A 71,853-nucleotide genomic window follows, 5' to 3' on the forward strand; every position below is an offset into this window, starting at 1 on the left:
TAAAAGAATTGTAACGTATTGGAATTGCTTGTTCTATAAAGGCCTTCTCCACACTGTTATGATGTTGCTTGCGAGGGCCGGGCCCCCACTGCTGCCCTGTTTGTTTGGAAGCCCACTTAGTCCTTGGGAGGACTGACTGCACTGGTTGGGGTCAGGGAAGTGGGGAAGGAAATAGGTAACACAAAGTCTGATCCCAGACCAGGGGTGTCCTGCAGGAACGGGGATCTAGACAAGGAGCTGAATCCAATAGGCCGCACCAGTCAGCGAGCTCCAAGGCAACCGTTAGGGATAAACAACGGCCCGTTTCCCCTGTAGGGTCAGCAGGTTAAACCAAAGGAGGCCAGAAAACTGAGGGCACAGGTTAATACCCCCAAATCAGTCTGACCAAGGAGTCTCAGGGTGAGGCCATTCCAGGGCCCCGGAGAACCTGTGGATAATCTGAAGCAGATGACTCTCTCCTTGAGAGCAAGGGCTGAAGTGATACATGGCAGCCCCGGTGCCCAGCAGAGTGGAAATTCCGTATCTGTTAAATAAGGGAATGATGGTTCTGCTTCTTCCTAATCGTGCTTCGGGTCTTAGCTTAGATATTACCTCCTCTGGAGAACAGGTAAAATGGGAATATCCATCCAGGCCGAGGGAGTGGCCTGAGGATCATGCCAGGTACGAGACATGGGTGAGGAGAGCAGAGGGTCTAGGAATGTGGGCAGTTTTAGGCATAAGGGCTAGAGCGCAGTGGCCTTGAAAGCCAAGCTCGTGATTTCCAATTGTATCTGGTGGCCAGTGAGGAGTCACCAAAAGTTTTTAAACAAGGGAGGGGTGTGACAGAGGAGACGTGTGTGAACATCCCAACTGGCGGCAGCAGCGGGATGAATTAGCACCAAGAAAGGCCAGAGGCAGAACAACCAGTTGGGAAGTGACTGTGACGGTCCAGCTCTGAAGTAATAAGGACGAGAACTAGGGTGGTGACCATGGGAATGGAGAGGAGGAGACACTTCATTCATTGACTCATTCATTCATTCGACAATAGTTGTTCATCACCCAGAGCCAGAAACTGTGCTAGATCTAGGCACCAACCTCATAAAGGAAGATGGGGCGAGACTCGCCGTCTGCTGGGGCACACGTGCCTGTCTGCTAGGCAGAAAGCAACCAAAGATGATCCCCTAGAGGACGAGGATCACCGTCTGGCCATGGAGAGAAATGGAGAAATCAGAAGAAAGACCTAGCTTGGGCATTGGAGAAATAAATTCTGAATTTAGTTTGATGATACAGTGGCTACCTCTGTGACGACAGGGGCTGCAAACCCAGCGGGAGTACCGTGACTTAGGAAGGGACAGGCTCCGAGCAGAGAAAGCCCAAGATAGCCCGCGTTACCAACCTGCTGCCTCCCTCCTGTCATTCCTGACACGACGGCCCCACCGCACACGTGGAGATGAGTTTTCAGAAGTTGCTCATGTAAAGCCTCCAGTCGGACTCCTGTGTCACCTCTGGCTTGAATAGTGCTCTCCCCCTGCCGGCTAGGAAAGGGTGTGCCACGGCCAGATGGTAAACTGTGAACAGAAATAAACTCCTCACATGTAGCAAGTATATTTATATCCAATCCTATAATATCACTGCAGGCATAATTATAGCCAATCCTCTAATTGCATTGCAGATATCAGGCACCAAAAACCCACCAAATGTGCTGCGGAGACCAGAAGGACAGGGCTATTGGGATGGGGGCCGCTGGGCCAGTGAGATGAATGGATGAAAACAGGGCAGAGATGTTTACAGATGACCAGGGGCTCGGCCGGCAGAGGGGCGGAGGGGCGTGATGATTCCATGGGACACACAGCTCACATTCCTGTTTCAGGAATGCAGCATGTCCTTAGCCTTATTTCGTAAAAAATTATAAAATCAACGCTTATTCACTGTAGAAGGTTTAGGAAAGTGAAAAATTATCCAGAATCGCACAATATATTTGCCATTGCAGCATTTTATTTTGCATGCGTGTGTTTTGTGTTAGACTACAAATAATGTTTTATATCTTGTTTTTCTCACATATCATGAGTACTTTCCTATAGCATTAAGATGTATTTCCAAGCATTATTTTAAAACTTCTTGTTGTGATATGTTCATATGAAGGAATGGTATATAGCAGTTAAAATGGGTAACCCAGAGCTTCATATATAAACAAATAATTCTTAATATAAGATGAATAAAAAGGTAATCTTCAAAAATAATATTATATATATTATATGTAGTTATGTAATATATAATTGTATGTATTATATAATTTTCAAAAATAATGTTATATAGTGTTAATGTTGACAAACATGTAAAAGGTATAGAAAAATAAATGGAAGGAATTTTCTCTAGGGAGGGAGGTTAGAGGTTGAAATTAGGGACAGATGTAAAGAGGCTTTGATTGTTTCTATAATTTGTTATTTCTTTGAAAAATGGTCTAAAACAAATATGTCAAAATCTTAAGACATTAAATCTATGTGGTAAATAAATGTGTGCTCATTACAGTCTCTGTATTTTTTTGCATGCATAGAATAGTTATTATTTTTGGAAATAACAGACTATTTGTTAGAGCAGTTTTGGGTTTACAGAAAAGTCGAGCAGAAAGTATAGGGAGTTCTTCTAAACATTCTCACCCCTCTCCCAACACACACACAGGCCCCCCTATGAGGAACATCTTGTCTGAGTGACAGGGACCCTCAACAGAGCACCGACTGGGTCCACTCCAGTTCCCTCCCTATTTCCTGTCTCAGGCCCTTGTTCATTTCCTTCATAACACACATCATGCTTTATAAGTAGTTTATATAATTATTTGTCTCTCTCTACTTGCTTATTGTCTGTATTCCCCACTAAAATGAAATCTCTAGGAGTGTAGTGAGTACGTTTGTCTTGTTGCCTTTTATACCCCAATCCCTAGCATAGAGATGACATGTTGTGGATCCTCCACAAAAATTTTTATAAAGGAATGAATGAATGATGGGAACTTGGTTTGGACAATTTCAGGAATGGGGATCTTCTACAGCATAAAGCAGCTCATCCCACTGCCAAAAAACCTTAATGGAAAGCCTGTCCCAAGACTGAACTCTAATCTGCTTCCTTGTCACACCAACTGGTCTCCTCTCTGGAACAACTTGGGAAATCATTACCTCTGCCATGCCAGTCCCTCAAATGTCCACTGTCCCACCTTTCTCACCTCCAGACTAATCAACCCAGATCCTCCAAAAGTTCCTCGGATGACATGGATTTTAGAGCGTTAGCATCCATAATTTCACTAGTCTGAGAAAATTCTTTTCACCTAGCTAGACGATGCATAGCCATCTGTCCCATACCATGCTGAATACACCCAATCTTGGAAGGCAAACTGGGTCAAGCCAGATAAGAATTTGAGCGAAACTAAAGATTACCTAGTCAGGGCTACAGAGTTTGAATCCCAGATCCACTTATTGTTAAAAGACTGATCTTGAGCAAAATTCTTAGTTTCTCTAAACCCCAGTTTCTTCATCTGTACAATAACAGGGTGGGTGTGAGGGTTAAGTTAGACAACAGATGTAAACCACTTAGCAGAACACCTGGCCCATCTTTCAGGCCTGGGAGCTTTCCCAGATTTTACCTCTGATCCAATAGCTCTCCTTTTTCCCAGTCAAATCCTCCTCTGAACCCAGCTCCATCTCAGATACCTCTCCACCCCTTCAGTCATGATGAGGCTTCCAGGTGCTGCATCCGAATGTTTTTCTGGTTGTTTCTCCTATTTTCTCCTCCTCACTCTCTGCCTCTGGATTCTACTCCTACTCCTTGCTGCTCATGCATATCCATCCACCACATATCCATCCTCCCTTTCCTCCTTACTTGTCCTTCTGGCTCACTTCTTTCTTCTTGTTTCTGGTTTCCCCCCTATCTTTCTTTATGTCATGGAAACTCTAACCAGAAATTTCTCTCTCTCGTTTTTCCCATTTTCTATTCTGCCTCCTACCTGGGTGCCAGAGAATCAAGAGGAAATGATCAACCCGATGACAATAAGATCAGCACATGCTACCTCTCTCACCACAGTCATCTGAAGTTACAGGCAGTTTCCATTTGCTCCTTGCCACAGACTGAGCGGTAAAAACCAAGGTCGAACCAGGAGCCAGCAGCAGGGAGGGCAGAGGAGAAATAGGAAGCTCTTTTTCTCCCTCCTCTGTGCATATGTTTCTTGTTCCTTAGCTTGCCCACTGCATTAGTACACTATGGTGATAGTTGTCTTGTTCTTGATTTTAATGGAAATGCCTCTAATATTTTGCCATTACTTATGATCCCCCCCAGGCTTTGTGCTAAATAGCTTTAATCCAATGGGGGGAGCTCTCTTCTACATCTAGTTTGCTAAGCTTACGTGATATGTCATTGTGGTTACTCAGCTTGCGTTTCCAGGTTGGAAGTGCAGCACTGAAAATCAGGGATGCAGGGTGGTAAGTAGGTTGGCTTGGGAGGTAGCCCAGGAATATCAGAAGAAAGAATTCAGGCCAAGCGGGTAAGCTGGGGGATGATGCAGCATCCTGTCCTGAGGGACTGTCATGGCACTGATAGTATTCTTCATACTCTGCTCTCAGATGAAGTGTGAGACTGCGATTCAAAGACTCTACTGGACCCTTGAGGGTAGCAATGACAAAACTTGGCTCTCATTATGGTTCTCGTTTTTTCTTTTATTAATTTAAATAAGCAATTCTGGATTTTCAAGAAGCCTTTGGACCTTCTTGAATTGGAGCAAATAACTGAAACTTCATCCCTTTTCACGTGAAAGCTTTTTGGAGGTGGATCTGATCCTGGTTTTCCATTCCAATCAGCTGCTGTGAAAGCCACTTCTTGTTCTTGCTGTGGGCAGATCAAGCAATTCTCCCTGATGGAAATTCAGGAAGGAAACCAAATAATTCCCAGCAGAGACAAGAGTTGACCACAGGACCATCCAAAAGGGCTTTTAAAGATTTCAGTCTTGCATGTGAGAACATTGGCAACCGAGGTCGGTTGCTCACTCTACATTGTCAGCTTGACAGAGATGTGGTTCTGCCATTTTGACAGGAAAATCTTTTTTTTTTTTTTTTTAAGATTTTTATTTATTTGACAGAGAGAGACACAGCGAGAGAGGGAACACAAGCAGGGGGAGTGGGAGAGGGAGAAGCAGGCTTCCCGCGGAGCAGGGAGCCCGATGCGGGGCTCGATCCCAGGACCCTGGGATCATGACCTGAGCCAAAGGCAGACCCTTAATGACTGAGCCACCCAGGTGCTCCAGGAAAATCTTTTTTGATGGAGAAGAGGTTGCAACTGAAACATTGCTGAGGTACACTTTAACACTGGGAAAATGCGGTAAAAGCGTTTGTGACAAACATCCAGAATAAAGTACTAAACACTCATAGATCGGTATTTCTCAATAAACCAACCTGCACATACTGTGGAACTGGTGAAAGGAAGGGACATTCTAAGCAAAATAACACCATGTGGCATCTATTGATAGTTATTCTACTCCTATTATATATGGGGGCTTTGCAGTTTTTTGTGTTGTTTCTGCCATGATTGACGGAAAATTTGCCAATCTGCTCCGGGATCACCAAGAGATGATTGTGCTTGACTTCTTTAATTAGTTCCACTCTTAACTGACAAGGGGTGGGGAAAGTAAGTGCTAAGCAACCTGTCACAGAGGGAAAATTTAAACCAACTGGTAATGTGTCAGACAGTTTTGGAACAGTCTCAGAAGGTGGCAAGTAAATAAAATCTGAGGAAAAGTTGAAGGAACTGACATACCTCAGCCTTAAAAAGAGAAGGTGACAGGCTAATATAGTGACTGTCTCTAGTACAGTAAACTAGATCATCGACACACTGCAAAAAGACCTGTGCTCAGCGGACAGTGGTGCCCTGGAAAAAGCAATGGCCTTAGCTTAGAAGAAGGAGGCTCCAGAGCACCTCTGCCAAAGGGGGACTTTGGCAGTTTCCCTGTCTACCTCAGTTTCCACCTCTGTCAAATTGAACACTTGGACCACTTTGGGGTTCCCAGCCAAGCCTTCCTTTAAGGCTCTCTAAAAGAAAAATGTCTGAATATTTCAAACCACTCCAAGAATACAGGACTTTTACATTATTACATAATAAATACATTTATTTAGTGATCAGAATCATTCAAATGTGAAGTTCACTATGAAAAAGAGTAATAAGAGAGGTGCTCGGTGGTAAGAGTTTGGGAACCAGGCTGTAAGACACTATAGAGGAGAGACCTTGGCGGCTTCGGCTTAGAGACCTTAGCTGCCAGCACAGCACCTCCTTAAGTGCTCATTAAGTTTCCATCATACGGGCGCCTGGGTGGCTCAGTTGTTAAGCGTCTGCCTTCGGCTCAGGTCATGATCCCAGGTCCTGGGATCGAGCCCCGCATCGGGCTCCCTGCTCCGCGGGAAGCCTGCTTCTCCCTCTCCCACTCCTCTGCTTGTGTTCCTGCTCTCGCTATCTCTCTCTCTGTTAAATAAATAAATAAAATCTTAAAAAAAAAAAAAAGTTTCCATCATACATAAATGCAGAGAGACACCCAATAAACTCCCATGTACCCATCACTCAGCTCCAAGAATTATGTCAGGGCCAATCTAGCTTTTCTGTGCTCCTACCCAAGTGACTTCTAAACCTCCTCACAGATAATTCTGATGCAAGTTCCAGATAGCATATCATTTCACCCGCAAACATTTCAATGTGTCACTCTGAAAAGTAAGTATTTTGTAAATACAGTATCCTCACGCCTAAAATAAATATCATCTAATGTTAATTCAGTGTTCAAATTTCCCTGATTGTGTCCTAAATATTTTTTTTAAGGTTTGTTTAAGCTCTAAAGATTGCAATTGGGTTAAATGTATATGCAGTTTTAATCTAGAGTCACCCCACATGCACCCCCTCCACACACACACTCCTTGTGATTTACTTGTTGAAGGGACCAGGTCTCTTGTCCCAGACTTTCCCAAAGTCTGGATATTGCTGGTTGCCTCTCCAAGTGTCATTTAACATTTACCTTGTATTTCCTATACACTGGTAGTTGGATCCAAAGACTTAATCTAGGGGTGCCAGGGTGGCTCAATTGGCTAAGTGTCTGCCTTTGGCTCGGGTCATGATCCCAGGGTCCTGGGGTCAAACCCTGCATCGGGCTCCCTGCTCAGTGGAGGAGTCTGCTTCTCCCTCTACCTGCCGTTCCCCCTGCTTGTGTTCTTTCTCTCTTTCTCTTGCTCACTCTCTCTCAAATAAAATAAATAAAATGTTTTTTTAAAAAAAAGACTTAATCTAGTTCAGGTTCTTCTTCCTCTCCTCCTCCTCCCTTCTACTTCTTCTCTGTCAAGAATGCTTCATAGGCAGCTTTTTGTATTTCCACCATGCCCTGTTATCTTTCTTTTTCTGACATTAGCATGCATGATCATTGCATAGATAGATCCATTATTTCATTAAGAGTTGCAAAATGTTGATATGCTAACTTCGTGTCTTAGCTTCACTTCTTCATTTACTTCTATAAAGAAAAACTTTATATTAATATCTGGCATATTTCTATACAGAAAAACTTCTCCTAATCAACTATTTTGTTATTCTGGCACATGGCTGGAAAAATAACAGCAGAATAAATACTACATCTTTCCCCTTATTTACTAGTTTCAAAATAATAGGCTGATTCCCTAGCATCCCTCAAAAGATGACAAATGAGAGGTTTTTTTTAAGCACTACTGTGAACTCATGGGTTTAAATATATTTGAGGAGTTTGAGTTCGATGCAGTTATAATTCTTACTGATTATCCCATCATTGGCCAGTGGCATTGTGGGGGCCTCCAATCTGTTCTAGAGTCTTGTGGACCAGCTCTGATAGTGTTTGGTAGGTTCTTAGTTTCTGTAGACTCAACTTTGGAGATAACTTCTAAGGTCCTCCTTAGCATTGCCTGGGAGCGGGGAACTAGAAGCCCCTGCCCTTGGCCACACCTAGACACAAAGTATTTTTTCCTCTTTTCAGGTTTCATAGGAAAGTCTTTTGAAAGGTAGGTGACCAATTGAATCGGGGAGGTGAGGGGTCATGTGTGGGCCCAACTGATCCCCTCAGGCCAGAGGAGGAGGGCCGAGGCAGACAATGGGTTGGGGGGTGGGCAAGGGGGGAGATGAGAGACAAAATCACAGCTTCTGCCCTGGGAAATCACGGAAATACTGCCTACCTCAGTTTAAAGTTGGCCTTTCAAATTAACCCAGATGGGTGTCTAGCCAGAACTTATTCCTCTGTAACTACCCTCCTGTGCATTCCCCCTTCCCCACTCCCTGCTCCTTGGCTGGGTTGCCATAGATTTGGGAGGCAATTAGAACTGCCTGGCACTCCTGAATTGGAAAAGTACGATGTGGGGGAGGGTAATCTGCCTGCCTTAACTTTAGGGCAGTAAGTCAGTGTCCTGGGATTGGATGCATCCAGCCATCACCCAGGGTCCTGGGGCCAGCTTCTGCCCTGCCCTGCCCTAGCATGTCCATGCTAACAACGACTCAGGTGTCCAGATGGTAGGAACAACCCAGGAAGGACCTTGTTCCTTTAGCTTCCACATCTCAAAGAAATGGAGTGGGCTATGGGGGGAGAGAAAACCTTGGTTGGAGCACAGGACGGAAGTGGGCATAGCTTGATTTATAGCTTTTAAACATTTAGACAATGGTACATGGGGCAATATCTGCCCTTTTGTAAATGATAGGGCAGTATTGGTCGTTGGCATGATGTCGATGGGTGCTGGCTGCTGAGCTGCCTGGAGTTGTCCTAATTCCTTTCTTGCCTAGATTTTCTTTGTTAATCTCTTCCTTCAAATAGGTGACACACTCAACAGCCTTCGAAAAGATTATTTTTTTTATTAGTATGAGCTAACCTAAGTCAGTTTCTAGTGCCCGCATGCACACACACACGCACAAAACCCTTAATTAAAACCATTGTTAGAAGGAGCATTGGGTGAGGAGCCAAAGCACCCGGATTCATTCCGTTACTTCTGACGCCCCTATCCCTATCATCACATCTTTAAATGCCAGACTTATTACCCTCTCTTATATAACCAGAGCTGAAGCAATAAGGTGAAATAGAAATAATAATGATAAAAACATGATAGCAATAATAATATCTTTTTTTTAGCACTTTTTATATCAGGAACTGTGTTAAGTGCTTTACATAAATTATTTTATGAATCTAGTCCTCAAAAACAATATCGGGTTCATTAAGATGCTTTTGACGCTGCATAAGAGAAACCCCAAGCTCAAAATAGCTTAAATATAAGGAAATAAGTTATTTTATTTGTGACAAGAAAGCCTTAGCAAGGGCAGCTTCAGGCTTGGTTAACTTAGAGGCCCATTGATGTTATCAGGGACCCAGGTTCTTTCCACCTCTTTGCTCATTTGACTCTGGTTTCCAGGCTAGCGCCCCTCCAGACTGCAAAATAGCTGCTAAATTTCCAGGAGTCACGTGGAACATGACAAGGTTTAGCAGAGGGATGTTCTCTTCCTTGTAGCTCTTTTTTATGTACAAGAAAAGCTTTCCAAGAAGCTTCCCCTGGATCACTGCCCCACCTGAATGGCCAGAAGTGGGCCATAGACACATGCCTAATCCAACCATTGACCAGGAGTAAGATTACTGCAATGGGCCTAGACCAAATGTGATTCACCCCAAGTTGAGAGGGGAAGGAGTGAAACACTCTGTAAAAAGAGAATGAGACCTTTCTCAGCAAAGAAGGGAGCAAATCTCTAGTTAACCAACAGTGTCTGCTACAAACTTTGTGGGATGTACAGGAAAGGTGAAAGTGGCTTGCCCAAGGTCAAACAACCAGTTAACAGCAGATGTGGGATCTGAACCTTGAACTGTCTCTAAAACCTGTTCTCTTAACCTATGCTCTGGAAGGCAGTTGGTCCTCACTAGGCTCTGGGCTTTTCGGGTTTTTTGTGTGTTTTTAGTCCTCATTAGATTCTTTTGCCTTTGAGGAACTCAAGTCAGTAAGACTATCCTGGCTGATACATGAGAAGAACTGGTGTGGGAACTACCAGTCAGTCAGCTTCAAGGGTCCAAGAAACAGAGCAAACTTCTCCAGCTAGTTCAACACCTCATTCAGTCCCTTCTGCCATGGCTTGCTCAACTCTCTTCTGCCCTGGTGGAGAGGAAAAACAGAAGCACAGCAGGCTTCAGTCCCAGATTTTTGGCTTTCTGAGTGAGTATCATAAGTGAACAAACATCCCTTTTCATGTCCTTCCATTTTTCCTCTTATTCTGGTATTGCCTCCTTTTGGGGAATTCCTTCTCCCAAACTTTAATCATTGGTTCTGGTGGGGACCTTCAATGACAGAGCCGAGAAATGATGTCAAAATAGTTGACAATGGGAAAGTACGACCCCAACCAGTTGGAAGGGACATTTGCAACAGCAGTAAAGCAGGTCCTGGAGACCCCCCGCTGGGTCAGCACTGAACTCTTAGGAGTTGCTGGATCACGAGGAAGTCCCAATAGTCCCAGTGAGGGCCACATGGCCATGCATGGGGAGGATAGGAACCTCAAGAGACTGGGGCCAGTAGGTATTAATTAACAGGTATGGAAATATTTCATTTAATGAGTTCTTAATTTCAGATACTACATTTATCAGTTCTAGAAGGTCTACTTGATTTTTTTATAGATTCTAATTCTCTGTTGAAATTCTTTATCTTTACATATATTGTGTCCTTTTCCTTGTTTATAATACTTATTATAAAGTCCTTGTCTGCTAACTCAATATCGAAATTGTTTAGGGGCACCTGAGTGGCTCAGTCGTTAAGTGTCTGCCTTCGGCTCAGGTCACGATCCCAGTCGAGCCTGCATTGGGCTCCCTGCTCAGCGGGAAGCTTCTCCCTCTCACACTCCCTGATCTTGTGTTCCCTCTCTAGCTGTCAATAAATAAATCTTAAAAAAAAAAAAAAGAATTGTTTGTAGGTCTGCTTTCATAGTCTGATTTTTCTCTTCATTATTAGTCATATTTCCTTGTTCTTCACGTCTCATGATTATATAAAAGAACCATAAATGCTGTAGATGATATTTTTCTCCAGTGGTGATTCTCGTTTTCTTGTTAGCAGATGGGATGAGTGACAGATCATCCCCACCTAGTCAGGGATTCAGCTGTCTGAGGCTTGACTACAGCTTTATTAGTCCATTCCAACTCTGGATTACCTTGTTCCTTGGAAGGAGCCCACACAAGCTTTTGACTGACAGCCTGGCAAGTCTCTGTCTTTCTAACCCTCAAAGCCTGTGGAAGATTCAGTTCTGTTCTTAGGAGCTCAGGCTCTTTGGTCTCTTGCCCCACACAGTTTCAAAATTCAGCAAATATCTTGAGGGAGATGTTGGATGTATTGTATGTTGGATGCAGCCCTCCTCCTTCTAATAGGACTTTCTTTCCTAAATACTGCAAGTCTGGGAAATCTCCCTCTGCTAGTCGATACGTCTAGCCCAGCATCTCCTGCTCATCTCAGAATTCAGCCAGTGTCCCCATGGGGAAAACTGGCCATGTGCTTAGAGCTACTCTAGATTCCAATGCTAGGCTGCTCCAGATCACATCGACCAACAAAAGCTCTGCCAGTTTCATTTTGCCCCAGTAAAGACCTTACTCCTGGGCTAATCTCTATCCTTGGCCTGCACCCAGTTTTGGCAAATACCCCCAGGGAAGAAAATGGTTACTGATTATCGGCTCATTCAGAAAATGCTCTTTTCTCTCCAGAATTTTATTTTTTTTAAATTTAAATTCAATTAGCCAACATATAGTACATCATTAGTTTCAGATGCAGTGTTTAACAATTCATCAGTTTCCTCTCCAGAATTTTAATTTATCAGTCCTTCTTGCTGCTACAACTCTCCAGTGTCTTTTAAAATATGATTTCCATAACTTACCCAGTTTTTTCTAGTTGTTTCAGCAGGAACATTGGATTGTTGCTACCTATGCTACATCCTATCCAGAGAGGAAGTCCTATGAAATTATTTCAAGATTTAGCCATGTGTGATCACACAGGTTATGTGGCTGAATCAACCCAGATCATGCCATGGCCTCTCCTCTGCATCTCCACTACAGTGAGGACAGGTGGCCCAAGTAGACCAACCAAAGTTCTTCTGCACTGGAATGGGGAGCCAGAGCCTTTTTATTTTTACAGTGGGTGGGAGGTGGGACAAAGCTGTGAGAATAAGTTTTACTTATTCACTGGAAGTTTCCATTGGCACAGTCCCATGCTCATGGAAGAAGCCAATCTCCAGCAGGAGGAAATGAAGCCCTTACAGAAAGGAGAAGCATAGGAGCATCCAGATAATGTTGGAGTCCCTGATTCTAGTCACTCACGCTCGCTGTGGTTTGCTTACCTGAGCCACAAATTTCTTTCTTGTCAGAGCTAGTTCCAGTCTCTTAAGAGGCTGGGTCAGCTCTATGTTTTTTGCACTTGACTTTATGAGACATCCTAGGTTCATATAATACGTTATCTTTTTCTTCTTAAGCAAGTAAAGGTGGTTTATGTTACCTGTAACTCAAAGAGTCTTAACTAAGACTGCTGCTTTAATGATGGCAGGCATAGAAGGCCTACTGAAAGCTATCTCCTTCACTGCACAGAGAAAGAGATGGGGGATGGATGGTGACTAGTGCTGATACCTCAGCTTTGGATCATGAATCTTCACCCTGAGGAGAGATGGATGCTTCTGGATTCTGGACACCCAGCCCACCGTGGGAGAAACTTCAGACTTGCCTAAGAAGTTATCCAAATCTGCCTGCCAAAACCATGCTGTTTTATGTTAACCAAACTGGGAAACTGCTTCCTACCCTCAACAATATTCAAAGATGGGAGGGAATGGAAACAGGAAGATTCCCATGTTTGCACATTTTACCTACTCCTGGGGCTCCTGACTTGTAGAGGAGCCTGAAGTTTACACCAGAGGGTAAACAAGATAGCTATTTGGACATCACACACCACTTTGCCAGTTTCCGTTCTCTTGAATTATTTACCATCTAATTGTCTGCACTGAAACAGAATCTGGAAACACGGAGTCAGAGATGTAGCCTTATTTGTGAATTAGAGAAGGAAAGCTAGAGTCCAGAAGTCCCTGGAGCAGGAAAGCTTCCTGGCTTTCTGACGTTCTCTTGCTTTGGGAGGGCTGTGACCACAGGGCAAGGGGAACCGGAGCATCAGCAGACAGAGCCACAGGCTGGAGATGCCCCAGAACTACCTAGTTCCATCTCTCCTCTGAGGCCACAGCCCTTGGGTGCCGGTCTGGACCTCAACGCTCTGAGCCTCGATTTCTTGTCTGCAAATGACAGACCGCTAAGGGGGGTGGGACAGAAAAACAAGCCTCTCTAGATTTAAAAGATTGTTATGACAAACTTTATGTTCACCATCATACCATTAATTTCCCATAGGAATAAACATTAGTAGCTGTGAACAAAAGAAAGATATTCTAAAAATAATTCAGGCAGTAACAGAAACTTTGGAAAGTTTAGAAAAGTATAATGACAAAAAGTCACCAGTAGTCTCACTGTTCGGTAAGAATCACTCATTATATTTTGATATATTTTCTGCCAGTCTTTTTAACCAAATATCTATAATAAAATTGGGAAACATTTATTATACTATAAAAAATTATACTATTTTATAGCCAATTTTTTCTTTTTAAAGATTTTATTTATTTATTTGACAGAGAGTGAAAGCACAAGCAGGGGGAGCAGCAGTGGGAGGGGGAAAAGCAGGCTCCCTCCTTAGCAGGGAGCCTGATGTAGGGCTTTATCCTAGGACCCTGGGATCATGACCAGAGCCAAAGGCAGACGCTTACTGACTGAGCCCCAGGAGTCCCTAGCCTAGTTTTTCTATTCAACATTTTGTAGGGAGCCTCTCCCCCACGCCAATAAATATTCTTTAAAAACAAGATTTTTAGGGGCGCCTGGGTGGCTTAGCCGGTTAAATGGCTGTCTTCAGCTCAGGTCATGATCCCAGGGTCCTGGGATTGAGCCCTAAATCAGGCTCCCTGATTGGTGGGGAGCCTGCTTCTCCTTCTCCCCCACTTGTGCTAACTCTCTCTCTCAAATAAATAAGATCTTTAAAACAAAACAAAACAAGATTCTTAGGGACACCTGGGTGACTCAGTCGGTTAAGCATCTGACCCTTGATCGCAGCTCAGGTCTTGATCTCAGGGTTGTGAGTTCAAGCCCCACATTGGGCTCAGTGCTGGGTGTGTAGCCTACTTTAAAACAACAACAACAAGATTTTTTAATGGCTAATTGCTTTCAAATAGTTTGCTGTAAAGAGATCCATGATTAAAATATTATTAACTAGGATTCAATGGATTCAGTTTGATTTCACACTGAATACTGCAGAGGATGCTGATAATAATATGGAGTCACAGACTGGACAGAGAGGATCAGGAGCGGATGTGGAAATGATTCTTCCCCAGCAGGACAACTGAGGCTGCACAGCGGCCCATGAACAGGAAGTGAGAGAGAGGACATGGTGGATGTGAGCACCCAGGTGAGGGTGTGTGAGTGGGGAGCAGATCCTAGAAAACCCATTACCCTAATCATTGGAGTTATTAATAATTTGCTATTATGCTATTCCCTATGCTGTTATGGCCTAAAATCTATAGTCTAAGTGCCACCTTTATATTCATATTTCCTTCCAGTCTATTTTCTAAGCATGATTTGCTTTGTTTTGTTTTTTTACATTGGTGAAATCTATAGTATGAATATTTTTTGTTACCTGCTGGTTTTTTTCACTTCTACAAACAGTCCCCAAGACTGATTCGTATAAATTTAGGATAGAGGAAAAGGAACTGTGTATCAATAGGAAAAGACAATTTATCCATTTACTAGTTAGGGTCTTAGTTACACCAATTTCCACTCAAATCAACATGATTTGGAAATCTGCAAGGAAAATGGTCCACTTACAAATAATTTTCGGGAGGAGACAGACATCTACACATTATGGAGATGGCTGATGCCTCCTTTTCCTCACAGGCAACTAGGGGGAGGGAAAAGGGGTAAGTAAAGGCATGTCAGGGAAAGTCAGAGAAGCATCCACACCTGCTCGTTATATCAAGTGTCTAGAGACTCTCTAAATAATTCAGGTGAAGCTGGCTCCCTCCAGGGGCAAGTGCTGAGGAGAGTTTCCAGACAAGCATCTCCTCTTGCAAAACTGGAGCAGACCTAGGATCTGATTACTTGAAAAGGGGTCCAGTTAGTAGCTATGGCAAGCTCCTTCTTCAGTCTTACAACTTACCTTGGGTTAAGGTACAAGAAGCTTCTAGGGAAATACTACTGCTACAGCCCACTGTGGTGGGGAAGAGCTCCGAAGCCCAGGTGTCTAGGTTCTAATCTAGGTTCTACTACTTCCTGTGTGACCTTGGGCAATTTACTCAACCTTTCTTAACCTCAGTCTCTGTACCTGTAAACTGGGGATAACAAGTGCCTCTTTAGATTGCTGTGACATCACATGCAAGGCTCCTACTATAGTGCCCGATACATAGGAACTATCTCCTCAGAGTGTCCCCAACCACATTTCCTAGGAAGAGATGTTTGTACTTGAAATAAAAGAGCGATGTCCAGAAATAAGAGAAAGATATTCCTTAGAACAAAATAAATATAACAGCTAACAGTTGTTGAAGGTTTCCACAGGCTGGACATTGTGCTTTACATATAATCTCATAAAACCCATTATCAAAGTTCTGAGAAGTTAAGACACTTACCCCAGGGCAAACAGCTAGAAGATGGCGGAATCAAGGTCCAAACCCTGTCCTGTCTCTCGTCTAAAAAAAGACTACGTTCTTACCCTCTAGGTAAGTTGGTTTCTGAAAGTCATTTTACTGTGCCAGCCCTTGTCTCCAGGTCAAAAGCCTGAGGGTGGCCGGGAGGTATAGAGCAGACCTCCTTAGGTCCGTGGGGCCAGACTGCCCTCTAGTGTTATAGGAATCTTAGGGCCAGATGGAATAAAGAGAGAGTTGCTTTTCTTTGGAGGTGGGAGTGAACCCTCCTCCCTTCCATCCTGGAGTGCGGCTGTCTAGTTTAGTGCCTTCCTATTGGTCAAAGGGTTCTCCTAGGAATGGGGGTCAAAAAGGTGGTAAAGATTGGGAGTTAAGGAGAACTATCTTGGGACAGAGCAGCAATTCTCCAGGTTAAGCTTCAAACCACTGGGTAGAGGGAATGTCTCTTATTCTCAGCATATGGCACATAATAGGTTCTCAGTGAGCACTGAACCAAGTTTTAAATCTCACTCTCACTAAAGAGGGAGTTCAGTCAGTAAGAGCGGTTATAAAGTTATTCATTGATTTTTGCCAGAAGCACCAGCAGAAAAGAGACTGTAACATGTAACCCACCATCCATTCCAATAGACTCCAAGAGCATGTTCATGTTCAAGACTACGTGAGAATGATGACACTCCTCAGTTGTTTAGAAATATGTTGAGGTCAGCAAAGATGTGTGATTGTTTTAGGCTGCCACCCTCACACCAAGTCCCTAATGGCCCAAGGGTCTCAGAGAAGGCACTCCTCTCCCCTGCCCCCTGCCACATCCGTAACTCTGCCAAAGTGGTCTGTTTCACCAGGTGGTCAGCGAGTACCTGTAGGCATTGCTCCTAGCTGGGCCACTGGGGAATATAAAGATGGACATACCAGGAGGGGCCCTATTGCTAATTGTGGCTAATGCTGATGGAGCTCCTTCCCTGAGCTGGGTGTTCACTCCCTTACCTGAATCTCTCCCGACAGGTAGGTGTTAGTCGTCTACTTTTTCCAAATACGGACATTGAGGCCCATTTTGGTAAAAGTAAGTCTGTTAAGTTCACACAATTTATAGACAGCGATGCAGGCCAGTATGACTCTCAGATGCAAGCTCATTCCAATACGGCACTGGCTAATCCTTTGGAATAACTGTTACTGTGACAGTTGCCTTTTTCTAAAATTCAAGAACCTCCAAGAGAATTAGCCCCATGGAGCCATCAGTTTACAAACAGATGGCTTTTTTTTAAACTTTGGTGGACTAGCTTTCTCCAGCCTAATTTCCTGCAGATCCTCAGTCTGTCCCCTCTGCCTAGGGCAACTCTAACTTCCCACCTCCTCTCCAGAGGTGCCCAGGAGGTTTGCCTTTTCTCCATCTCCTACAGAGCAATTCGGCTTTCCCACAGCCTACCCCCAAACCCGACTTACAAAACCCATCAATGAGCTCAAGAGAACAAGGGGGTTTCTAGAAAAAGCTAGTCTTTAGAGGGGGTTTAGGGTAATCGTGGCAAACAGTGCTAGCAGCTTACCCAATGTTTATCATTTTTCCTTCCTTGTGAAAAGGATCCTGATTTTTGTTCAGGGAGGAGTGTGCCCAACTGTGAAGCTGTATTTCTCAACCTCCCTTATAGCTGGAGTTGTCCATGTGGCTGCACGAAACGGCTCCTCCACAGAAGCCATGTTGTGCAGGTGAATGGATCCCCCTCCCATCTCCGTGAATCAGAATAATTTTCTTCCCCTACCCAATTTCTCTTCTCCCTTACCAATAGACTCCTTCTTAGAGCTACAATATGCCCAGATAAAAAAGTCACATGCCCCAGATTCCTTGTAGAAGTGAGGAGGGGCGTCATGAGCCAGTTCTGGACGAGCAGTTGGATGGGCCTTCCCAAAAGTCGCATGGACAAGGCAGCTGGCACGTACTCCTTTGCCTGTGGTTCTGGAACATGGTCCTGACGGTAGGGAGATCACTATCACAGGGATGAGGGCCTTACCCTAGGATGGGAGAGCAGAAACCAAAAGGAGCCCAACTGCCTGATGACATCATGGAGCCTTGGCCTCAGCCCTGGGAAGCCTACCTCCAGACCTCTTCTTACCAGACACAAAAATGAACTTCTATCATGTTCAAGCCCTAGCTGTTTGCATTTCCTGGAACAATGCAACTCAATTTCTACATTTACTACAGTGATTGATTCAGGCCAGTTTAATAAGAGTGGAGCACAGAACTTCTGTCTGATGGTAGTTTTATCTGACACCCTCCCATCATCCAACCCACAACGTGGACAGCTTTGCTGCCAGTGGACCTCTAGAACCGTCATGCTCAAAGTGTGGTTTTTGGATTGGCGGCGGCAGCTGGAAATTTATTAGAAATGCAAATTCTTAGCCCCTATCCCCGACCTACTGAATCAGCAATCTATTCTAATAACCCTGCCGGTGATTCTGAGATTCTCAAGTTTGGAAACCACTGATTTATAGAGATCTGCAGAGAAAGGGAGCCAAGCCCGCATCAAATCATGTCTGAACTACGCATCTGGATTTCCTCAGTTATGTAACCCGATAAATACCCTTTCTTTTGTTAAACTACTTTGAGCTGAGGGTTCTGTGACTTGTACCTGATAACACTCCCCAGTTGCGGCCTCATGGTCACTATCCTTACAGGGCACAAAATGCTACCCAGAAATACTCTGTTCCGCGTACATTTGAGAGGCAGAAGTGAGGAGTAATCACGTCAACTGCTTCGAGTCAAAAAAGAGACTTGATTAGATGTAAAGCCTTAGCCAGATGAGATTGCCAGAGGATTCATCTAAATATGCCAACTCTTTGCATTCGCTGGGAGGTTGAGAAATGAATTTCTAGTTCAGAAGTGCACAGACACCGCACGTATTCTGTGTTCTGCAGAGCTCATGTTAGTTAAGTATCTGGAGACCCAAAGTCGTGCTTTGCTCCCACCCTCTACGTAGAGCAGGCCTGCTCCCCTCAGCCAAACCAGGACCACCTCTTCTTTCAGGCAGAGCGTGATGCTCACCTGGGTCCACCTTCTCTTTCCCAGACCCCAAATAAGGTCTCTACTGCTCACTCCCTTTTCAGTAGCAGCTGCCCACACGCTCTAAGTGCTGAAATGTTTGATCTCAGGCTCAGTGCTCTGCAGAGGGCAAAGCTGGGCTTCTGGTGACCAGATGAAGCTGGGATGGGAAAATCTGGCTTCTGAAAACTGCCTCATGAATAACAGGAGAAAACTGTTTTCTTGTGGAGTACGGAACTAGGCACACACCTGGGCACCTGAAAAATCACAGCAAATGACCATCCCGCCCCTACAGAGTCCTTGCCATGTGCCCATGCCGTGCCAAGCATTCATGTTACCACTTAGGATGGAGATATTAATGTTCCCAGGAGGAAACTGAAGCTCCCAGAACCTAAGTAACTTGCCCAAAGTCACTTGTTTAGTAAGTGGCAGAGCAGACAAACACAGGTATGTTATCCAGAGTCTTCTATGATGGAGGGGATAGAACTCAAAACTCAACCAAATTCAAACTAGCTTAAGCAAAAAAGGAAAACAATGGAGTCCAGCCTACCAGTCCAGTTCAGGCACTGATGGAGCCAGGCGGGCAAAGTCTCTATATATCCCCTGGCTCCCTTTCCTCTGTGCTGGATACTTCTATGTGGAAAGAGGAGGACAGTTTGTTTCTCCTAATAACTGCAGTAAAAATTCAGTTCTATTAGTGTGCCATTTGGCCAAGTTTAAATCATCGTATGCCCAGCCTTGAAGCAGTCACAGTAAGCAGGCAAACAGGGCACTCTGACTTATCAGAGCCGAGTCATGTGACTACCACTAAAAATAGTGCGGTAGGGGGGTGATCAGCATAACCTCCCCTGAATCACAGAGACTGGGATTACTTGCAAAACACAGGAGAGATGGTTCCACAACATTAGGGATATAGAGCAAATAACACCTATTATAATCTAGTCCTTGGCTGCCCACCTTTCTTTCCATACAAATACTTTTTTTTAGGAATTTATTGAGAACAAGAGAGAGAGAGCAAGAGAGCGCAGTGCATAAGCAGAGAGAGAGGCAGAGGGAGACGGAGAAGCAGGCTCCCCACTGAGCAGGAAGCCAGGATGTGGGGCTCGAGATCCCACGACCTGAGCTCAAGGCAGACACTTAACCAACTGAGCCACCCAGGGGCCCCCATATGAATACTTTTCTAAATGGCCCCATAACGTATGTATATACTGTATCACTGACATACTTTTGGCTGTAACAGAAAACCTAAACTCAAGTAAACTTGGCTTGAAGAACGTTTGTTGTCTTACATATCCCAGAGAGCTTTTTTCCCCCCTTGGTGGAGGAGGTGGGAGCTTCTGGATTGGCTGGTTCAACACTCTGTTGTCCAGAGTTGGTAGCTAGGAAAAGGGCAGGACCACAGGAGGGATTTCAGAATAAAAAGCCCCCTTCCTACGGGACAAACCAGTAAGTACTGAAGACTGCCTGGGTGGGGATACTTACAAGGCAATGGCTGCCTTCTGACCCTCCTTTGGGAATCTCTTCACTTGTGGTGGAAAAATAAAGAATGCCAACGGCCCTACAGTCCTCTGTAGAAAAGGACTAAACCTGAGGTTGCTACAGGGGAATGGCCTTGTGGGATGAGTGAGCTTTAGCTGTGTTTTCCAGCCCAAACCCCATTCCCGTCCCCTGCCCCAAGAAGGGTGGCTCCCATGGGATTCTACCACAATCAGCTGTCTGGGATGTAACACCTTCCTGTTTACCCACACGAACTTCTGCCCTGCACTGGTGTGTTCACTGCTCCACAGACTTGTTTCATCCCCACCTCTGGACTTCTGCCTGGGCCAGTCCCCTGCCCGAATGCTCGGCCCACTCCTTACTCCTGTGACTCATCGTGCTCAGGGCCCGGATCCAGGCCTGCCTCCTCAGCCGAGTCTTCCCCAAGGGCCCCGGCCTTCTTGGGTCACTTTCTATTTTCGACTCCAAGGGGTATTTGTTGTCTGCTTGGGAGCTGATTGTGGTATTTGCCATACAGCTTCCGGCAGGACTTTGTTTATTGCCTTTTCAGGCAAGCTATGCCAAAATTCCCCATTCTGAGGGCAGGGCGGGCAGGGTGGCTTGCCGGACCATGTAAGGCTCTGGATGAGAGGGAGAGTTGGGAGCCGGCCTGAGAACATGTTCCACACGACACCATGATTCTTGTGCTCATAAAACATCCTCAGAGGATAAGCAGCAGCATGTCAGTGAGCGCTTCTCTCTCTGCAAGGGCCCCCACGAGACGAGAAAGCTTTCAACTGCAGACTGTTGGGCACCAGGGCCCCTAAAACAGGAGTTGGATGGAGGGAGGGAGGGAGGGTCTTCCGAAGTGAACTAAGGATATCGGGACTGGGGCCACGGCCGTCCGAGTGGCGGCTCGCTCATGCTGTCCATACCTGCCGACCTCACTCCATCAACACGCTCTCGGTCCTTACGTTCCTGGGGCCCAATCTCCTGTTTTCCTCTCCTCTCGGTCTGGGTCCGTCCCGTGGGATCTGCCTGTGCTGCCTCCACGGACACACACGGCAGACAGATGCGCTCCCCAACCAGCATTCCGGGAAGAGCCAGTGTGTCAAAGCAGGTGTGCGGGCCACAGGGAGGGCGGAGGAAGAAGAGGGCCAGGGCGAGCGAGGGTGCAGACTTTAACCACGCACACAGGCTTTTCATAAGAACTTTATTTCTCAAAAAGGGGGAAGAATCCAAAGTATTAAAATAACCCTCTAATTTTTGTTTTGGAAGAAAAGGGTAGGATGACAAAATAATTTATATAAAAATTTCAAGCATAATTGCTGTAGATACTTCATCCTGGGACTCGCAGCTCCAGGTTCCAACTGCATCCCGGGTCATGCCGAATCTTCCGGGTCTGGAGAGGCACGAGCATCTGAAATGCTGCTTTATCTTTACCCACAATAAATATAAAAGGTCAACCTTCCCAGTGGGAATGATTCAGTCCATTTTTGTGACTGTTTCTGATGAGAATGCTAAAAAGAAGAGCTGCCCCTCTTCTAAATTCCAAACCTTTCCTTTTTGAAGATGAGTGTGAGCAAAAAGAGATGAAATGCGGAAAGACAGATTAGGTGTGATGGGCCCTAGTGCCAACCAAACGTCAGGGGAGACGTTACCTCACTGAGGTGATAAAAAGGTAAAAGCGTCCATGATTTTCCCGTTGGAAAAAGCTGCACCTTTCTGTTTCTATCATGAGGGGAACTGGACTGTGTGAAGCGAAGTCCCTAACTGCAGCAATTAAGCAAAGTCCCCATTCATAGCGATTATTTTCTAACAATGAAAGAGAAGCATGAATTGGAATATGCACATTAGCCAAGATTGGTGTAGCCAAATGGAGCCCAGAAGCATCTCGGTGCACTTTCCAACAGGCAGACCCTTCCAGAAGTGGGAGATGAGACCTGGCTCATCCCCTGAGATTCTTAAGACAAGTTTAACTGTGAAGACCTCTTGAATCTTTCCCTGCTCTTCTTGGAATGCTTTCAGTTGGTATTTCTCTGAGGCACAGGGAGGTTCTCGTGAAGGTATTTTAAACTTCCATGCTCTGAGAAATCTGAGACCACGTGGTCCTGCCCTCGCAGCAGCCACTTAGTGGTGAGCAGTCCCTCAAGTCCTACCGGTCCCCGTGCATGGATCCTCGATGTGCTGATGCCCACTTCGGCTCCTGAGAAAAAGCATGGATGAGGATGCGGGTTTTCCCAGCCCTGCTTCCTGTCCACCCACCAGACCCACAGCTCTTCCTTCTCCCCACGTGGCACCCTCTCATCCTGCCCACTCCTGCTCCATCCTCCCCAGATCAGCTTGGGTTCCACAGTCCCCGTCAATGTGTCCTCCGGTCGCTATGAATCATGACAAGCCCCCTTCTTCTAATGAAACACAATGTGTGGGCTCTCCTCTGCACTCTTATCCCAAATGCATTTTGATAATGCTAGGAGTGCTGGCTGATATCTGCTTAGTGTCTAGACTGTGTATCATAATTTGACATTCAGGCATTTTTTTGAGGTATACAACAATGTCTAGTATTGAGGTTCATCTCCTCAAATATTCTCTAAGTCCCAGAATGGAAGGGCTGGGACATGTTCTCAGTATCCTCCAGAATTCTTAGCACAGAGGCACTCACTAGACAGTTACTGAATACATGAAAAGGGGTCAGTTCATTTTCCTTCCCTCTTGCTCTAAGCTTAGACTTGGGGCATTAGGGGTTTTCCTGGGTCTGTCTGGATGTTCTGCATGGTATATAGTGGAGGCAGGGTTCCCTTGTCTGTCACAACTTTACTGAGCATATACTATGTAAGAGGCACCACACTGGGCCCTGGGGAGGCAGTGGTGAATAACCTATGCAAGGTCGTGTTTTCTTGGACCTCATACTTCTGTGGGCAAGGCAGTCAAGGAACAGTTCAGCAAATAATTTCATGTGGTAATGGGAGTGCAGGGAAGGGCGCTGGGACAGACTGCGTGGGTCGGGGGGACACCCCACTGGTAGAGTGGTTAGGGAGAGCCTCCCTGAGGAAGGGCCTTTCCTCTGAACCCTGAACAATGACAAGGATCCGGCCAGCGGAGGGGCAGGTGGAGAGACGCTGCAGGCAGAGACCAGCAGGGCAGAGGCCCAAGTGGGGCCATGCTGGGTAGTAGTGGTTGGCAAGGGGAGTGTGACCACCAGATTCTAATTCTGGTTTGATAGCATAGGGACCACATGACTTTGGGCACATGGCCAAACCATCTCCCGTGCTTCAGTTCATGTGGAAAATGAGGAAAAGAACAGAACCCATCACGTAGAACTAAGTGAGACAATGCATGTGATACACTTAGCACAGTGCTGGGAATATGTAAGTGCTCAATAAACACCATCTGTCACTGTTATTAATGCACTTCATAGGAATTTAACTCAGCCAGAGTTTGAGCATTTGCTCTGAGCACGTGATGCAAAGACAATGGAGTGGTCTTTTGCTCTTCCCCCATCCTGGACTTTTGGCTTGAAAGCTAGGTAACTCAGCCCTTAAAAGTACGCTGCTATTTCTTCTTCAACAACATGAAAGACAAAAATCAATGCAAGGGATGTGACAATTAAATCAAAACCCCAACATAACAAACAGGTAACCAACAGTAAAGAGTCTAATGACTAAGAATAACTGAGTAAAATTCTCTTTAACAACCTTTACTAATTCAGTGAGAACTATTCTCTGGGCAGATCTATTCAAAAGTTCAGAGTTTTAAAATGTCTTAAGTGGTTGAAAGAATTCTCAGATGTGTCGTAAATACCTATTGGTGCTCTTTATAATGGTACCCCTGAAAACGAGGGACTGTCTGAAAAATCTCCACACTGGGGAATAGAGATTTTCTTTCTTTCTTTCTTTTTTTTAAGATTTTACTTTTAAGTAAGCTCTACACCCAACATGGGGCTCAAACTGACAACCCTGAGATCAAGAGTTGTATGCTCCACCTGAGCTAGCCAGGTGCCCCTGGAGATTGTATTTCTAATGATGGAAGGGGAGAAGGGAGGTCTTTCTTTTTTTTAAGGGTGCTTTTCTGAAGCTTTTTATTTCAAAGGTGTGCTTTAGAAATAAACCTTGCACCTCTGGGCTTACCTGTTTGTTTTTGATGCTGCCTATTTAAGCCCAGCATACGTATTAAAACCTTCTTTTGTCCTGTCCTCATGGGGAATCCCTCCTCTCAGGCAACCTGGCTTTCTCTTTGAAGAAGTGAGTCTGCAACAGCTCCCGAGGGACCTCAGCACGCCCGCCTGTCACGACCTGTGCAGTAGACATGCTGTGCTCTGCCCATCCTGTAGTGGGAGCAACCCAGGCTCTGGCCCTGTGTAAGTGTGGGTCTGAGAGACAGCTGGGGGGCTTTGGGCAAATTACTTCACTTCTCTGAATCTCAAAGATCTATGGAAAAAAAACAACAAGCACCTACCTCCTTAATACACGAAATGCTTAGAGCAGAGGACTTCTCCCGGCCCAAGGTTGCTCTGAGGATTCTCTCTCATCAACTACCCTCCCACAACTCTTCTCTTTTATCTTAATCAAGCATGTAACTTCATGTGTCTCCTCCACCCTCACCATGCTCCTTGGACCACACAGTGATTCACAAAGGAACCTCTTTTTCTCCTGACCAGAATCTTTCTTACCCAGTCCGAAGCGGTAGCCATCAGAGAAGCGGGTGCTGGCGTTCCAGAACACACAGGCACTATCTACGTGCTGGAGAAAGAACTCTGCTGTTTTCTCTGCAGCATAAAGAGAAGACACTGAGTTAGGGCGACCCAGGGAAAATATCCGTCCTTCCAGTCACACACTGGTGGCTGACCAGGGCTGAGCCCAGGCCCCTGAAGAGCTTCCCTACATATTAAACATGCAGACTTGTGAAAAATCTGAAGAGGAAGAAGGCTAACCAGCTTCCTCAGTCCCTGTTATGGAAAGAGTAGTTGCCTGGGAAAGACTGGGTTGGAATCCAAATCTCCCCCTGTAGACATACCCTTGATGCTGCAATGGCCTGACTATACTATCTCTTTATAAGGCTCCAGAACCAGAATGCCTAAGTCTGAACTCCAATTCCATACCCACTAGCTAGGTGACCTTGGGCAGGTTTATGAACCTCTCTGTGCCTGAGCAAAATGGGGACTGACAATATTACCTAGCTCACAGGGTTGTGTGGAGGATAAAAGGACTTGACATCCATGAGCACTCACCCCAGAGCCTAGCACACGTAAGTGCTCAGTAAACGTTAGCTATTATTATTGGTGGTGTTGTGATTCCCCGATAAACCGTCTGCAGACCCCTTGAGGGGCCATGCTGGCTGCCTGTCCTGCTGGGCCTCCAGTGCCTGACAGCTCGGTGGTTTCTCAGTACATATCTGTGCGGTGAATAAATGTGTGTGGAGAGCTGCTTCTGCCCTCAACCTCCTGAGCCTGGGTTTCCTCAGCTGTAAATGGGTTTATTCCAATAGCCTGGAGGGACTGTTGTCCGGATTAAATGGTAATCCCTGTGGCACAGAGTGCGTCATCTCCAGAGTGTAGCTAACCATCTCTTCCCTGCCTCCTCCCCCGTGGCCGCAGTGACAGTACAATGAGGCAGCAGATGGGAGAGCACTCAGTGAACCCACAAACACAACCGATGCCAGGCATTACCATTAGCCCATTCGGACTATGTTTTCCTGCAGCCAGAGGGGCTGAGAGGAGCAGGACCCCATGGAGACCAGGGTGGAAAAGGGCAGGTGCCGTAGGCCTGAGGCACGTGCGCACTGACCATTTTCCGTGACGATGACATCTGTGTGCGAGCTGCCATACTTGTGGATGTGGTCGATGGCCTCCTGGACGCTGTCCACCACTTCAATGCACAATTCCAGGTCCCCATACTCCGTTCGGAGGGACTTCACTTCAGAGGGGCTGAAGGTCAGGTAGGAGGCGAACTTGGGGCCTGCGTGAATTTTCACCTGGAACAGAGGAAGTCGAGCGGTGACAATATAAACCCGGCAGCAGGAAGCCAGCTCGCACTTCTTCCTCTAGGACCAAACAGCCGGATGAGCCTGAAGGTGAGGAGCCTGTGGCTGCTGCAGCACGGACGATTAAACCAGCCCTGCCTTCCTTTCAGAAGCAGCCCACGACCCTCCAGGATGCTCCGCTTTTGAAAACGCCGACTGGCCACTTGCCGGCCAGGGGCCCTCAGTAAAACTTGAGCAGGGATTTAAGCAGGAAGCCTCTGAATGTTAAGAATGTGCAAGGCATTTAACAGGCTATCGACATAAGCCCTTGACTGCTGGCATCTTGCTGAAATGAACACCTGACTACATAAATCCCATCCCCTGCAGAGGGGACCCAGACATGCACTCACATGGAAAGGGGGAGATGGCGCATACATATTTCTACTCCCTTCCCTCCAGAGAAGTCCTAGGTGTGCTTCAGAGGAAAAGAGTATTTAGCTGGTAGCCACCTCAACTTCCAACTTTTGTCAGTCAGGCCCCACCTCGAGGCTCAGCTCAGCAAGAGACTCGGGGGCCAATCGTGCTCCTGGCTGGAGGAATTTAAGTTACAACAAGCAGTGTTTGTCCTGTTCTTGTTGTTCCCGAGGCCCTTTTACCTGGGACCCCGCTTCCTCCAGGCCTGGGGTCCAACCCTGCTCCTCAGGGACAGGAAACCCAGCCCTGAGCCCTGCTCTGGGCAAGTCACCCTGCTGATTTACTTCCTGCAACACAAAAGTGTTACATGAAGTACACATATTGACTGATTTTGATTTAAAGAATTTCAAGGCAGTCTTGATAATAACTAAGGATATCATGGGTTTGTCTGAATCAGGACTGGGAGGTTTACTCCTGGCTGCTAAAGGAAAATTTTCCTCCTGTCCAGTCCAGTCCAGTGTGGTGTTTGGCATACAGAGGTGGCCCATCAAATAGGCCAACAGTGTCAAGGAAGGCCCTAAACATGAGTGATCATGTGAGCGAACTCCATTTTAATTTGTGGGTGCATTTTCATTTTCAAAACAATCCTTTCAGGTTCTCATTGGGACCGTGCCCACCCATCTATAAGCTGAACTGAGCCTTCCTTTCCAGCTAAAGGATGAAAGCAAAAAGATACACACAGGATCAAAGCAACCAAGGCCAGCAGTCACTTTCTCTAAATGCTGTGCTTGTTTATGTAATTATGAAAGGGTGCCATGACATCAGATGTTAAAGTTTACAATGTGTTCTGCCAGAAAACTTAAGATTGTCCATTTTTGCCTGGAGAGCCTCTATTCTTTTGCAATTAGTAATTTAAGATGGAACATATATTTGTCTGAAACTTACCGGCACTGGTTTTTACAACCTCAACAAAATGGTAATAAAATAATCCAGAGAAAACATTATACAAACTGTTGACTCCCAAATATCATTGTATGAAGTACATTAATACTGGTAATTGAAGACACTGGTGGAGGGTTGGACACATATAAATCTGTTTGAAAACATTTCTGCACAATTTTTTCAAATCAAATCCAAACAGGAATGTGTGTTCAGAAACAAACTTTAAACTATGCTGCCTGAATAAGAGGTTCCCAGAAACAGGACTGCCACGTCTTATCTTTGACCTCTCTTAGCACTTACCACATTCTACTTTGTAATACAGCTGAGTATGTGACAAGGCAGGGATGTGTCTTACTCTCCGTGTACTTAGCACAAAACTCTGTGCACAGTAAATGCTCAAAAATACTGCTTCTTAAATTGCCTTAAATGGTATGGCACTTGCTCCTGGTCTAATCCCACAGGCTTCTAAATCTCAAAATGGAAGACAGGAAGTGACATAGGAGTCCTGGAACTTGTCATACCTGTTCCACTCTCAGCATGTCAATGATCTGGTCAAATAATGGAGTTCTCAGCAGATCTCGGTGGATTAACAGAGTCTCCAAAGCATTACAGGCAGCTGGATATTCACATTTAGAGTCTCGGACTGAAAGAAGGAAGACAAAGAACTGTTTCTAGTAACATGCTCCCGAGCCACACAGGATCTGATAAATATCTTGCCTGCACACAGCAGGGGCCCCATCTGGCTCACCCAGTCTGGTGACTTTATCGACGCTGGCCTCTGAATCCACATACATGTGGCAGATCCCCTCACTGTGCCCCATCACTGGGATTCCCTTAGCAGCTTTCTGGATATCTCTGACCAGCTGGGAAGAGCCACGTGGAATGATCAGATCTATCATTTTGTCTAGGCGACAAAGATCTTCCACTTCTTCTCTGGTATTCACCTGAAGAGGTACAGAATAAAAACAAAAATGACATCTGACCTCACAAAATACAAAGTAGCAGCACCCGCAAGTGCTACTGACCACTTCTACCCTGGGAAGAAACACTTGTGTCAGGACACTAGGGTGATGGCCTTTTTCCCTCCTCTTGATTTTTAATTTCACCCATATGGTCACGTTACTTACAAAAGAAATACAAATACATACGTACGAGAATTTTCATAGCAACTTTATTCTGTGTAGCCCCGAACCAGAAACAACCCAAAAGTTGGCCAACAGAAGAAAGGATGAAGTGTAGCATATACAAATAAATGGAATATCACATGGTTATAAAAAAGAGAAAACGACGGCTGGAGGTAAGTAACATCATGGATGACTTTCACAGACATAAAGATGAATAAAAAAAATACAACACAAAAGAGTGTGGGTGCCTGGGTGGCTCAGTCGGTTAAGCACCTACCTTCAGCTCAGGTCATGATCTCAGGGATCGAGGCCCTGCATCGGGCTCCCTGCTCAGCAGGAAACCTGCTTCTCCCTCTTCCTCTGCCCCTCCCCCCCTGCTGTCTATTTCTCTAATAAATAAATAATAAAAAAACCCCTAACAACACAAACGAGTGTATTTTGTATGATTCCATTTATATTGAAGTTCAAGAATAAGCTAAACAGATTGAATGTGAAAGAAGTAAAGAAGTGGCTATGAGGAAGCATACTGATTAGGAAGGGCACAGGGACCTTCTGGAGTGCTGCAAACGTTCTACAGCTGGATATGGCTGGTGGTTACGTATGTGTGTACGTGGATCCATGGAAAAAGTCATAGAGTTGTTCACAAAAGATCTGCATACTTTACTGTATGGATGTGATACAGCAGTAGGAAGAGGGCTGGAAGGAGACCTATCTAATTAAGCTAGGATGTGGTAGAGCTGGGATTTGAATCCCTAAAATCTGTGCCCTTTCCACCCCTAACGCTGCCATAAGAAAAAACCCAATTCTTGTCAGTGAGCATATAATGCAGTGGGTTTATACACACTGTCCCAGCAGCCAGCAGAATCCTGCCATGTTGGAGTAAGTGGGCCTCAATGCAAAAAGAGAAGGCTCTGGAGTTAGCTGAGGTTCAAATCTATACTCTACCACAGAGTGTGGGATTTTAGGTGAGTGACTTTTAGCACTGAGCCTGTTTTTCCCCTAATACTAATGGTATCTTCCCGCTATGGTTGTTTTGAGGACTGAATGAGGCAATAGATGGAAGCTGCCTTGCCTACAGCAGGTGCTCAGTAACCTCTGGCTATTATGGTCTAGTTTAATGACTCCACTTGCTGGTTGAGGAGGGTGAGACGATTGAGCACAATAACAATAGTGATAATAGCATGACCTCATACTCACATGCTGCATAATGGCTTCATGTGTTTCATCCGCCTTGCCCTAAATCACTCTGCCAGTGAGCAGAGCCCTGACCTCATACTCTAGATGGGTATGCCCCAAGAATGAAGAGCCAACAGGCATTCTTGTAAATCACAGTGCCAGGACACAGCTGTATGCGAGCGGCCTTCCCAAGCCAGTGAAGGCCCACCTGGGCAAAGGAAGCCTCTGGCATCATCCAATGTCAGCAGGTGCACAGGACCTGCCGCTCTCCCAGTCAAGCTTGCTTGTACAAGTGGCTTGGACTTAGGTGACCTAAGCTTTGCTTCAAACACCCGAACGCCTGACCTGGCATTCTGGGTCTGATGTGGCTCATTCCCAAGGACCTACCAGCTGTATGGCCTCTTTGACTCCATGGATTGACAGGGCCTCTTGGGCCAAAAGGTGAAGAATCCGATTGCTGTGTGTGGCCTCCTTCCCTCCTTTGAGTAGCAAGCCGTTACCACTTGCAATAGCCAAGGCTGCCACCTGCAGATCAAAGAGGGGAGCAGTTAGCCAAAGGGAAAAAGCAATCACTGGAACAGTTAACACTCACTGAGCACGCCTCCTATGCCAAGCACTGTGCTCATCACTTATAAGGCCTAATCCGTTTAATCCTCCAACACTCCAGTGAATTAAATACTTGTTTCATCCCCTGCTTTGCAGATAAGGACACTGACGCCCAGAGAAGTTGGTGACTCCCCAAAGACACAGAGCTTATAACTGGCAGGGCTAGAAGCCTTGACTCCAGAGCCAAAGCACCCGATCTCAGGAACTAAACTGTACGGCTTGCTCAGCACCATTAGCAAAGTAACCTAAGTGGCCGGTGTCACATGGCCCTGTCCCCACTCTGGCCATGGTGGAGGACAGGCAGCTCGGCTGCCTCTGGCTGAAGCTGGGTGGCATCTCCAACTGTGAAATGTACACCTACTCTGGCCCTGTAACTGTTCTGAGAGTTCTAAATGCCTGGTGCTGAGAACCTGGAGAAGACCAGAGCTCCTGCCAGCCCCCAGACAAGCTGTGGCAGAGACTGCTGGGAAAGGAGCACAAACAGGGCGCATAAGATGAGCATGGGAGTCTGACACGCCCTAAAACCAGCTTGTTCATCAAGGACTCTCATACCACCGAGATACTCCAGTGAAAAGCAGGCCACCCAGGAGGAGGGTTAGCTATCCTCTTAGAGCAAAGAGCTAATGACTTGATCATCCAAGGCCTGAAGCTTCACTTTCTGAATGTTTTTGGGATGAAGAAAAATCTTCCCATTTTTATAATGTAATAAAAGAAACTACTAAAAACCTTGCCTGAACATGTTAATCTCGATTAGTTCTTAATCCTTTTTTGTTCTTGTTGCTCATGGACCCCTTATAAAATTAATGTAAACCTTCTCTATTTCAATGCACTAGCACACCAGGCTGCATACAACTTTTAGAATACATGGATTCTGTGATGCCATCCAGAGATAAGATCCCAGGGGAGGAACCTCAGCTGTAGTTGGCTAAAGAAGAATCTTTCTCCATGTGAAGTATCAGCTGGTATGGATGAAAAGGAGCAGAGGAATGTCATGGACCCATTCCTACTAGCAGATTAGGGTTCTACAGTTTCCACTGGCGTATCTCTGCAAACAGGAGTGTGGGCAATGGGGGCAGTGTGCCAGCACCAGGCAGGGCTTGAGGACAGACCCCGATGGTATGGAGTCCTTGATGAACAAGCTGGTTTTAGGTTACGTCAGGGAGTACTCACCAGAAAGCATGTCAGACTCCCATGCTCACCCTGTGCCCTACAGTAAAGAGGTGCTGGTTTTTTGTCTGTTGTTTTTAAGTAGAACTTTGGAGACTCTGAGGCTAGTGCAAAGAAAGAGCTGTATCATCCTGCTGGTCAGTATGGTGGGAAAACGGTCCCAGATTTCTGGAAGAGGGGGTAACCAACGGGGCAACCCTCTAATGCCACCTTGTAAATCAAGGCATGGCTGCTTCGAAAAATCTTTTAACACATGGTTTCTCAATATCAGACCGTGATAGGTCAAATTCCTTAAAGAGGGCTGCATTCTAGTTCCCATGAACTACTGAAAGTTCTTTTTCCTGATTTACCTACAGGAGACCACCTGTGACACTAACGATAAAGGGCCTTTTTCACATGGGCAAAACCGGCTACTAGATGAATTACCTTGCAGGAAGTTAGAAGTGGTCAGAGAACAAAGTGCCCCAGTGAGCTAAGACATGGAAAAGTGCTCCTGCATTGTGCTATGTAAGTTTCATCTGGGCTCCAGTCCCAGCTCCACTCTTTACAAGTGATAGGAATAGTAACTTCTATAAGCTTCAGTTTCTTCAACTGTAAAATGTACATATGAATACCTACTTTGGAATCACTGGAAGAATCAGTAACATAAATGACTTTAAGAACAACCTGAAAAGTCTCAAAGATTATCTTTGGGGGAGGAAAAAAGGTAAGACTTTCTCACCAAAAAAAGAGAAAAAAGGAAACTTTCTTTGGGAGACTTATGTCGAATCCTGAAAACATACTCTTCTCCTACCCCAATGGCAGGCACATACCTGGGGCAGACAGTCAGGACGGGACTCAAAGATGACCAGCAGGACTCCAATCGGGACAGTCACTTGTTCTAGTTCCAAGTTTTTGGCAATTCGGGTTCGGCGCAAAACACGCCCCACGCTATCCTGTGAGGAGGCTGCAATCTGTCGCAGACCGATAGCCAGGCTGTTCAATTTGGATGTGGAGAGGCTCAGGCGTTTCAGCAGAGGGGCTGCGAGTCTCCCTGAAGAGGTGTGAAGAACACAAGATAAAGGAGCAGCTCTGGGCAGGCTGCAGCTGCTTTACTAAACACGCGGCACTGTGTTAGGAACAGACATGAACTTAGGGGGTCTCGAGAAGACGACATGCCACTTATACAGCTTCTCTAGGGGGCTTTTGGTAGGGTAGCTCATCATGTAAAGGCACATACACCAATACCCATTGTGCCGGCAATTTCAGTTCCCGAAATCTGTCATGTGCACAAGCAAACTTGCACGTAATGAGGATACTTGTCACAGCATTTTTACAATAGAATCAAATTCAACTTAAAAATTTAGACAATGAGCTACAATGCAGTTATTACAAATAATAGATCTATACGTACTGATATGGAAAGCTGTCCAGGATATAGTTTGTGAAAAGGGCAAAACTACAAAAAAACATGCATGGTAAGATCCTGTTTATCAAATTTTGCATATATGCATGTGCACACGGAGATATCTGCTGATGATCTCTATCTTTCTGCACTATTTTAATTTTTTGTAATGACTGACTTATTTTTATAATCAGAAGCAATAAAGATGTTTTCTTTTGAAATAAAAACTTAAATAGAATTATTATAATTTCACATATGGCATATTCTTTAAATTTAAATACAACCATTCGCATGGTGTGATTCTCTCTACACACACACACACACATATTCCTAATACACATGCATACACACCAGGAAAATCACCTGGAAACACATACCACAAATCATTACTATCGTTAATGTTGAGATGAGATGATAAAAAATTTCCCCCCTTTTTTTTCCTTCCCTTTCTTTTTTATAGTCACATCCACCAAAGTAAAATAATAAAAAGTTTTCTACTTAGGAGGGAAGGAACCAATATTATGTTAAGAAAAAAAGTTGTATCATCATTTTACCAATTACATCAATCCATTTTCTTCACTTTTCCCTATGTGTTAACAAGTCTTAAACACAGTGTATTAAATGTTGCATTCCAATTTTCCATCTCACAATGCATGTATGTTTTCCATGTTGCCCAAACTGTTGTAATTACTGCTAAATACTCCACTGAGCTAACATAGCTTAATGCACTTAACCAAACCTATGTATTAAACACTGAGGTTTGCAGTCTTCAGGGTGATAAATAACCCTACTCCAAGAATCTTTGCATACAGAGCAGTCTTCTCTTCTTGAAATAGTTTCTTAGGATACATTTCCTGAAATGGACTTACCTAGTCAAAGGGGACCACCATGCTCATGTATACCCAGGACTTTGTTCTTAAGCCACTGTGTGTCCTTATGAATTTCCAGAGAGACATAACTGGGATCAAAAGTCAGAGGTCTGCCAACAACTAGCTGTCTGACCTTTAGCAAAAGCTTTAACCTTAGTGGATCTTAATTCTTTTACTTTTAAACAACTGGGTAAGATTATCATCAAAGATTTCTTCCATTTCTGAAAATCTATTTTATGACTTTCCAATACGGCAAAAATTCGGAAGACCAGATGTATACTCTGAAGGAAGTTCCAAAGCAATAGCTACAAAATATTTTAAGAAATCAAAGTAATGTTGATGAACCTTGCAAGGTTTCTTTGAAGGGAACACCACTAATCTGGATGTTTAATTTAAGGCACATTTATTTAAGAGAAGAGGAAATTCAAAACCCCATAAAATCATCCCCCAATTTTTAGGGTGGAGATACAGAGAATTAGGAAGGAGAGAAAGACTGAGGGCTGACTTGACTCTCTACATATTTAGCTATCTGCAATGTGAGTTCGGCCATATCACTCACTCTACCATCTGCACCTTAGGGCATTTGTGGATGGCATCTGTTGCTAACTCTGGGCAGCCTATGCACTGATTAATTAACTACGAGATATGCTATCTTTCATCACAGGCCCCACAAACTACTTCCACAATAATTTTATATGCACAGTCCATATGGGTTTGAATCCTGGCTCTGTCACTGGCCATATGGTTTTAGGCATATGACAACTTGTTTGTGCTTCAGTTTCCTCCTCTATAAAATAGGGATAATAAATAGTAACTAACTCAAAGGTCCCATGCTATAAAGATAAAATGATATCCTGTCTGTAAAGCCTTTAGCACAATGCCTGGCAACATGGAAAGGCCTCAGTAAGTGTTAGCTGCTATTAGTGGAATGTCTAAAGTGAAGCGGTCCTCAGTCTTGCTTTTTTGTCCTGAAACTGCCACAGAATACATGGCTCATGACCTTAGGTACAGAAAAAGCCCTTTGGAGGGTATCTGGGAAAGGAGCTGGAGATGGTACGTATAAACTGAAAAAGCCCAATGAATGCTAGCAAGCAACTCTTAACAAAAATGATGTATGATGTATAATTTCTTCTATAACAATCTTGTCTTTCGGCAAACTATACGAATTATTAGTAAAACAAAGAACAAAAACCAAAACGAAATCCTCCATAACATTGACCCCGAATCACTTGGTCTTTACCCTCTGCCTCCTCCAAGTCTTTTTTGTTGGCTAACAGGATCTCATCACGTTGGTCCGTCAACAGATCAGCCAGATGATGGATAATCTCTGCTCTCTAGGAAGAAAGGTAAAACATTAAACAAACAAGCAAACACATTAATCCAAGAAGAACGCACAGCATATTTTTAAACCTACTCCTCTGAATGAGCCAGGCCTTGCTCCTAAATTCAAGGTCACCATTGACTGAAATCTCCTTACCTCCTATCATTCATTCTCCACCTCGGCTCTCCTCATTTTTCCCTTCCTCTCTCACTACTAATCTTCCTGATGAATGACAGATACAATCTGTTCCCAAGAAAGGGGCCAGCATTTTGAATCAGCATGATATATCCATCTCCGCATACTCAAATCACTGGCTGTATAGTTATTTCCCAGGTAAGTTTTCTTTTACACAATTGTTTATTTAACGAATTCCGCTAAAGAGAGAAAACCCAGTCCTGGATGCTTGAAGAGACCCCAATCCTTACCCACCTAGATTAAGAAGTGTGGCAAATGAGTGTGATTACTGAAGGAGCAGAAGGAAGTGGTTTAAGAGACCAGCTAAGCTCTTCCTTTGCTTCCCTTTCTCTACTTGTAGTTATTTTAAATTCTCTTCTTTCTCAGGCCAAAGTGCTCCCTTGAAGAACCTAAATACACTCTCAAATCCATCCTTAACAACACAAGCCTTGAGAAGCCAATCCCCAGCTTCCACCTGACTGCCTTGCATTTCCAGACTCATCGTGTCTGCCAATTCACTGTGGGCAGGACCCTGACTAGAGAGCAGGCTCCTGAGCTTGCATCTAATAGGTAAGTTAGGTGATTCAGATGGGTTAGGACAAGCAGTTTTTCTCCATTTCCATGCCCGGGATGTGGCAGGATTAGGGAGCCTCCTTGGTCTCATCATTTCCATGATGTTTTTGATCAAAACATCATAGTGATGAAAAGCAACCTTAGGCCTCAGGCTACAAAAGACAAAAGGGAAAATAAAACTTGGAGAAAGAACAAAGGCAGAACAAATCTGAACCACACCTGTAACTAGAATAACTCTGTGGGGCCATGAGGAACGAAAGGGGAGACAGGCTTGACTGTGCACTAAACCTTACAGAACGACTCACTCTGAAAACCAACAAAACTATTAGCTAGGGTTATTACCTGCTCAGGTTCCAAAGTGGCCAACATCCTTCCTCCTGATCGAGCCATTTCTCCCTGCTGCTCAACAGTAGGACCTGTAAGAATATTTGCAATCAGATCATGGACAGCTACCCCAGCATGTGCACAGAACAAATGCTCAGTATCTTGGTATGCTTGTTTCCCAGAGAATCACTTGGACCAATAAAATGGCAAAAGAATATACTACATTAACTCAGGCATAAATATAAGAAACGTCTATATTTCTAAAGTGGACAACATAATTTACATCTTGTAGAGTTCTTTCAATTCCACTTTGGCTTATATTCTCTAATGTGTTTGCGTTTCAGAATGTAAATTATATGGCAATTCTATTTTTGTGAACAATTGAGAGTACATATCATATCTTATGCACCTTTGCATCTCTAGGCATCCAGCATGGGCCTAGCAAATGTTTCTTAAGAAAATGGATGCTTATATTCTTTAAATTAGTGGTTTTAGAGAAAACAGGAAGCCTAGTTGGGCAGGTTAGCTAAATTTTACAGAAGCAAAGCAAAATCCAATTTTACAAAGGGTGTTTGAAACAATACCAGAATTCAGGATATCAACACATTGATTTTGTGATCTCTATTCCTAGAGACGAGCTCAGTCTTCAGTCTCATCTAGGCCATGGTGTGGCTACCTATCATCCACAGACCATGGGACTCTATGAAGAACTACTTACCTGCAGGCTTTACTTCGGAAAAGAAGGTGCCAACTTTCTTTCCCTCCACAATGTCTGTGATGACATGCCCAGACACCTTTGGGTGGGTTCCGTTGGCAATAACCACAGAAGTGCCACCTTGCAAAGCCCAGAGGGCCGCTTTCACCTAATAGGAGAGGTTAGATTCAGACCTTTGCAGGGTCTAGTCATCCACACTTTAAAGTTGCAAAAACAGAGAATACAATGTAATATTGAGCAATCAAATGTTTCCAACAGCTCAGAAGCTCTGAAAACACACTCAGCCCGTGCCCTCTTTCCAGCCCAACTTCAGCGTGTGCTGCCTAACAATGAGCCAATCTGCCCTTTGTGCTCAGTGTTCTAAGACTCTCTAGTACTGGGACTCATAACTTCTACATTGGACTTACTGTGCCTCAACTTAGTGTCCAGTCTGGTGTTTGGTCTGACCAGAGTCTGATCCTGAGTTCTTTTAGCCTTTGCTTGCGTATCTCTTTTGTATGTCTCTGCCATTGCCACATATGATGCTGTATCTTAAGGGTATCACTTCTTAGAATAATGAGAGGGAAGAATTTCTCAAAGATTTCATAAGAAATATTTGAGCTGGGGCACCTGGCTGCCTCAGTCAGTGGAGTGTGCGACTCTTGATCTCAGGGTTGTGAGTTTAAGCCCCACGTTAGGTGTAGAGATTACTTAAAAAAAAAACTTTTGAGCTGATAACATTAGAGGATTTATGAATTATTAAAAATATATAGACCCTGCCCTTCACAAGTTTACAGCATGAATGCATTATGTAATCTTGGTAAGAAAATACACAGACACGACTAAACATAGATAAACAATAAGCATTAAACCCATATTTAGACGTGCACATTTAAGTACGTATGTGCTTAGTATCATAACCATTAGTCCCCAAACACTCACAAAGTAAAAAGGGTAAAATACTGTTTGGTTTTATATCTGTTATAGGCAGTAAGAGCATCAAACCCTTACCTTGGCTTCCATGCCACCCATTCCTACTCTTGACTTGGTTCCAAAGGTCACAGACTGCTGATCTCCAGGATAAAATATATCAATGAGCTTTGCATCATCTGACCCTGGAGGACTGTCAAAAAGACCTAAAAAGCAGACAGGAGTCAGTAATGTTGATGTAATGGAAGTGAGTGTCCCCTAATACAGACGCCCTGGGCACCTGCCAACCACTCTGTACGTGACTGATGAAATGAATTCTGTGTTCTACCAGCTCTAACCAGAAAAGGGAAGAAGGGATCTGTACAGTCTACCCATGCTGAAAATCAGCAACAGGAGGACTCTCCTTACATACTTTTATAACCTGGCTTAATGAATGAATGCTTGCCAGCATCATGGCATGACCATATCCTTAGCACAAAACTTACCAGCCCTGCCCATTGTCTACTGGGAAGCTGTCCTCACTTCTGCCACTGCTACTTATGATGCTGAATTAAGGGAGTAACTGAAAAGGACGAGTAGCCACTGCAGAAAACACACAGCAGCTGTATACTATAATGTGATTATCTCCAAGTGGGATGAAATGGGAGACAGGTTTTCATTAACTCTCACAGCACCCTCTGAAACAGCCACTGACTATACTCTCCATATTATGGGTAAGCCAATGTGAAGGTTAGGCTGAGTCAGCAGAAGAGCACACGACTCAGTATTCAGTCTGGATTTATCACCACAAAGCATATGTCCCTTTTATAACTGAATAGAATAACATAAAATATGAATTACATGAAATGTTATATGCATACAATCCATGATTAAAAATCTTCACAATTTCACTTGTAAAAAGAGCAAGCTGGAGGCTTGGAAAGAAAAGTCATGGGTCTGTGAAAATGGAATCACTTTAAGGCCTTAGTGGGACACAGAGAGGAACTGCCCAGGGTTGGGGACTGGCTCAAGGACATCTAGGCAGTGATGTTTTTAAGTTACTGCTTTTCCTGTGTGAAAATACAGCCTTCTCTGCTTCATTATTCCAAATCCACAACCCTGCTATAAACGTCCTCTCTAGGAGAAAGGAATCAGAGGAGTGAGGAAAACGGTGTCCAGTATAGAATGAAGCAGGGCTAACCATGGCAGCAATTACAGGGAGTGAAAAACCACCTTTCACAACCTCTGTCCACCATAGCCCAGCACTCCACAGCTCCTGGATTCAGGGCTGGAGTCTTCTCAGAAGGCACTATGCTATGAGATCACAAACTTGGATTGTGAGGCTGTTTTGGTTTCATACAAAAACAGCATGGGCAAGGTTGTACAATTCTAAGCCAGACCTCCAGAGACACTGAGGAGCGCCTAGCATTCTGATATTCTGCCTACTCCTCTTTTTCCCTTATGGCAGCTTCTCAAACCCATCAAGAGCATATTTCAAATTCTAAAATTGTGCTAAAAACCAACATTCAGTGGATAACTAATCAGGGTTAATAGCCCAAGCCTGTTTTATGTACATGAATGTTCATAGCAGGGTTAGTTATAATAGCTCAAATGTCTACCAAATGATGAATGGGCAACTAAAATGCGGTATATCTACAGAGTGGAATATTATTTGGCAATAACAAGAAAAGTACTGATATATGCCATCACATTGATGACCAATTTTGGTGTTTGAGGCTGCATTAAAAATGTTTACTAGAGTCTAGTTCAAATTGGGCTTTATATATTGATCTTTCAAACTCATGTCCTTTACCTTGCCAGGCAGCCTAGAAGAGAGGGAAGAGTATAGATTTTTAAACTAAACAGTTTTAGTTTTAAAATCGGCTTCTGCTAAGTACTGTGTGACTTTGGACATACCATTTAACTGGTATGAACTTAATTTTTAATTTCTTCATCTGAATAGCAGAGCTAACCTATCTACTTTGCAAGATTGCTATAAGGATTCAAAAAATTGACATTTATAAAGCACCTAGCACAGTATTTGTGCATAGTAGAAATTTAATAAATATCTGCTGATTAACTGAAAAGCATTCTTCTCTAGAGTGGCTCACTCTTATCCCAACCTAGCTGTTCCTGTACTGAGATTTCAAATTTACAGTGAATAAACATGGTACCAAGACTTCTTGCAGGTAAAGAAACTGATACATATGTATGATATATCAGACTTCCCACATGGGCAGAAGACAGCTCTATCAATCTATATCTGCCCCTATCTCCACTAGGTAGCTCCCTGCTCTTAATCTTACACCACGGGTGTGTAAATGGAAAACAAGTCCTGCCAAAGGAGCCTGCCTTGGGTGTGGGCTGGGAACAAAATAGGTTTTTCTGATCGCCTGGGAATGTAATGGGGGCCTTTTGGGATCCTGTTAGGTTTGGCCTATTTTAGACACAGTTACCATATTCCTTATGGGTCAAAATGTAAAATGGGAACAGCTTAAGAGAGTGAGAAGAGTGAACCAAGAGGGACCCCTCTGAGGAAGGCAAAAGCAGGGAAGAACAGATTAACATATAGGACCATGGTGGCCACACAGCCTGGACTTCTGCAGTGTGGCTCCACTTTAGTATCATCGGTCTCATGATTTACATTAAGAACTGGATGTGATCAAAACCACAATGAAAGAGCACTTCACTCGAATGGCTATCAGCGAAAAGGCAGATTATAAGAGGTAAGTGTCGGCAAGGATGTGGAGAAACTAGAACCCTCATACAGAGCTGACAGGGATGTAAACTGATGCAGCTGCTTTGGAAACTAGTCTGGCACTTCTTCAAAAGGCTAAACATACATAGAATTACCAAATGATCCAGCAATTCTACACCTCGGTAAAACAAAAACATGTTCGCACAAAAATGTGGACATGAATGTTAGAGCAGCATAAGTCTATCCCCTGATGAACGGGTAAACACAATGTGGTACGTGTGCACAATGGAGTAGTAGTTGGCAATAAAAAGAAAAGGAGTACTGACAGATGCTGTAACGTCCACCAATGAACCTTGAAACCATGATGCTAAATGAAAGAAAGAGGTTTCTTTCATTTAGCACACATATTGTGTGATTCCACTTTGAAAGAACGTCCAGAACAGGCAACTCCATAGAGACCGAAAGTAGACGAGAGGTTGCCTGGGGCTGGAGAGTGGAAGTGAGGAGTGATCGCTAATGGGTATGGGGTTTCCTACTGGGGTGATAAAAATGTTCTAAAATTGTTGTCAGGGTTGAGCAACTGTATGAATATACTAAAAATCAATGAACTGAATTATAAATCTTAAATAGGTGAGCTGTATGATACTTGAATTGTATCTGTATGAGGCTGTTCTAAGAAGACAAACCTGAAATGCCTGGAGATGACAACATTTTAGCATTCAAACTGTATCTCCCAGATTCCCTCACCTTCTTTCGAGCCATAAAATCCCTTTGTTAGACCATATGGATCAGAAAATAATGGTCCATAGTAAAAAAAAAAAACCAAAAGGACTCAAACAAAGAGGGGAATTCATGTGCTCACCCATTTAGTATTTAAAACAAAGGTTAGATAAAAGGAAAGGGCATTACTTTGTACCTTCTACATCTGAAAGAACAATCAGGAGGTCAGTTTTCATTTCCACAGCCAGACGCGCAGCCAGACTATCATTATCTTTAACACTAATAACCTGGAATGCAGGTAAAAAGTCAAAAGTGAGTGAACTGGGCAGTTCAAGGTGTTCACAGCATTCTGCTAGGTTCTGGCAGGCAAAATTAATGACCGAGTGCATGGATGACAGCTTTTATAGGCCCCTTCTGTCTGCAAAACACTGTGCCTACTGGCCACCCCATTTCCAAACACGCACCCTTCGCTCCACTGCCACGCCAAGCCATGCTCACAGCACCACCTGAAATCACTGTAGCACCTCACCCTGTTCAATGAGACCCCCCTGACTTCAGAGGAGCTTATGCAGCCACTGCTCCGTGAGGCCAGCTTCTGTCCCAATTTCTCCATCTTGTTTATGCCAAACTTCCGGTGTTAGTACATGCAGCATAGCATTAGTCTCCAGCATGCTCAACCCTTAGGAATACTTTACCCACATTTACCCCCTGGAGATCACTATTGGGCTCAGCTGGGGGCACGACAGCATCATTTGTGTTGACAATGGGGACGATGTTCATTCGGAGGAGCTCATGAAGTGTCCCATTAAGGTTCCGGCGCTTCTGCTCGTCGTGGAAATCCAAGTTGGTCACCAAAATCTGTAAGTTATCAAATGGATTGAAAATGCAGAAGGGAGGGAAATTATGAACATCACAGCAACAACATACAAAAGATGCTAAGAAGAGAGGAGTTAAACTCTAGGTTTCTGGATCCCATACAGATCGAAATGGAACACACATCTCTGGATACTTATCTAATTCATTTAGAGGTGGGAAAAAAATGCATCACTTGGAATATTTAAGGATGCTCAAGACTTCTTGTAAAAGTACTTTAATTCTCAAAGAGCTACTAAATCTCTTCTATTTACAGAATTAAGAAAATTAATGTATGAACTTTAGAGAGATACACTTTGGAGGAAGTGATGGCCATCCATTATTTCTAAAATATCTCTGTATCCTAGCATTGGATTCAGGGGCTAGCCACAGTAGGCACTGAAACATGAGGTGTGTGAGCAAAAGAAGTTTGTCCTGCCCAAAGAAGTGTAGGAGACAAAACGGAAGAGGGCTGTGCTGTCCCCATGGCTCCGGTCAGCAAAGACTGTCTGAGTGTGTGGGATTGGTCTGAGAGGTTTATGAAGGCGAGTCTTCAGTCAGAAACTGAAAGAAGGGCTAGACATAACTTAGTTCAGGGGAGGCGATGAGCACAGCTACTCAAAGGTCCAGGGGAGAGCTGGATGTGGGGGTGGGCAGACAGCTCCACTTCCTTGTTTAAATCAGAGTATTAGGCAATGGTTAGCAGGAGAAGGTAACTGAGGATAGCAAGGAACTAATGGTAATAAGCCCTGAAGCTCATGAATAAATGTTTCAATGAAATCTCTCTGATGTTTAAGGAAAAAGGTTCTTGCAATGTGGCTGAAGTAGGAAAGGCGGCAGGCAGACGGTCAAGAAAGAAGGTACCCAGACAGTGAAGGTAGGCATAGTTAAGCACTGAGGGTCTGGTTATGGTAACAGAGAAGATAACAGCAGCCTTAATGATACACAAAATGGAGGTAAGGAAGACCATGATAACACAACTAAGGGAAATAATCTACTCATAAATTGGGAAAAAATTTATTCAGTACTTCAGAAATGTCAGGCCCTATATGAGCTGCTGAGATAGAGAATAAAACTGTTGATGGTTTGGGGAAGGTGGAATGGGGCACATTTTTTGTAAGGCTAGATCACGAACTCTTTTTCAGGAAAGTCAGTCCTGTAGGAAATAGGACCAGGTCAAAGGCAAGCATATAGATTCTAGCCATGGGGGGTGAAAGGTCAAATGATAAAATAAACGTGTGTGTAGGACAGGCAAGCAGGAGATATTAAGGTCCAGTGAAAATACCTGTTGCTCAAACAGTTTAACAAAGAAGGAGTAGAAGATAAGAGCCCTAAGAGAGAAGTGGAGAAGTGCAGTCTGTTAGGATGCAAATCAATTTCATTTTTATGAAGAAAAAATAAGCTGCATTACTCGTTTAAGTCTTTAACCTGACGAATAACTTGGTGGAGATTTCCAAAAGCCACTGAGAACCGTCTTTATTTTTTTTAAGATTTTATTAATTTGGGGCACCTGGGTGGCTGAGTCGTTAAGCATCTGCCTTCGGCTCAGGTCATGATCCCAGGATCCTGGGATTGAGCCCCGCATTGGGCTCCCTGCTCAGCGGGAAGCCTGCTTCTCCCTCTCCCACACCCCCTGCTTGTGTTCCCTCTTTTGCTGTGTCTCTGTCAAATAAATAAATAAAATCTTTAAAAAAAAGATTTTATTAATTTATTTTTAGAGGAGAGAGAGAAAGAGAGAGAGAGCATGTGCGTGCACACAAGCGGGGGGGGGGGAGGGGGGAGAGAGACTCCCAAGCAGATTCTGCTAAGTGTGGAGCCCGATGCAGGGCTCAATCCCATGACCCCAAGATCATGACCTGAACTGAAATGAAGAGTCGGATGCTCAACCGGCTGAGCATCCAGGTGCCCCTGATAATAATCTTTAAAACAGGATTACTAAAGACAAAAAGGAACCACAGGAAAAGGTACAGAGGGCAAAGATCAAAGATTTCTTGCAGATAAGATCCTAGGGAAGGCAAACGTGTGAGATGGACCCACGGATGGATGCCTGTTGCAAACTGGAGGGGACAGAGCTCTTTCACATCAATATTAATGGAAGCCATGGCTGATGTGCAGCGACTTTCAATGCTACTTTCATTAAAACCAACCAACCAAAAAAAAAAACAAAAAACAAAAACCCCTCAAAAAACATCATACCCAGGAAAAAACAAAACAAAAGTATAGTTACTAGACCTAAGTTTCCTCATCTGGCTCCAGATACTTTTAAAAAAATTAAAGGCTGAAATTGCCATTGGATTGTGGAGAAGAGGAGAGCTGATAATAGCGGCTGACAGAAATTGAGATTTCTATTATATTTATGCTAACAGGAAGAAAAAAATCTGAGTGGGGTCCCCAGCTACAGACAACAGGTGGACAAGTCCATGCCTTTCTGCTGCAGTTCACCTACTCAAGGACACTTTGGAACAATACCACAACGTCACTGTGGATAACACTGTGAGAATTATGAAGAAACAGAAAAAGCAGTAGGAAATGAAAGACCAAAATCTGAAAGGATGTATACATAACAACATCAAATATGTAAAATAACATCTGTGTAAATGGTAGGATCAGGAACAGCAAACGAGTTGGAAGACAGTAACTTGGGGAATTCAATTTTTTTCAACTATTTTGTGAAATGACTTAGTTGTCTTGTGATATTTACGTGTTTCTAGTGTGTAGTTGTATTGATAATCAAAGATACAACTGAAAAAATAATTCTGGAAATTTAGGTAAAAAACAATGTGGAAAGAAAGTTCTAGAACATTCAGGGGCAACCACTAAAAATGTACAAGTTTCATAAGGCCTGGAACCATGGTTGATTTGTTTATCACAGCATCTCCAATGACTAACATACTTCTTGGTATACCGTAAGTGCTCAATAAATATTTGCTGAATGAATGAAAACCAATGATAAGCACTCCTCTCTTTTCAATGCTTGGTAGAAATTTATTATATAAGGCAACCAGGTACAAAGAGAAGCAAGCTGCCTGAGGTCAAAGAAGACAATGAAATAAAGATATCTAACTTTCCTGGGGTGCCTGGGTGGCTCAGTTGTTAAGCGTCTGCCTTCGGCTCAGGTCGTGATCCTGGGGTCCTGGGATCGAGCTTTGCATCGGGTTCCCCGCTCTGCGGGGAGCCTGCTTCTCCCTCCCCACTCCCCCTGCTTGTGTTCCCTCTCTCGCTGTGTCTTTCTCTGTCAAATAAATAATACCTTAAAAAAAAAAAAGACCTCTAACTTCCCTGTCTTCAGGAGAAGGATAAACACTTAAAGTAGTAGCCATAACAGTTACTAGCACAATACCAAGTGCTAATAATTACTGGAAACAACGCTACATTAAATGTTTTTCCTATATTTTCTCACTGACTTCTTCCAAAAACCCTCTCAAGTAGGCACTGATATTATCTTCTTTTTTCAGATGAGGAGACTGAGGCACAAAAAGGTTAGACCTAAAGACTTTCTCCAAATTTCCCAGCTAGCAAGTGGTGAAGTTAAGGCAGTCTAGCTCTAGAGCCTTGCTCATCACACCTCTGCTCCACGGGAATCACCTTCACAGGTCCCACACCTCTCTGCAATGGCGAGCCTCTCACCTGGGCAGCACAGATGCTGTACTGGGTAAACATGGCCTCATACAAGGCCATCAGTCCACTCTGTCCGGCGGCTGCGCAGGCTCGTGCTTCTAAGACTGGAATTGCCTGTAACACACAAATAGATATGGTGTGGTTGGGAGTGAGGGAAAGAGGCCTGCTGACCAGTTACAGGGGCTGGGGAAGCAGCACTCACCATCTCTTTCAGCTGGTTCTGCCCCGAGTGCAGGGCCTGCCGGACGCTCTGAGACAGAAGGATCTCATGGCGCAAGCGCTGCTTGCCAAAGGCTACGGCTCCACTGGTCACCAGCATCATCTCTCGGCCTTGATTCTGGAGCACTGACACCTGACATTGAGGAGGGAAAAGGCATGAGTCACTGTATCAGCTCTTTCCTCTCTTCACAAGAGACTCAGGTAGGGTAGATAACTGAGTGGATCCCAAATGCTGGTTTATGGATCAGCACTAGGCTGGCTCTGGAAGAATCACCCAGGTTGTCTGGTAAAAATACAGATTCCTACATGCTACTCAAATCTGATAAAGAGAATAGACAGAGGTCAGAATTTTGAATAAGGGGATTCTGGTGTGCAGGCAGCTTTGACATCCACGGCACTTGATGGTATCTGTGGGAGTCTATAATGCAGAAGGTCTAGCAGTTCCAGAAAAAGAAGTCTGGAGCTAAGAACTGCAATGTAAACTTAGCAGATGGCTTCTCAGGTTCTAAGGCATGATGTGGAAGATTGAGGCTCTTTCTGAGTTATACTGATCCCTATGGGTCACTTTAGCTAGACCAAGGACAGATGCTGACCCTGTTCTGCTCTGTCTGCCCAGATACAGCTGTGGTCACTTTGTTCCCTACTTTGGACAGATCTACATTGGAAGAATCAAAGATTCAAGCTGCAAATAGAGTCCATATTCCTAATATGTCCATTCCTCCTGATGTTTGAGCCCCAGAAGCTGGCTCATTCAGAGGAGCATGCGACTCCTGATCCCGGGTTGTGAGTTCGAGCCCTACGCTGGATATAGAGATTATTTAAAATGAACGAACGAATGAATGAATGAATAACTTACTTTAAAAAATAGAAACAAATGTACCACGGAAAAAAAAAGAAAATTTCATACTTAACCACAGTGCTAAGAATAGTATTATAAATCGCCATGTACCCAACACCCAGCTTCAACGACTATCTCTCATGCCAATTTCCCAGTCTCTAGTACTGCCTGTACAGTAGCCCTGCCATTATTTTAATACAAATCCCAGTCCCCGGACATATTATTTCATCTATAAATATTTCAGCAGTAATTGCTAAAAGACAGAATATATCTGCATACATCCAAAAACCTAAAACATTTCAATAACTCCTTAACATAAAAGATCTCATCAGTTATAACACTGCTCCAATTTTTTCAGCTTGCCAAATGACAGTGACTGAGGGGTCCAAAGATGGGAAAGTCAAATCAGAGTGTAGTTACTCTTGAGGCCTCCTCGGAGAGAGCTGGGACTCAGCCTGGGCTTCCAGGACTGAGAGGATCTGCAACTGCTGCTAAGTACACGGTGTGAATGGTGCCCCTGGAGTTGTGCAACCAAGGGGTTCTGAGGAAGAGGAGGCTCTAAGAGTGAATTCCAGGTGGGGGACAAGGAAAGGAATGAGTATGACATGCTGGTGGGCCAGGGAGGAAGTAAGCTTGAAAGCAGTAGTGGTGGTCTCACCAGGGAGAATGGGAAATAAAGTAGGTCATTCCCTGAGGCAGTTGCATGTCAATGAAGTCTCTGTCTTTTATAAATATCAGCAGAGTCAAATCTCACCGGCACCTGGTTTTGTAAATAAAGTTTTACTTGAACACAGCTATGCCCATTCATTTACATATTGTCTATGGTTACTTTTGTGCTACAATGGTAGAGACAAGTAGCTGAGACAGAGACCATCTGGCCTACAAAGCCTAAAATATTTACTATTTGGCCTTTCATAAAAAAAAAAGTTTACTGATACCTGCTCTTGGCAAAGATAGGTAGTGGGATCTGTAATATGATGTTTAAAGTCTAAAACTCCCATGTCACCCCTAAAGGTCAGTTTCTTTACTGATAGTCTACAGTCAGCCTTGCTTGCTCGCATAGCCAGTGGGGCATAAAATTCCCACTGGAAACTTCTGCTTTGAGCCCTTCCAAAGGTAAGATTCCCTGCACAGATCTCTTAGTAATTCAGTCTCGAGACAGACTGTGGTCCCTGTGCAAATAAAAACATTGGAGTGCTTGTGCATACATGTCTCTCAGACGCCCAATGCCTGCTTGCACTCTCTCTCTTGCTGCCTGGTATCCTCTGCCTTTAAATGGAAGTCTTATATGGGTATTCTCTGTGGAGTCTGCTGAATCCTTTCAAATATCTGAACTTGGAAAATCTTTGCAATGATAGCTCATATTTATTTCAATATTACTGGCCTAATTAAAAAAGGAAAGGCCTAGCAAAACAGGAACAAAAAAAGCTCAATATTCACAAACATCCATCTGGGTACTCAACCTTGGGTGCTCAACTCAACATACCAGTCACCTGGGGAACTTTAAAAATCCAGGTGCTTGAGCCCCATCCCAGAGACTGAGTGTGAAGCCTAGGAATCTCTACGCTCCTCCAGACAATTTTAATGTGTAGCCAGGATTAAGAATCACTGACATATACAGCGCCTTATCACTAAGAAGCCTGAGGGATGAATAGCATGAAATCAACTTTACTCCTTAACATCCCCTTTGCTTGCCCTGGGATGCTGGGTCCACTTGTACCTTTACTGGAAAGGTAATTTTCAGATTGGGTTACATCTATTGTACTCAAATTATTTTTACGAGCTGATAAACCTGAACTGATGGTTAGGATGGGTTAGGGATAAAATTAGGGTTGGAAAAAAACCGAACAAACCTGAACTGATGGCTTAAAAACTCCGTATTATTTTTGTTCACCAGAATCTTCCATCTTGGCAATTACCTGCTCAACAATAGATGCGAGGCGCCCCAGGGCAAGGCCACACTCATCCCCCCGGGTTACTACAGCACTTCCGAGTTTCACCACGATTCTCTTGGCATGCTTCAGCTCACTGCGGTGGGCAAAAGACTTGCCATGTGTACGATTGAGGGGTACAGTGATAAAGGGGATGTTGCTCCAAGAACGAACATGTCTGATGGCTGAAGGCTGGACACGATCTGTAGCTCCCAAACAAAGTCAAATGCAAGAAAAAAGAGAAATATTTAATACAAATTTCTCATTAAAAAGATACACATACAATATTAACCAGTTTAGCCAAAAAATAGTTTTATCATTCTTAACTGACTAAAACCAGTAAATCAAAAGCCAGTATATCCAGCATGTTCTTATTCTAATATTACACCCAGTACACAGGTCCCAGATACACTCAAACACTGTGAAGAGTTTAAACACAACAATCTTTCCTCAAGACAAGTTGGCAAAATATATCAAAAGTCTTAAAAATGTTCACATCTTTTGATCCAGTAATTCTTTGTTCGGAAATTTATTCTAAGAAACTAATTAGAGATGGAAACAAAAAGATTTATCAGAAGGCTGTTCATCAGTGTTATTTATAACAGGAAAAATCACAAGCAGAGTAAACATCCAAAAAAGGCAGGATTAATTAACTTTTCCATAATTTTTAATAACAGGAAAATGCTCATGAAGTTTCCTATGTGTCTAAATGCACAGAAAAAAGATGAAAATAAATCAAAATGTTAATGTTTTATTTTGATGGAATCACAAGTGATTTCAATTTTCTTCCTTATTCTTGTCTATGTCTTCCAAATTTAAGCAATAGAAATACACTGCTTTTATCATCAAAAAAAATGTGTGCTTTTAAAGAAACCACACCACTATAAAAAGAGAGTGAGCCTGACTAGCAAAGACAATAAACAGCGAAGTAATTGGTATGAGTAGTAAAAAATCATGACTAATCCACCTACAAATTTTCTCTCTGCCATGGTAGCATGATTCCAGATGTCTGTTAACAATGGTTAAAAAAAATGGGATAGCTTTCTGAAGGACAAGGAATGTTGGAGTCAGATATTTTCAATCCTTCTGGATATCTGCCTCTAAGCAATCCTTTCCTGATTCTTTTTTCTTGCAATGCTATACAGGATTTCTAAGGAAGCAAATATTATCTATGTATATATACCCACACATACACACACACTCATATATAGGTATACACAGTCTTGTTTAAAAAGCTAAAGATTTATCTACATAAAGCCAAAAGTAAAACAGTAGAAGCTGAATGTCAGCCACTTCTCAAGGGTCCAACTCCTCCTGCTGGCTGCTTACTAATTATGCATTAGCCCTTTCTCTCACAAATGAGAGTTTTCTACTTTGAGCAGGGCACACCGCCACCAGTCAAAAGACTACATTTCCCAGACTTTTTGTGCAGCTAGACATGGCCATGGGACTTAAGTTCTGGTTAGTGATATACATGTGAAAATGTTATGTGGGACTTCTAGGAATTTCATTCAAAAGAGAAGTGCTTCCTTCTTCCCTTCATCCATCCTGCTGCTTAGAACATGGGTATGAGGCAGCAGCTCAAACATATTTTTAGACTACAAGGAAAACATCAAGAACTTTGGAGTAACAAGAAAGGAGTGTGGATGCCTAATGATTTCACAGAGCTATTCTGAAAGCCCTGGGCTGCCTCCCTTCTTAGAGAACCCCAGGTTCCTTTTAAAAGAGAGAGAGGGGTGCTTGGCTGGCTCCATGGGTAGAGCATGCAACTCCTGATCTCGGGGTTGTGGGTTCGAGCCCCACATTCGGTGTAGAGATTACTTAAAAATAAAAATCTTCTTAAAAAAGAGAGAAATAGACTTCTATCCTGTTTGAGCCATTATTATTTTGGAGTTTATTACACACACCTGACCTAACTGTAACTGATTCAGCAGAAAGAGTGCCCAGGCAGAGGGGCAGGTGAGGCCTTGCTAATGGACGGTCTCACTCACAAGTGGACCTTCTCTTGGAGGGATTCCCTGATTGCAAGAAGCAAGTCAAGATGAGTAGTACAGGTCCTCAGCGGGACTAAACTTTAGGTACTTCCTCCTCAAAGAGTTCTCTATGTGTCATTACAGGCAATTAATAAATACTTGAATGAATTACTATAGTAATCATTCCAAGCCACTACTCTACACTGGTACTATTGCAGAGTAACTTCCTCCACTCGGATCAACCATTATCACCTCCCTTTATATTTACGGACAGATTTCCCAGATTTCTCTAGAGCCACTACCTCTAACTCCTGACCACTAACTCCTCTAACTTTAATGTAGCTTCTATTGTTTTCTCTATGCTGTAACAATGGAGGGTAAAGTGAGCAGAATCTTATTCTCATGGACCAGAAGATCATTGTGTGTTCTCCTCCCTGCCTCCTTCACACACAAATCTTAGAATGAATATTTTTAATGAAGCAGTAAAGAGTCCTTTCTTCCCTCTCTTAAATGACCACTTTAAAAAGTGATTATGGGGGCGCCTGGGTGGCTTAGTCGTTAAGCGTCTGCCTTCAGCTCAGGTCATGATCCCAGGGTCCTGGGATCGAGCCCCACATCGGGCTCCCTGCTCTGCGGGAAGCCTGCTTCTCCCTCTCCCGCTTCCCCTGTTTGTGTTCCCTCTCTCGCTGTGTCTCTCTCTGTCAAATAAATAAATAAAATCTTTAAAAAAAATAAAAATAAAAAGTGATTATGTTTCAGGTTTGTGGAGACACAAGAGAGATGATATGGTCTTTTTTTCACAACAGGTTTGCAGTCCAGTTCCTCGCACAAAGTAAGTCCATCTTCTGGGATGGAACTGGGACCTGGCACCCTTGCTGGACCCACAGATGGGTTGTCTCTTCCTGCTGGGGGAGTCCCAGGGACTACCAGGCTGGTTTGTTGTTGGGGCTAAGTTCTGTGGAGAGTTCCCTTTCTTCAATAAGTTCATCAGTCTTCAGTGATATTATTATAAGCAATATATACACCTCAGTCTAAGCTTAAAAGTTGTATACATAGTAATTCTGGCCTCATTGACCTGATAGAAAGAGGGGTGGCAGAGGGAGAGACTTACTTCCCTAAGGTTTGGACCTGGGATGTTGGTGGCTATTTGCAAAGCTCAGAGCTACACCCAAGTACCAAGTATCCCTTTGATAGCTGTCAGGACTAGGCCTGATAGCCATTTTTCTTTCCTGTCCCTGCAGGCCTTATCCTGTCCTGGAGAGTGCTAAGCATGGGTGGAGCAGGGTAAGACACAGATAGTGGCAAGCATGTCAGTCCAGGTGATCAAATGGCAGAATCCAATCAGAATCTAGCAGGCCAGGTTAGCATGAAATAGGCTCCTGATCCACAGTTTTTATCAGCAAAGATACCAGCACACCTGGGCGCCAGGCAGTCAAGGGTCATTCTGGCTATAGGCAAATGGATATCAGCAGATCAGGGCTGACAAGGTTCAAGAGGAAACAACTATGAATAAGGTTTCAAGCAAGTAAAGGATCAGTTACATCCAGTGGATTCTAGCACCGGGGAGAGTTCTGTGGGATCCAGGGCTTTTTGGGCTTCCTGTTCAACAACGCAGAGGACCTGTATTACCCCCAGATTGATCCTACCTTTCTTGGGGGCATTTTTTTTTTTTTAATGTTTTACAGTGTTTCATACTTTTTAGAGTCCATATTGAGGACTGAGAAGGCCTTGATTAGTTAGGAAAAATCCAAGGCTTCTGGAGGGGCAATCTCTTCCCATCTTCTAGCGAACCTTTAGGCTCTAAGTCCCACAGAAAAGCCATCTCCTCCTGGTTAGTATGAGAGGTATGTGTGTGCACCGTATTGGGGGTGGGGTGAGAAGAGGGTTGTCCATATTCCTCAAAAATGCCATGCACCGTACTCCAAGGGAGAAGTCTGTTACCTTTTCAGCATCAGAGTCCTTGTGCTCAGCAATCAATGAGCCTGTGTTCCAGGCCTGAACAAGAGAGGACCCTGACAGGATTTCTATCTCCCTTCCTGGCCTTCCATTTTCTTCTATGTTTATATGTATATGCTTTCTCACTTGGCCTTTCTAGGGCTCTGGAATCTAGAGAAATCTGGATACAAAAATTGAAAAATCTAGAGAAAAGATCAGAAAGTACCTCTTTCTGTGAATTAGACTAATAAGAATAAACAATAATAACAATAAAAATACTGAATACTTACTATATACTAAGAGCTGTGTTAGGTATTCACACATCTTTTACAGAGGCAGAGGATATACAAAAGGACAGGTGTAGGTTCTGGAGCTAGACTATCTGGGTTGGAATCTCAATCCTTCTGCTTATTTGCTGTTACCTTACCTATCTCATAAGGTTGCTGTAGGGGATAAAATGAATTGATGAACAAAAATTGGCACAAAATAAACACTCAATAAGTATTAGCTGATATTATAAAAAAAAAGTGTCCACTATTGCTGTCATCATACTGAATTCTCATGACTTAAGTCTCATGAGTTAGGTATGAGTTAGTTGGTGTTATTATTAGACTCATTTTATAGATAAGGAAACTGAGGCCAGAGAAGCTAAGTAACTTGCTAACATTACCAGACTGCAAAAATGGCCACAATACTTTGAAACTTCTTCCACCAACAGGTAGAATCTGTTCTCCCACCCCTTGAATCTGGGCCAGCCCTATGACTTCTTTTAACTAATAAAATATAGCAGAAGTAACACTGCATAAATTCTGAGCTTAGGCCTCAAGAGGCCTTGTGGCTTCCCTGCATGCTCTATTTGGGAACCCCGAAAGCATCCTATGAAGAAGTCATGTTTAGTCTGCTGGAGGACGAGAGACCACATGGAACAGAGGTGATCCATCATCCCAGCAGAGGTCGCCCAGCCCTCAAGAATCAGCCCTGAGCCAAAGAGTTCTGACACAGACATAGAACCACTGTGCAGCTGAGCTGGGTCCAACACAGAATTGTTACCTAAATCTACAGTTGTTTTAAGTCACTAAAGTTACTTAGTAAGTAAGTAGCACAGCTAATTTTAAAACCCAGGGCCCCTGGCTCCAGACCTTGATCTTTTCTCATATTCTTTATGTGAATGGGAAATAGAAATTTTTGGAAATAGAAATTTTTTTCTATTATGATGATGATGATAAGCTTCATTAGTTGATAAGCAAGTTCTCTTACAATAAGGTCTGGAGACAGACTATTGGTAAGATTTAATTGCTATCAAGGAGACAGCCACTCAAAACATGATACATAGCCCTTCAACAAATGCTGCTGAATAACTAGATGTCCACAGGCAAAACCATGAACTTTGACCTAAACCCTACACCTTATACAAAAACTAACTCAAAATGGATCACACACTTAAATGTAAAATGTAAAGCTATAAAACTTTTAGAAAAAACATAGGAGGAAATCTTCAGGATGTAGGGCTACACAAAGCTCTTAGACTTGACCCCAAATGTACAATCAATGAAAGAAAATATTGATAAATGGGACATCATCAAAAAAAAAAAAATCTTTCCTCTGTGAAAAATCCTGTTAAAGGAATGAAATGATAAGCTATAAATTGGGAGAAAATACTTTCAAACCACATATCTGTAAAGGACTAGTATTTAGAAGAGAAAGAACTCTAAAAATCCAAAGGTAAAAAAACAAACAATTTAATTAAAAATGAGAAAGAGACATTTCACTAAAGAGGATATGAAGATGGCCAACTAGCACAGGAAAAGATGTTCAACATTATTAGCCATTAGGGAAAAGCAAGTTAAAACCACACCGAGGTATCATTACACACTTATCACAATGGCTAAAATGAAAGAGTGACAACATCAAATGTTGATGAGGATGAAGTGAAAGCGGACTGCTCATACACCACTGGGGTGAATGTAAAATGGTACAGCCATTCTGCAAAAACAGTTTGGTAGTTTCTTATATAACTAAACATGCAACTGCCATACGATCCAGCAACTGAACTTCTTTGGCATTTATCCCAGAGAAATGCAAACTTTGTCCACACAAAATCCTACACACAAATGCTCATAGCAGCCTTATTCATACCAGTAAAAAATAAACAACCAGATGCCCTTCAATGGGTGAATAGTTACACTAACTGTGGTATACCCAGTAATAAAAAGGAACCAACCGAGGGCGACTGGGTGGCTCAGTTGGTTAAGCGACTGCCTTCGGCTCAGGTCATGATCCTGGAGTCCCGGGATCGAGTCCCACATCGGGCTCCCTGCTTAGCGGGGAGTCTGCTTCTCCCTCTGACCCTCCCCCTTCTCATGGTCTATCTCATTCTCTCTCTCAAATAAATAAAATCTTTAAAAAAAAAAAAAGGAACCAACCGATATACACAACAACTTGGATGAATCTCCAGGGAATTATGCTGAGTAAAAACACCCAATCCCAAAGACCACATACTGTATAACTTCATTTATATAACATTTTTTGAAATGACAAAATTATAGAAATGGAGAACAGATTAGTGGTTGCCAGGGCTAGGGATGGGGAAGAGGGGGACAGCCATAAAAGAGAAAAGTGAGGGATCTTGTAGTAGTAGAAACGTTCTTATCTTGACTATATCAATGTCAATATCTGGATTGAGAAACTGGAAAAACATGTAAAGGGCATAAGGAATCTCTCTGTATTAGTTCCTACTATAGCACATGAATCTACAATAGTCTCAAAATTAAAACTAACTACAAAAAAAAAGGTAATGAACAAAAATAGCCTGTAAAAAACCTTGGAAAACAAATATAGGTAACATCTTACTTGAAAAATTTTTAAATTTTAAATAATTAGGCTTACAAAAAGCTGTACAAAATTAATGTGTACAACTTGATGATTCTGTAAGTATACACCTGTGAAACCATCACCACAGTTGATGCCATAAAGCTATCACCTCCAAAAGTTTCACTTTATTGATAAATACAAACACTCAGAACATTTCACCACTGGCTGCTTCCTTGCTTACTGTCTTTGTCCGAATCTGCCAAATTATGTTTTTTTCTCCTTTAAAACCTTGCTTGAAACACTTCCAAACTTCCCACATCCTTCTAAGTTTCCTACGGTACATACGAGATCTGGAGAGGGCTGTGGATTGGACCCAGGGCAGGAGACGCTGGCGGAAGGGCTGGGACCCGGAGCAGTAGACTTGACTCAACATGCTGCGATGTGGTCAATGATCAAAGTATCTGTAGAACGCATTTTTAAAAGATGAAAATGAAAATAATAGGCAATTAACTTTATTTTCTTCCACTTCCTCATACTCTCAGAGTAAAAGCTTGACTCTTCTGCTCCAAACTCCTTTGTATTAGGGACACTCCCACCTGCTCTGTATATAGAAAAGAGAGAGACAAGAAATGGCTCCTTCTCAGGTCCCACCTCATCCTTCCTTTCCTAGGATCTCCTTAAGTTTTTATGCAAGCAAATGACAATTAAGGATTATACATATTCTGAGTGACAAAAAAAAGTTAAAGTACGATGTTTATGTATGGATACTAAATGTTCACTACAATTCCTACACCATTAGGGAGTCTCAAACAAATCAAAAACAGATCTAACATCCAATAAGCGGCCATCTCCACCTTCCTGCTATCACCTCCCCAAAAAGCTCTGAAAACCACATATTTGAAATGTCTGTTTGACCCCTGCTGACACAAGAAGAGGATGGAAAGGCCAGAGGCTACTGTCATCTTTCTTCTTGCTGCCCACAGGAATCTAAAGCATACTCTTGCATGCCTGGAAGGAGTGCAATGCCTGCAAATGGTTGGCATCTTAAATGACTATAGGCATATCCCGTAGAGGATGAGTACATGGCTAGAGACCTGAGCTGGGAATATGGTGGTTATGGGCATTTTCCGGCCCTGGGTCAAACTTGAGGCTTTAGATAAAGAATAGTTTATTTCACAAAAAGGTAGGGGGCTCCCTCCTATATATGCATGGAGAATAAGCCATTCATTATTGCAGCTCTCATGCTACAGGGACATTGCTGTTTTCACAAGATAAGAAAAACACTGCACCCTCTTTGCTTGCAAGCTTCTTTTTAACTTTTGCTCTATGGATTGGTGAATATATTCCAACCCTCTTAAATGTGTCTCAAAAGACTAGCAATTAGCCCCATAGTGAAGAGAAACAAGGAGTGGCATGTATGGCTCTTCAATTTATATTGCACAAAGGCACAGAAAGGGGAGAGACAAGATTGGCAGGATACATCTGCTGTAAAAGATATGTCATCCAATAGGCAACAGAAAGTGTTAAGTGCTGTCTTTGTTGACTTCAGTTTGTGACAGTCTGGAAGATCCCAAGAGAAAATTATCTGCATAACATTTGAGGAGGACATAAGCCCATGGTCTTTGTGTGCTGCTTATATAAATTCCTTTGGTAATTGTTTTTGTTTTTTAAGGATTTTATTTATTTGTCAGAGAGAAGGAGAGAGAGAGAGAGCACGCATGCACAAGCAGGGGGAGCAGCAGAGGGAGAGGGAGAAGCAAGCTCCCCGCCGAGCAAGAAGCCGGATGCGGGACTCGATCCCAGGACCCCGGGATCATGACCTGAGCCAAAGGCAGATGCTTGATGCTTAACCGACAGAGGCACCCAGGCATCCCTCCTTCAGTAATTGTTGCTAAACAATTATTTACACATGAATTCTCTAACAGGAATGCCAAGAAGATAAAAGAATCAAATTGAGACACTAAAATTCTAGTTCTGTCTCCTTCATGAAAACTTTCTCAGCAGTTCTAGCATTCAAAATTAGATATAATCCTACAGGTTAGCTTTTAACTGGTTTATGTGTTACTGTTGCTTTTTCCACCTGGATTATAAACTTCCCACTGACAGCATGGTAAACTGGAGAGGGAACATGGACTGTGGAGTTGGACAGATTGGGGTTTCAGCTCTGCGCTTGCTATGCTAGCTGTGTGCCTTTTGGAAGGTTACTGAATCTTTCAAAGCCTCAGTTTCCTCTTTTGTAAATCAGGGACAGTAACAGAAAGAACCTCTCGGGATTATTGTGAGAATTAAATTAGACAATGCATGGAATCTTGGGTACAACAGATGCTCAACAAATGTCAGGTGTGCTTCTTCTAGGCACTAATGATGTCCTACAACTTTCTCTTTATTTCCTTCAGGATGTGCCACAGGCATAAGAATTCAATAAATATTCTTTGATGGATATAATCACGAAATATACTTATTGATTGCTTACCTCTCTCTTATCTAAGAATAAGTGAAAGCTCTTAATGTTCAAGGTCACTAACTTGTTAGGTTCAAGACTGACCTAGAAACCAAGCCTTCCTGGCCTCTCCCCTATACCACACCTCTGATTGACTGCAATGAATGGTTCTCCTGTCAGAGTTTATTACGCTCTCAAAAAGCAGACAGCTGATTCCAGGGAGCAAAGGGTATGTGTGTCTAGACTCAAGCGCCGTCGGTTAAAAAAAAGTTTCTATGTTTTGACTCAGGCCATTTCTCAAGTACCTCTTTTACTCGTCTTAAACAGAATGCCTTTATCTTACTGATCTGGTCAAAGAACTGAACTTTAGTCCCAACAAACTTCACCCAGAAACACAGGCTTGGTAGATGGTTCACTAGCCAAAGGCAAAGACGGTGCGATAAATCTCGCCGCCTCAGAGAGCAGGGGATAATGATGGGGGGCGGGGGAGTCCAGGTGCTCCCTGCTGTGCCACGGAGGTACTACTCACAGACCTTGTGCCGCAATGCAAAGGGCGGTCGTGAGCGAACTCCCCCGCTGCTGGGGGCCTGGTTTTGAAAAAGAGGGTCACGAAAGCCCGGGGGGGAGGGAGCGCAGGGGACCACTCACACAGGCCGCTGAGAGTCGGCGTGTGGCCGGTTATAAACCAGGGTACATCACCAGCAGCGAGGCAGATGCACTGGAAGCTGACTCCGGACTCCCGGAGAGGGGTCCGCTGAGCCCTCAGGCCTCCACCTGGACCAGTTCCTCCACGTGGGAGTAACCAAGGGCGGCCGCGGAGGTCAGGTGCCCCAAGCCCCTCGAACCGTGGAGCCTCCCCGCCCAGGCGTATGGGACCACAAGGGCGGCCAGGGCGACCTGGGCCGCCCAGCCAGCCGCCATAGGTCGCCGCGAGCCCACCCCCCAGTCGCGGGCCCGGCTTCCCGCCCGGCCGGCGCTCCCGCAGCCCCCTGGGTAGCCCGCGGGCCGCCGTGCACCCCTTCCTCCGCCGCGGCCCGCGCGCCCCATCAGCCCCCGCGGAGGCGCCGGCGCCGCGCCATCCCCGCCGCCATCCCCGCCGCCATCCCCGCCGCGTACCTGCTTCACGCCGCCGCCAGACCTCACTGCCCGGCCCCGCCGCCTGGTCCGCACTCCACGCCGGGCAGACTCTGGCGCCGGCTTACTCTCCTTTTTCTTCCGTCCACGTCCCGCAAGATGACGTTACGTCAGCGGCGTTGGAGTAAACGCAGGCCGCGGAGCCTCCGCCGCTGACGTGGGGCAAAGGGCCGAGCCGGAGCTACGTCGCGGCAACAGCGTAGGCGCCTTGGAGAATCTGGTCTGCGCTCCACGTGGCGGGCCCCGCCCGCCCAGGCCCGGGCAGACGCCGGGAGGCGGGGCTCGACATCTGGGGGTGCACCTCCACGTCCCGCTAGGGGACAGGGGCCCCACCAGTCTTCACGGCGAGGCGGTAAGTATGCCTCGCTCCCGTAGCTGCTGGTAGATTCCATAAGGTGTGTTTGTCAGTGTTGAGCATTATATCCCAGGCGCGCCTCAGAAATAGGTTGGTGCAACTTGCCCGTACTTGTATTTACAGAATCCACACTTTCGGCAAATTTCTGCTGTTTAAATGCGAAAATTTTGTCACTGCGATAAAATGATTTACCCCCTAGTCGTCTGGCGGTTTCCCCAAAGGTCCCAGCCCAACTCTTGTTCGGCAAGCGCATTCGTGAGAGTATTGCATTTAAAAATTGTTGTATTAAAAAAAAAAAAAAGTTGTATTTAATCCCTGACAATTGGAACTATTCCAAAGGTGAATGCAGATCCACCCTTAAAATTAGAACTCAGAGGGGCGCCTGGTGGCTCAGTCGTTAAGCGTCTGCCTTCGGCTCAGGTCATGGTCCCAGGGTCCTGGGATCCAGGCCCGCATCGGGCTCCCTGCCCCGCGGGAAGCCTGCTTCCCCCTCTCCCACTCCCCCTGCTTGTGTTTCCTCTTCCGCTGTGTCTCTCTCTGTCAAATTAATAAATAAAATTAAAAAAAATAATAAAAAAAATTATAACTCATTGTCTCCTCCCTCTTTCCTACTTGTATTTTCCTCAGAGGGCATATTTTGTATAGGCACAGGCAGGGCTGAGCAGGTGTGGGGGTGGGGAGCTGCACAGCACTTGACTGGAGGTCACTGACAAAGTGTCTTCCTCTTCTTGAGAACACTGCTGGGCCTACTTATTCATTTCCTCGTTCATTAACATTGCCTACTTTACGTGCCAGGCATTCCCTAGATGTGGAGGAAGACATTGTTCCTTCCCTAAATGAATTCACAGCCTTATGGGAGAGACAGATATGTGAGCAAATGATTACAATGCAATATGATTAATGCTAGAGGAGGGGGTGCCCAGGGATTCAGGCAAGGCTTTAAAAAGAGAGTAGACATTTGAATTGTGCTTTGAAGGACAAAAAATAAGTCGTTCACCTAGAAATGGGAAGAAGGATCATATGAGGAAGAGAAGATGCAATAAGCAAAGCCATGAGAAGTCCTATGAGAAGAGGCTGCATGCAGGACATGACAGGAGAGGTGTTTGGTGGGGGGCCACCTTGCAAGAGGATTTCTGTACCACACCAAAGAGCTTGAACTTTATCATCCTCAAAGATAGAGAACCATGACTTTTAAAGTACTAGAATGGCACAATGATGAGATTTGTGTGTCTGAAATCAGTTAAGAAGGGTAGAAGCTGGGAGGCTGTTTAGCCTAGTGCAAAGGCCCAAGTAAGAAATGATGACTGGAAAGGAGGCTCCAGCAGTGGGCATGGGGAGCATAAAGTGGGGAGAGCTGACATCACTTACTACTTCAAAGTTGGTGGGGATGGTGGTAAAAGAAGAGGGATACTTGCAAATCTGGTGATGTTGTACTATAGTAAGTTAGGAAACAGATGAAGGGACTTCTTTGAGGTGAACAATGGGAACACTGAACATGGGTTGAGTTGTCAGCTCTTTGGGTTTGAAGTAGGCTGGAGGATACAAAAGTAATAAAAGTGCTTTCCAGTAACTTTCATCTGGTACTTCAGCTTTAAAGATTCTTACCATGAACTGTGGTAACTGTTGGGGATAGCCAAAGCCATTAGAGACAGGCCTTCTCCACTTGGGAAATCCTTTCCTAGTTCTTCTCTTACACCACACATTGCCTTAGGTAATTGCTTGTCTGCCTTCCCTGCTAGAATATAAGCTCTTGAGTGTAGAGAAGTATGTTCCTGGCACATAATAGACAATAAATATTTGATAAATGAATGAATTTAATTCATTTGGGTTTAGTTTTCTCAAATAAGAAATGGACTAATAACACTGCCATTGTCTATTCCATAGGGGTTAAGAGGAACAAATATAGAAATCTTTTAACACTGTACATTTTCTATTTTATTTATTATTGTTATTTTTTATTACTATTTTACTATTAATATTCTACCCCACCAGTGAGGAGAAAGGAGTGGGATATGTGACTATGGATTGGGAGATACCAAATCCAGAAATATAAGCTAGTTTGTGCCTCTGCAGAAATAGAGGAAATAGCCATGGTATTCTTCCTCCATATGATTTTAAAAATGATTTTTTTTTTTTATTGGAGAGACCTAAATTTTGTTTCAGCAAATGGAAATAGAGCTGGCCATGACTAGAAAGTCACATAGAAAGTGGATTATTTAGAATTGGGCTATAGGAATACAGTATTGAAGACTACTTCTTTACATGCTATGGAGTATTGGTTTGTTATCTTAGTTTCGGGTTCTTTGATTGATGATAAACATTCAAATAAGGCAATTTACTAGAAGGAGTAACTTACAGTCTCCAAGAGCAAGAGGTAAAACTGAATCTCATGAGAGATGGGTACAAGGCACTGGAAGTTGAGAACCAAAACTACCCTTCCTCTCTGGGTGTCTTATTTACACTTCTCTCTGCACATCTGTTTCTTTCTTTCCCCCTTTTAAGGTAGGCTCTTCATCAGTGAAAACTTGGTGGAAAATGGCTTCCTCAGCCCTCAAATATCCTTAGTTAGTGCTGGCTCCTGATTGACTTCCCGTCTTAGTCCCAGTTCCAAAGTCCTAGGAGAGAAAAATCTTACTGGCCTAACTTGGTCCAGGACTCCACTTTTGGACTGGTCAGTTGTGGCAAGGAGAGGCAGGATCATGCAGGTAACGTGAGCCTGGAGGCTGGGCCCACCCTTGGCAGAACTCTGAGTGATGGGAATTCTTAGAGAAAAGGCAATAGGCTAGGCTGATGGACATATCACATGAGTTGGCAATGATAGGACAGATGCTTTCAATGAAATCCATTTCAGTCGCACTATGCAACATCACTTTGTAGTTTTGCAACCCGGGCTGCACATCAGAAGTACCAGGAAAGCCTTTTAAACATACAGATTCTTAGAATCTCCTTTTCCCACCAGTGAACCAGAATCTCTAGGGGTAGGGCCCAGAAATCAGTATTTTTATAAAGTACCACAGAAGATTACGATGTGACTGGCATTTCAGAACCCCTGATTCCAAAGACAGGCCGAGAATCCCAAATAAATGTATCAATTGAAAAGGGAAGTTACTCATAAATATAGAACATTCTTACATACACTAAACAGGGAGGTTCCTTTTGGAGAGCATATATTTTCTTCAAAATATAGTTTTATTTTCTCTGATTATAAAAATCAGGAATGCTTTTATTTTTTTAAAAATCTGCATTTTGACATGCTAGCTTTCTAGACTTTTTTGTTTGCCTAAGTATACATGTATAACTTTCGTTTAAAAAAAATGAGATCACAGAATATATGCCCTACTTTGTAGTCTGTTGTGTTCACTTAAAAATAGATCATATTGTAATTAAGGTAAGTCTACTCAATTTTCAGTGGTTGTACAACATTGCAATTTATGGATATATTATATTTACTTCTCCACTGTTGGATATTTTTCCCTCCTTGAAAATGTCCAATAAGTGGAATTGTTGGAACAAAGTTTATGAACATTTTTAAGGCTTTTGATACATATTATCAAATAGTTATCTGCCCTTCTCTCCAAGTTTCTACCAGTTTATAATTCCCCAAAAAGCTTTTGAGAGTACTTATTTCTCCACACCTGCAATGTCTGCCTAGGATTTCAATTTCATTCTATCCAAATTGTACATACCCCTTTACAATAAAACTTGTTCCTTAAATTGAATACATGGTTACAATACAGACCTTTTGGGCAGTAAGTCAAAGAGCTGATAACCTGTATAGATAAAAGGGAGGGAACTAAGAAGACTGCATTGTTCTATAGATGTTTTAAAAAATGTATTGGAGGTCTATTACAAGGAGAGTGACTAGAGATAACCATAAAATCTTATTTAAGGTATATTAAGTAGTCTTGTAATGGAAACTTGGTTTACAAGCTCATTAAATTAGCAGAGAGGTAGAGAGGAAGAGAACACTTGAGGTATTCCTATCTTGGAAGAACAGATATGCTGATTTCTGGGGTTTAAAAGGGCATGGTAGAGCACATGAGATGCCACTGCACACCCCCTAGGATGGCTAAAATAAGAAAGACAATAACAGGTGTTGGCAAAGATGTGGAGAATTGGAATACTCACACACTACTGGTGGGATTTCCACTTTGGAAAGTACTTCGGCAGTTTTTCAACAAGTTAAATACAGAGTTACCATATTACCCAGAAATTCCACTCCTAGGTATATACTCAAAATAATAAAAATCCTAAGTCCACACAAAAGCTTGTACATGAATGTTCAAAGCAGCATTAATCATAACTTCCAAAAAGTAGGAACAACCCAAATGTCCATCAACTGATGAATAAATAAAATGTGGTGTAATTATACACTGGAATATTATTCATCTATGCTACAACAGGAACCTTGAAAATATTATGCTAAGTAAAAGAAGTACAGACACAAAAGGTCACATATTGTAGGATTCCATTTATATGAGACATCCAGAACAGGCAAATTTATATGAAGACAAAATAGATGAGTAACTGCTAGGAACTCAGGGGAAAGGGGAAATGGGAAGTGACTGCCAATCAGTACGGGCTTTCTTCTCAGGGTGATGAAAATGTTCTGGAATTAGTGGTGATGGTTACATAAATCTGAATATATTAAAAACCACTGAACTGGGGCGCCTGGGTGGCTCAGTTGGTTAGGCGACTGCCTTCGGCTCAGGTCATGATCCTGGAGTCCCGGGATCGAGTCCCGCATCAGGCTCCCTGCTCAGCAGGGGGTCTGCTTCTCCCTCTGCCCTCTTCCCTCTCGTGCTCTCTGTCTCTCATTCTCTCTCTCAAATAAATAAATAAAATCTTAAAAAAAAAAAACCCACTGAATTGTATACTTTAAAAGGGTGACTTATGGTGTATGAGTTATATTTAAATTTTTTTGGTAGAGGCACAGAATAGTTTCATAGCACCCAGGCATGGGAATAAGCATGTAAATGAAGAAATAGAGGGACCAGATTCTAAGAAGGACTTGTAGGCTGTTGGGAGTAAATTAGATGTCTCCTACGCCATAATATAGGGTTAATTGTCACATAAGTTTATTCCCCTTTAAGAAGCTTAAACTGGAGACCCTAAATACTCTAGTAGCTTTGTGGTCTGTTTTGGTACAGGCCTCTTTGGAGGCAGGGTTGCTGAATTCACATTAAAATCTACATAATGGACTCTAGTGGGAACCATGCCATCAGCTTCCCAGGTCCCGACTTCCCCTGTGCAGAATCTCCCCTGTACAGAAGCACTTCCTCCTCGTTTGGTAGTAACTGCTACAAGAACCTTGCCACTTTCTTCCAGGGAGGTAGGTTACTTTCAGGGTACTTTGGAGTGGGCAAAATGATAAACCCGTCAGAGATGGCTTTTACAATTAGCATTTTCTGCTTATGAAGGAGGATTTATTACAACTAAGTGTATGTTTTATTAAAAGGCAGTTCTAGATTCAGGTAATTAATACGTTGTGGAAAAAAACAGACGATCTCCCAGTTCTCTCTGCCTGGCTTTCAAGTCCTCATATAATGAGCTCCCATGTTACTCCCCATCTTAGCACCTATTTTGCCCATTCAGTGTTTCTACTACAGTCACTTTAGGCTCCCAACCCTCTGGCTCCTGGTATCACCTTCACCTTTCCATGCTCCCTCCCAATCTTACCTATCCTGCTATATTTAGCTCCAATCCCAGGAAAAGAACCCAAGTACTTAGATTTGAATGCTATTGTGCTATGTATGAAAGGTTTTTTTCCCCCTCTTTTTAAGCCTCATGCACATAGATAATCATGAGGTGATCACGTCAGCTTCTGTGTGCTGCTGGAATTAGTACAACAAAGCTCTCAATCAGTTTTATTTCTCTCATCACAATGGAAGGGAGGAAAAATACAGAAATGACTGGTAGGATCATTTGCTAGTAAAAAGGGGGGGCTGGGATTCCACATTCATTTTGGAAACGGACTAGAAAGAACTGCTCTCCTCACTCATGCTCCAGCAGAGTGTGGCCCAAGGGAGTGGGGAGAAGCCAGATGAAATCCTTAGCCAGCAGTTTTCTGTTCCCAATAGTCAGCTCCTCTTAAGTCCAGAGGGCATCTATTCCCAAGTTCATCCGGAGGACAGCAGGAGCATGTTCCTTTCTATGCTGGGTCTAACTGTGCCTGTAAGCAGATGGATGAAGATCTTGCAAAACTTTAGTGAGGCATAACACAACCTGAAGGGCTGCAGGAAGGGCTCTTTGTGTTCTTCCTAGCTTGAGAAGAACCTAATGTGTACTTGGTGGTCTGCAGAGTCCTAAGCAGACAGCCATGACAAAGAAGATATCTTTATTGCTTTTTGAAAAGTCCCTTCTTTCACATACAAACATTCCTTCAGTTAGGTCCTCTGTTATCTTAAAATACTCTCCTCTGGTCACGAGCAGGTATGGACCTATTTAGCCAAGAATAAGTAGGCTGTCTCAGAACTTCCCACAGGGAAAATTAAAATCTGATTCTTCTTGTTTCACTTGGTTTCTAGCTTGAGAACTCCAAGTACTAAGAGACACAGGATAAGGACAGGAGAAGCTGAGCCTTTCTGAGAGTCTACTCCTCTGCTGAATGCCACTTTGAAGGGAAAAAAGAAGTCGAATGGCAGTTTCCAGTCTATTCTAGGTTGGCCCCTTGGAGGCTCTGGCTTCTGGGTAATGTCCACAAAGGTCACAACAGTTGTCAAAGGTATTTCTGTTACTTGTTGGAAATCCTGCAGGAAGAAAGTCCATGACAGGGTCAGTGCTTGGTACCCATTCATATAGCTAACTTGACTGTGATTATTACTTTCCCTGAAAAAAGACCCAAACCAAATTGCTCTAAGCAGAATATGCCTTTTTCTCATATTGGTCCTGTGTAGTTCTCATTCTATGATACACAGAAAAAGAATTTCTTAGCAGCAGTCCATGACCCTAGAACTGTGAAGAGTTACACCTACCTAAGGCTGAAAGACTGACTCTAGCTTCCCCCAAATGGGGAGCTGGCTGATATCAGAGAGGCCAGATGGGGAAACTGTGCTGTTACGTGCTTAGCAGCTTTACCTTATCAAGTCCCAGAAGGCTCCAGGCTCTGAGGCAGCACACATGTGTAAGTAGTAGTGGCAATTCTATTCCATCTTCACTTGCAGAAAGAAATGTGAAACTTCATGGAAAAACAAAGAACTCCGTAATGTAGATAAAAAGCCCATCAGATTCACGGAATCTCGGGGTTAGAAAGGATCCTCTCAACCACCCAATTCAAGCCAAATGAAACAGATGCTCCAGGAAGAAGGGACCTTGTCAAGCTGACTCAAGTTTCTGATCTAATAATATGCATAGCTTTTGGTAGGTACAGTTGTAGCCTGATGACTGAGACAAGTTTATGTAAAATAAATTCCTTTTGTTCTGACTCTGTGCTTACCAATCAGACTTCTGATTATAATTTGGCAGTAAATAACATCTTGTTGAACCACAAAGGAGTATTTTCTCCACTCAACTTTGTTTACCCTGATGCTATATACTATCTGCTGTGGTCTTTGGCAACAACAAATACCAGGCTCTGGGAACACAACTTTGCCTGGAATAACCTTTCTAGGTACTTAAAAAAATGGGTATGGGGCCAGTGCTGTGATAATCTTGCATGTCATATTAACTCTTTGGAATCTTTTTTTTTAAAACAGTGACGTTCCTGAGGGACTTTGCACAGAAGTAATGTAACTTCTGAGGCACTGAAAGAACCACATGCATTCCAGGACAGCCTGCCTAGGCTAAGGCTGAAAAGGCAACCTTGACTCCAGCCAGGCATGGAAGACTGGCTGAGACTCACCAGACAAAGAAAATGGGGAGGACAGGATATAACATGGTGGCAGGCATGAGGTAGGGACAGAAAGTGCTTACTGAATGATACCCCCTCAGTGTGATCAGGCAACTACCCCTTCCCCACCTTCAACAAGAGATTGGACAATTTATTTTTTTTATTTTTATATTTTTTTAAAGATTTTATTTATTTATTTGACAGAGAGAGACACAGCGAGAGAGGGAACACAAGCAGGGGGAGTGGGAGAGGGAGAAGCAGGCTCCCCGCAGAGCAGGGAGCCCAATGAGGGACTCGATCCCAGGACCCTGGGATCATGACCTGAGCTGAAGGCAGTTGCTTAACCAACTGAGCCACCCAGGCGCCCGAGATTGGACAATTTAAATAAGAGAAATTCTGGATTTAGGGACATTGGGCATAAAGAAGGGCAGAGTGATGTACGGAACTAAAAATGGGAAAATTATTCTGTATAATGAAATCTCTTCCCTCATCTAGCTCCAAAATGCTGACAGATGGCCTTATATCCACACCCGTCAGTCAGGAATCAGGAGGGTCTTTTCTGGAGAAAATGATGAGTTTCAGCAACAAGTTCCATAACCCCAAAAGCAACTGCACCTAACTGCCCTACTACGAAGGCCACCGGTCAGCAAGTCTCATTCATGAGCACAGAGCTTTCAATTAGCTTGACAGCTTACTCTTATGTTGGACAGACAGCTAGGGACTGCCAGATGTATGGGGGAAGCTTCTCACATTAAGGAGAAAAACTGTACCAAGTGAGCAGAGTAAATAAGCTCAGAAGAAACAGAGAAGGAAAGATAAAGATGAAAAGTTAAGATCTTTATTTTTTATTTTATTTTTTTAAAGTTTTATTTATTTAAGTAATCTCTACACCCAAGGTGGGGCTTGAACTCATGACCCGGAGATCAAGAGTCACGAGCTCTTCTGACTGAGCCAGCCAGGTGCCCCAGATCTTTAAATATATATAAAAAAGGATATTATGAAATGAAATAGAAAGTAAGAGCTCTTAGATTTTAAAATGGATAGTCAGAAAAAATCAGTAAAAAGGTTAAAAAAGAAAGGTGAGAAACTCTTCTAGAAAGAACAAAAAGGTAAAGAAAGAGATAGACAAAATGAGAGAAAAGAAAAAAAATTAGAGAACCAATCTAGTGACCCTGTAACAGATTAACAAGAGTTACAAAAAGAACAGAGAAAATTGTGTGTGTGTGTGTGTGATTATTAAACAAATAATAAGAACTGAAAATTCTCAGAGGTTTCAGAGTAAACAAAATCCCCAAAATTGTTTGATATAATGAAAAAAAGAATGCAGAAAAAAACCTACCCAAGGCATAATATTGCAGAAGCTTCAGACTACTAGGAGCAAAAGATCTTAAAATAGCTTCTGAACAGGGTGCCTGGGTGGCTCAGATGGTTAAGCGTCTGCTTTCGGCTCAGGTCATGATCCCGGGGTCCTGGGATCGAGCCCCGCATCGGGCTCCTGCTCAGCGAGGAGCCTGCTTCTCCCTCTGCCTCTGCCTCTCTCTCTCGCTCCCTGTCTCTCATGAATAAATAAATAAATAAAATCTTTAAAAAAAAAAAAAAGCTTCTGTACAATATTGAAAACTAGAAGACAATGGAAGAATGCCTTCAAATTGTGAGTGAAAATCATTTCCAATTTAGAATTCAATCTAGAATGCCCAAATGATCAATCATAATTGATATGATGACATTGATGATGGTTGAATAAAGCTATCCTTAGACATATGAACTAAAGTAAAAATGTACTTTACATGTGCCTTCTTTTCAAAGAGGTTATTAGATTTTGAGCTCCATCAAAACAAGAGAATCAACCGAGAAGGAAAAAGTAGTGTCTAGTAAACATTGAATCTAACAGAAGAAGCAAGAGGAATTCCTAGGATGACAGGAAAGTTCCATAACAACTGGTGGGCAACATATAGTTTATACTACATCAGGTAATAGAGGTCACTATGAGGAAAATACATAGGAAAAAGTAGAATTGATAATATCGCATAGCAAGTTCAACTGTTCAGAAAACTGCATTAAGAGAAATTTTAGAGATGTTGGAGAGTGTGAGATATCTTAGCCCTTAGCTCAAAGAAAACTAAAGAAATGAAATATAAGGTAATTATTAATTTCAGAAATGAAAAATTTTGCAAAAATCTAACGACCTGGCTTAGCATATTTATATAATCATAATAATGAAACACTGAATATTGATTTAATAAAGTATTTTGATGTAACTATATTGGGAGAGTGGTGGGAGGAGAGAAACAGGCTAAACTCATCTACAAAAATAGGAAGTCAGTAAATAACCTATAAACTCATGATTCAAGAGATAACTGTTCAATATTGCTTAGAATCAAGGCGATAGGGGATATCGCATTTTATTTTTTGCTAAGAGATCCTCTTTTCTGGTATTTTTTACTTTAAAAAACATATATATGTATTATTTTGATAAATTATGCAATTATTAATTAATTTGATAAATTATACCATTATCTAGCATTAGTCAAATCTGTAGGGGAACTCTGAAATATAAGGTAGGTTTCACAGTCCCAACAAGTTGTGTTGTCCTAACCCAAAGCAAGGGGGTTGGGCTTTTCTATTCCTGCATCCTTCAGGCATTGGTTAAGGGCCATTTGGGAAGAGGTATATTCCAGGCACTTCACAGGCACTTCACAGGCAAAGTGGGTTCTAGTAGGGTGAAGGCAGTCTTCCACAAAAGACATAACAAAACCAAACAGAAAGGGGAAGAAAACCTCAGCCATACCCACCAAATTAAAAAAAGGAGAGGGTGAAAAACAGAAAGGTAACTGCAAAAAGCAAAATTACAGTTGGTAGTCAACAGGGTATTTATCACGTGTAGGATATAAAATAAATGAATGAAATGCCCAAACTGAAAACCTATCTATTATCCTTGACTCATTCTCTCTCAACTTCCACAGCCTAGCAGTCAGGTCCTATCTGTGACATCCCTAAATCTCCTGAACTCTGTCTACTTCCTGCAGCCCTCACAGCCCCCACCTGGGCCCAGTATCTCCTGATGATTTCTGTAACAGTGTTCTAAATTTTACCTCAGTATTGCCCTATACCTTCCATAAGGGCAGGGATGATGTCTATCTTGTTTACCATGCATCATACCTAGAGCATCCACCATAGTACTTGGCACAAAATAGGCACTCAATAAAGATTTTTTTTTTTTTTTGACAAATGAGTAGAGGTATTTTTGGAGATAGGGCACTAATACAAAATAGCAAGAGATAATACAACTCAAGGAAGAAAGTATGCCACAGCTATTTATTTATTTTTTAAAAATATTTTACTTATTTGAGAGAGAGAGAGCAAGCAGGATGAGGATGGGCAGAGAGGAGGGGCAGAGGGAGAAGCAGACTCCCTGCAGAGTGGGGAGCCCAATGTGGGACTTGTTCGTAGGAGCCTGGTATCATGAGCTGAGCCGAAGGCAGATGCTTAACCAACTGAGTCACCCAGGTGCCCTGCCATAGCTATTTAATAGTCAGCAATTACAGATCACTTTGACCCATTATTCTCCCCACAACACTGTAATTAGGATCCCTAAAAGTTGTTCTTCCTTCCTTCCTTTTTATAAATTAATATTTCAAATGAAATACTTTTTCTTCATATATTAAGAATATTGCCTCCATAGTTGTGTGGAGGTTTAGAACAAATACAATCTAGTAGACAGTCCATAATTAAAAGGAACCTGAGGGGCGCCTGGGTGTCTCAGTCTTTGTGTCTCTTCGACTCAGGTCATGATCCCAGGGTCCTGGGATTGGGCCTGCTTCGGGCTCCCTGCTCAGCGGGGAGCCTGCTTCTCCCTCTCCCTCTGCCTGCAGCTCCCCCCACTTGTGTTCCCTCTTTCACTGTGTCTCTCTCTCTCAAATAAATAAATAGAAATTAAAAAATAAAAAAAAAAAAGGAACTTGAATGCACTTGCCAGGTCGCTGGATAATACTGAATGTTATTGACCCATTTTAGAATTTGTGTTTTAGTACCACATGAAGAACAAGGTTTTTAACTTCAGTGTGTTACACATAAAATCTGAAGACTCAAGTTTTTCTATTTGCATTTTAAAAGTTATGTATAAGCAAAATTAGAGAATTCACTCTTTAATGAATGTGTAGGAAGAACACTGGGAAAAAAAACCCCACCCTCAAAGTCTGGTCATCTCATTTCTTTTATCAAAACAAACAAAAGATAGACAGCCAAGTCAGCACACTTCTTTTACTGTGGATCCGGTTCTGTTATGTATGGTTGATTTAATTTATTTCTACCTTAAACTATAATATTTTATGATGTTTATTTCCGAAATCACTACCAATAATTCTGTTTTAACACTCTGTGAGGTTTAGGGGCTTTATTTGTTTCAATCCAGCTTACAGGCAGCAAAATCCTTTGTCCCCAAATATGATTTTCTTTGTAACAACATGAAAAGTCTGGATTAGGTTTCATTTGGCTTTGGTAATAATAAATACACCTAATATATTACTATATTACAACTTTATAATCACAAATTTTAAAACATTATATGTTAATTCTCTATGTCAAATCATTACAAATGAAAAGAAAAAAAACTATCATTATTAGAGGAAGAGCCATGGATACCACC

General features: G+C 43.3%; 2 protein-coding genes across 4 annotated transcripts in view; both read right to left on the reverse strand.

Moving 5' to 3' along the window:
- Window positions 1-21,424: 21,424 nt before the first annotated feature.
- Window positions 21,425-59,184, reverse strand: ALDH18A1 (aldehyde dehydrogenase 18 family member A1). 3 transcript variants are annotated; one of them, XM_035025837.1, is made up of 18 exons: window positions 59,008-59,184; window positions 55,797-55,912; window positions 48,721-48,935; window positions 45,947-46,096; window positions 45,754-45,858; window positions 41,980-42,132; window positions 41,471-41,561; window positions 37,959-38,083; window positions 36,972-37,116; window positions 36,272-36,345; window positions 35,102-35,195; window positions 32,421-32,641; window positions 30,223-30,360; window positions 28,284-28,479; window positions 28,057-28,178; window positions 26,005-26,191; window positions 24,891-24,986; window positions 21,425-22,427 (listed from the first exon to the last, which is right to left on the reverse strand). In XM_035025837.1, exons 2-18 carry the CDS (start codon window positions 55,882-55,884, stop codon window positions 22,246-22,248), a joined length of 2,382 nt encoding a protein of 793 aa, XP_034881728.1. In that variant the 5' UTR covers window positions 55,885-55,912; window positions 59,008-59,184; the 3' UTR covers window positions 21,425-22,245. The 3 variants fall into 3 exon arrangements, with proteins under 3 accessions (XP_034881728.1, XP_034881712.1, XP_034881720.1); XM_035025821.1 differs by having other exon boundaries at window positions 41,974-42,132; XM_035025829.1 differs by lacking the exon at window positions 59,008-59,184 and having other exon boundaries at window positions 41,974-42,132; window positions 55,797-56,002.
- A 6,035-nt stretch (window positions 59,185-65,219) lies between these two features.
- Window positions 65,220-71,853, reverse strand: part of TCTN3 (tectonic family member 3) — a 25,572-nt gene continuing 18,938 nt past the window's right edge. The window contains exon 14 of the mRNA XM_035025849.1: window positions 65,220-66,129. Coding sequence (XP_034881740.1) covers window positions 65,893-66,129 — 237 coding nt within the window. The 3' untranslated portion in view covers window positions 65,220-65,892. The remainder of the gene's footprint in view (window positions 66,130-71,853) is intronic.

Source organism: Mirounga leonina, unplaced genomic scaffold (assembly GCF_011800145.1).
Source record: "Mirounga leonina isolate KUSES-001 unplaced genomic scaffold, KU_Mleo_1.0 Mir_114, whole genome shotgun sequence".
NCBI classification, from domain to species: Eukaryota; Metazoa; Chordata; class Mammalia; order Carnivora; family Phocidae; genus Mirounga; species Mirounga leonina.

Excerpts from the sequence above, each read along its gene's own strand:
- ALDH18A1 (XM_035025821.1), bottom strand. The coding sequence starts at position 55,884 with ATGTTGAGTCAAGTCTACTGCTCCGGGTCCCAGCCCTTCCGCCAGCGT. Across the intron at positions 37,117-37,958 it reads TGGGTGGCATGGAAGCCAAG|GTGAAAGCGGCCCTCTGGGC; the intron begins GTAAGGGTTTGA and ends CTCTCCTATTAG. Across the intron at positions 28,480-30,222 it reads TCAAAGAGGCCATACAGCTG|GTGAATACCAGAGAAGAAGT; the intron begins GTAGGTCCTTGG and ends GTACCTCTTCAG.